The sequence below is a fragment of the Bolinopsis microptera genome, chromosome 5 (assembly GCF_026151205.1).
Source record: "Bolinopsis microptera isolate Bmic1 chromosome 5, MBARI_Bmic_1.0, whole genome shotgun sequence".
Classification (NCBI taxonomy): Eukaryota; Metazoa; Ctenophora; class Tentaculata; order Lobata; family Bolinopsidae; genus Bolinopsis; species Bolinopsis microptera.
Window position 1 is genome coordinate 10,716,590 of NC_087076.1, and position 72,089 is coordinate 10,788,678.

At 38.7% G+C, this 72,089-nt stretch overlaps 1 protein-coding gene across 1 annotated transcript; it reads right to left on the reverse strand.

The window, feature by feature from the left end:
- Window positions 1–2,496: 2,496 nt before the first annotated feature.
- Window positions 2,497–33,071, reverse strand: LOC134815438 (uncharacterized). The gene is made up of 9 exons (XM_063823973.1): window positions 33,030–33,071; window positions 13,305–13,380; window positions 12,677–12,850; window positions 12,213–12,343; window positions 10,521–10,622; window positions 6,133–6,264; window positions 5,718–5,960; window positions 5,362–5,536; window positions 2,497–4,180 (listed from the first exon to the last, which is right to left on the reverse strand). The coding sequence occupies exons 1-9, from the start codon at window positions 33,069–33,071 to the stop codon at window positions 4,050–4,052; spliced, it is 1,206 nt and encodes a 401-aa protein (XP_063680043.1). The 3' UTR covers window positions 2,497–4,049.
- Window positions 33,072–72,089: the final 39,018 nt, after the last annotated feature.

The window sequence follows — 72,089 nt, forward strand, 5'->3', positions numbered from 1 at the left end:
CATTACTTGAACGCTGGAGGCCCTAGCGTTCATCTTAATGTCCGTTCAAATACAGTCCGTTCAATTAATGTCCGTCCAAGTTAAAGTCCGTTGAAATTTTTTCAAAAATTTTTCCATTTCGAACTTTTTGTCCAGAATATGACAATACAACTATGAGAACTTTATTGTGCCGTACTTTAACGACGGAAAGGTTCTCCTTTCATGTAAAAATATTGAAACCCTATTGAGTTCTATTGTTTTGAGCGAAATCAGTTTTGCAAATATCGCGAACTGAGATATCATGGGCAATTTTGTTCATTTTTTGCGATTATTTGAACACAGAATCCACAGTTAGGTAGATACTGAGCTGATAATCATAGATAATGTGTAGTATAGGCTTACCGTCCATATAAAGTTGGTTTCATTAAAAAATATTGATATTTGACCAATTTATGGGCCAAAATCGATCAAATTTGGTGCGTATGCCCAAATATGGTCATATGGTTTTTTGCTCATAACTCAGTCATTTTTGTCCAATCTTGATGAAAATTCATATACGAGTTCAGAGGACCACTAGCTACAAGTAGAGCACCTAAAATCTGGATTTTGGGCATGTTCAGGGTATTTGGCTAAATTGGGCCTAATTTGGACAAAATATGGGCGTGGCTGCCCCGCGGGCACCGTTTGGCGGTTGGAGTCCGGGACCCCCTCAAAAGTTCGGTCACTGGTCCTAGTTTGTTGGTCAACTGCTATCTCGAAATCAGATCAAGTTTCACAAAAAATCAGGGTGAACCCCCCCCCCCCCCCCCCCCCCCCCCCCCCCCCCCCCCCCCCCCCTTAAGCATTTCCCGTAGTAGGTACTAATATAGTTCCGATTTTAAATTTTATGTTTATATTTCCCGTTTTACATTTTTTAAACGCCAATCAACAAATCAAGCCCTTGCTTCAAGTTCACAAACTTTCGCCTGCCCTTTACAATTCGGTGCGTTATCTCCCGTTATAATGAACAAAAATTATATTTTGCCACGTGGCCTTCAACATCAGATTATGAGAATTAAAAATAAAATTAGGTACCAGAGGTACTATACCACTGCACTTTGTTGATTGTTAAAACTAGGTCCTTCTAGTAGTAGTAATGAAATCCAGGACCGTTCCACGATGATTATCAATATCATATTCATACAGATAAGATTATCTAAAAATTTTTAATAACTCTTTAAATTCACCTAATTTGTACAATTTACCGTCATATCACGTGACACATCGTTATTACAGCATACCACGGCGCGGTGCATGGGCAGAGCGCTTCATGTTGCGGAGTGGAAGCGAGCTGAGTCGGAGGACCTGATAGAGGAACGTACGCGCCTGAAACACGGCGAGTTGTCCCATCAGAAGGGAGCTAATGATCAAGTTTTTCAGTTCTTGCTTATGCAGGCTCAACAGGTTAGGAGAATTTTGTGGGTATTCCTTGGGCTTGAAATCATGATCATTTTAACTTTCACAATATATCTGAGTCTAACCCAGCCGTCATAGTCAATACTATTACTTATATTTTAGACGACGAAAGAGAGACAATACCTTGAAAAAGCTGCTAAAGCTGGTCACAAAATGCAGCTGAGACTATATAGGTATTTAAAATATATTATACTTTTATAATTATTCTTGATTCTGTGTTCAGACACTTTTCAACAAAATAATCCAGTTAATTGTTTGGTGAATTTTCACAATAGATTATTTACTAGTTCAAATCCTGGTGTCTAGGGTCTTTCTGGAAGATGTCGATATTTATCTCCCATTAAGTCTGATTCTCTCTGCAGTATTACGCACACAAGATGTTCAAGCTGGATTCTGACGGAGGACACAAAGACGCTACCCCCACGTGACAGCTCTGTTTTGTCACTGAAGCGTGTTGGCAGCACAATTTTGAGCTTTGATGCCACTACAGTAATACTAAGAATACCTACCTAAAACTTGATGCATCGCTTTATAGTTATACTTATACTTATAGCCAAAAAGAATTCAGTATTAAGCCATTGAAAGCGACTCGTGAATATATATATACATTCTTTATGAAGTATGGTTTTTATGAGAAAGATATTATATGATACTTACATGAGTACTTTTTCAAAGAGATGAGTCTTTAGTGTTTTTTAAACAAGACAATATCGGTCAATGTTCTCAAATGACTTAAAAGTTTGTTAGTTGACCTAATCTCCTCTACTATTTCCCGTTATGCATTTAGTTCCGATTTTTAATTTCCTGTTTAAATCATTAAACAGGAAATTAAGATTACGTGATAATCGGGGGTCCCCCTAGCTAAGTCGGCCTCCTCTTTTTAAACACTTTCTTCGGAGATCTCACTCCCAGTACCGATCTATAATTATACTGTAAATCTTAAAACCCCTTTTCAAGAATTCGTCCATAAATTTGTTGCTAGACGTTTTCTGCCACTTGCTGTGGCTCCTACTTATAGCCGTGCTGGTAAAAATTTATTTAAAAAAAAATTAAACTCAAGGATTTTGTCAAGCGTTTTCATATAAACAGAAGTGAACAAAATTACTAACTGAAAGTAACCGTCTAAAATTTTATTAGAAGTGGAAAATATTCTGAAATAATTTGGCCAAACAGAAGTCATCAAAGCTCTTCCAAAAACAAGTTCGTAACAAAACAATCAACTCTGCTAAAATTATCTGGCTCTGCGTTTCTGAAACCCCCAATCTTTAAGTTTAAAATAAAATACAAATAACATGCGTTTAGTATTAAACCAATTTGTTGAAACCACAAAAATCATATCAAAACTTACTACTGAACTTCTCAATTGCTACTTCTGAATTCTGATATATTATAATAATAGTAGTATGTACATCAATGAAGGATCAACCTAAACTAATTTGCTTATTTCAGTAAATGGCATTTATTGTAGTAAAGTAACTTAGTTAATTCAGTTTTACAAAATACACTTAAAGTTAAATTGTTGCTACATGATAGAAGGGTCAATAAGTTTCATGTCGCTATTTTCATGTCGTTGTAGTACTTCATTGAAGTACAGAAAATAGTCTGACAATTAATACGGTATAGCAGGAATTATATTTACACGTCATGCTTATTCCTCCATAAAGCTTACATAAAAAGCATACAAATTACAAAACAAAATAAAATGAAGAATGCCACAAAAGATTCTATTCCCAACACCATTTCTAACACCTTGTCATCAACCAACATTTACATTTCGGACTACGCTGACTTTTGGTATGTAATACAAATCTACAAATAAGCTAGATCCAAATATATTTCACCACTCTTGAATCTTGATATACCAAATAGGCTGAATTGCATATCTTGCACAGCGAGTCCCAACGTTTCATAATCATGAAATTGAAAGAATTTAACATTTATGGTAGAAAGAGTGGCACTAAAAGGACATTAAGTCACAATTCTGAAAGTATTCTGGATTCACAAGATCCAGCGTTTGAAAGGAGTTTCAGCCACCTAATTGAAGTAGTCAGCAGTTAGTTTATTTACAGGACACATTTCAGACAGGGTAACTCTTAGCGATAAAAGTTTAATGATCAGGTTCAGTTGAATCAGAGTATTTTGATTTAGTTTGCAGTTGTTGACAGCACCTAACCCTCGGATCTACACGAGCTCCCTAATTCTTCAAATAAAATTGCTTTTCATTAAAAACTAGTTCGATCGTTCTTCAAACGATCCTATTTTGCTACATAATAGTTTCGTCATTAATTCTGTTCCACAACATTTGGAGCATACCAACTTGAATCCAATCTCACTGAGGTTCACCATAACTTCCACAGTCTGGCGATTATCATCATACGACCGATGACAATCTGATATAAGCAAATAAGAGCTTAATACTTTTATCCGACGAAAGTGCTTAAATGAGCGTCATTTTTAGTAAATGGACTTTTCCTCTCTATATTTTCTGGGACATTAACGAAAGGGTTCTGAAAGGGTTTTGGCATACTGGGTTGGGGATTGGTTCCAATGTTTCGTACATTTTACGGCACAAAAGATAAGCACTTTAGTAAGATAAGAGCAGAAGAGGTTTGCTATCACAAGTTAGTTTGCGATGGAGGTAAAGGTCTTCGGTAACCAGCGTTGTAGGCTCGTCTCTGGTTTGCCAGGTTCTCTTCTGAAAGAATCCTGTTCTGTCTCTTCATCTCGTAATTCTCATCATTAGGGTCTGAAATTGGCATTGATTAGTCACAGGTCTACTTGATATGATGACTGCCCGCAGCTCAAGACCATCGTTGTTAAATACGTCAAAAAATCGGCTAAAAATACGGCGTATTCAATTTTCGAGAGAGGTACGTAAGAATACGTGAAGCTTCCAATCAATAAGCCCGAAAAAAATTGAATTTAGAACCTGTTAAATTTTGTCCGGAATACGTCTAAAATTTGTCCGAAATACGCGTGCAGATCAAATTAACACAGCGAATTTTGAATTCGTTGAATTTTCTGAGCGTTAAAGAAATAAATCAAAATTCGCGTTGGATAAATCTAATGGCGGCCCCCGAGACTCAATTCAAATGCATTTGCATCTATATAACTTACGAAAAAGCAAAGGACTTTACCGTGCCAGCTCCTCTTACTGAATTAAGTTTTTAAAACTTTACACACTGCAAAAAAATTGTTTATTACAGCGTGCTTTGTATCAATTTAGGGTTGAATGCACGTGCAATTGATATGCGCGTAAGCCAGCTCCATCTCCCGCTGAACGATATCACGTAGTTTGTAATTTAACCTCATCGAGATCTTAGGGCTTAAAGCAGCAGAAACTGAGAGCAGGCCTGATCATGATAGAAGGCGTTGATTCCCTCAAATTTGAAAAGTCTTATAGCACCAAATCACCACCTTACGTTGATGCTGGTGGGCTTGTGTGTAAAATTCAGTAAAAGTAAAAAATTAAAAAAAAATAAAAAAAAACAAAAAAAAAAAACCCCAAAACCAACAAAAACTAATAAAATTTATTTGCCATTGTGATTTTAAAATCTACATGGACACTGGGGAGGAAACTCTAAAAACTGTAAATATTTAGTAAAAAAACGTCTTACTCCACAGTGGAAATCGAAATAAGCGAGAATTTTCGGCGACATATACGTTTGCGTGATGCATCACATTGCTTGAAACGCTACGTATTTAACAGCATTGCTCAAGACAGTATTGTTTTAGTAATGAATTTTAAACGGCATTTCTGAGGGATAAATGAATTCAAGGTTTATTGATAAATCATGATGGTCTTCGACAGTAATTTAATTTGAAATATTAGTAGTAGTATTAGATAGTAGTTAATTCGGAAATCTAAAACATGGCGGGAGCATTTGGAAGGCTACGGTGAGGCCAAATTAAAGAAACACCCCTCACCATCAAACCGTTCCTTCCTTGCCCCGGCCCGGAATTTTTCCAGAGCTCTCATAGTTTGAGGAGACCTAAGAACGTCATCAGACAGAATAGTGTGTTGTAAAGGATCACCATCCATCAGAGTGTCCTCAAGAGCTGTCCTGGTCAGTGAGTCATCCTCACTCTCTGTTATTGACGCCTGGAGGATGGATTGGTAGAGGTGTGCAAAAGAATTTAATACAAATTTTAAGTGAAATTATCAGAGGTTATTACTTTATAGTGATCGTAACAGTTATAAGCGGCTTCCTAAATGGACAGTTTTGCAAGGTACTCCATCTCCGGAAAGAACAGAGGCTATTTTTGGTGAATTTTCTACTCACGTTGCTGCGGCCGGTGTGGGAGGTTGGGATATTTAGCTTAAAGTCCGCCTCACTCAGCCCCAGACCCTCCAACGCCTTCTTATGGTTGTACTTCTCCATGTTTTCCAACTCCCTGCTGTTGAAGTTGCTACTGACATGAGACTGTGCAGCAGGGTTATGAGATAGGTTTGATCGGTGAGAGAAGGTCGGGGTTTGTCTGTTTGAGGGAGCCAGCGGGGTCCGTTTTGATTGTCTGCTACGCGGCTGGAATTAAAGGCGTTAAGCTTAGCAAATATATTTACTAAAATCTAGAAAACAACTCACTAGCGTGAACATGTGTTAAAGGCGACGAACAAGATACACCATATACAATTATAAGAAGTGCAGTGAAGACAAGGTTCCTAATCCCTAGAGAAGAGTTTATAAAGCCGCCTACCCTGGAAGGACTGGGAGTCTGCGTGATGCCCAGTTTAATCTCACTGTAGTGGAGCGGTCTGTCGGTCAGACGGCTGCGACTGGTGCTACTCACCACACTCTCTGTCTCATCGTCAGGTAACTGGGCGGTCACCTGAAGGGTGGTTCAGTCAGCTGTGATAAACAAAATACATGTTTAAAAAAGTGCGTTTTGAAGAATGGTAGAAATGAAGGGATGGGACGATCTCCAAGTTGGGCTCAACGTAAGTGTAACTTCTTTGATAAGCAGTATTAACTATTTAGTGCTATGTTATTAGATGTCCCATTGCATCTGGTCCGAGTCTGTTAGCACAGATCACCTGGGGGGTGGTAAACACCTAAACGTTAATTGCCTGTTCAGTTGCTATATCCACTGGGGGGTCGTTGTGTGGTGGCGAGAGGATGCTTTGCTGGGTGGTGCTTGGTGATGCTGTCTTGTGCAGGGTATTGTGTGTCACCTACGGTTCACCAGATGTCCAAGTTGGTTGCCTGTGTAATTGAGCATTTTGCTTGTGATCGTGTCTCAAAACATGATCACTTAAGGTTCACTTTTGATTCCCTAAGGGCTTCTGGATAGCTCTGCAGCTTTTTATTTTAGTATCGAACCTAAACCTCCAAGCATGCTGGGTCCGGACGGAGGGCTTAACATTTTGAAGTCGGTGCTGCCTCTGGATGGGTGCGAGGGCCGGCAAATCATTCCACCTTAAATCAAAACCGCAACAGAAAAGTCTACAGTGTCCTTCAATAGTTTTATACGTGGAGGCGCAGGTGGGTGGATGACGGCGACTAGCAAGCCGAAGGACCATAGTAGCTTGATGTCTGTTTGCAAACTCCCGTAAGAGCCGACGTAAAACACTGTAAAATACAGAATTCCTTTCATCAGATTTATCATTTGGAAACAGACAGTCAAGTAGTCTAATCCTGTAAATATTGTAAAAGCAAATCTCTCTGTGTCAGTACATGGAATGTTACTTCTCTTGTCACAATTCCAGCAAGATGAATCAATTGGAAAATGGGTTTGATGATTTATGGACTAGAGCTCCTTGGGTAAACTGAAACACATATGGCTGGAATCGGGAACTCAGACTTTGGAAATGGGCTGTTTTGGTTGTATTCTGGCAGGAATGATGGGGTACGTGACGGATGGATGTCGGGTTGTACTGTCCAAAGATTTAAGGAATACTCTCATATCATGCACCCCTGTATCAGGAGGGTTATGATGCCGTTTACATAGCATAACACAATCAAATTTAGTGTTACAGTGGTATATGCTCCAACTGAGGGATGCAGAGATCTGTTTAAAAGGAACTCATTTACAAGGAATTGAATGATGTTCAATCGGGGACTTACCTGCTTTGATATAAAATAGTTTTAGGAGATTTTAATGCTCGTGTTGGAAGGGGACACTGATTGCTCACCATCGGTGTTTAGGAAAGCACTCATATCACACAGAATCCAAATGATAACGGAAAACGGATGCTGAGTTTTCTGTACTATGCACCAGCTGACGATCGGAGGCAACTTTTTGAAACCAAGAATATCCACAAGACAACTGGAGATCCCCAAATGGTAAACACCGTCCACTCAAATGACCATATTTGTATTCAACGGATGGGAGCCAATTCATTGCTTGATGTCAGGAGCATGAGAGGAGCAGATATATTACTCACTCACTACCTGGTAAGAGGATATGTATCTATTAAGCTGTTCACAGAAAAGAAGAGCGTGTAAAAGACAGCCTGCTTTAGAGAATTGCGTGATAGATCTAAGGCAGGGATTATAGTAACAAAATGCTGAAAAATACTATTCAAACGATCAGGAGCTTGGAAACTCCCTTTAGAAGAACTTGGAAGAAATTGAGAGACATTATAACTGATATTCCGTTAGAAGTTCTGGGTGAAAGGGGCCGAAAAGAGAACAGAACATTCTCATAGGGATACTAAGAATCTCCTAAAAGAACGAGGTGAGATTAAAAAGAAACCTAGTACTGCTGAGAATCGGTGCTAAGTACTTCGCAGATTAACGGTTTGTTAGCAGACTGTAAAAGAGATTGATAATGCCTGGGTGTTAGAGTAGCTGAGGAATCTGGGAAGAGGCTGCCAAGCAGGTCAACAAAGAGATGTTTGGCAGAAAATAAAATCCCTTACAAACAGAGGAGTAAACAGATCTGCGGCAGTGCGGGATAAGAATGGGACACTTATCTCAGGAATCCCGAAGCTCAGTAACATCGTGGGCCGAATATTTTGAAGAACTCTTGTCGTGCCAGAGCAGCTGCCGGTGGATTTCTTCTATTGGTTGAGGACGAAAAGGTACTTTCTTTTGAATATCTTAGTAATGATGTTGAGCACCGTCCCCATTGTTGAAATTGAGGGAATCTATCAAGAAAAAGTGACGAATAAAAGTGCTGGAATTTGATGAAATTTCAAATGAGCAGGTTAACGTACGGTTCTCCTGGACTTCTGCCTTGGTTAAAAAGATTTGTTTGAACTTTGGAAAAGTTGAGGATATTCTAGTGATGGAGGAATAGGAATAATCACCATCATCCCAAGAAAGGGGAACCTCAATATTTGACTACAACAACAGAGGGATAACTCTACGCTCCACCGTATCGAGTAATTTCAAATCGTGTTGTTAAAACGACTAAGTAATGGCTTGAAAGTTACTTAGAGGAAAAATCAGTTGTGGTTTAGGAGAAACCGTTCTTGTATAGATCAGCTATACTCCTTCATTGTATAATACACAATTGTATAGTATTCAACATCCTTTGTATATAAACTATTATTGATTTTAAAGCTGCTTTTGATTCAATCAATCGTGCTTTATTTGGAAAAGCTTTTGAACATATGGTCTTCAACAAATACCATCAATGTTTTCCAAAGCGTTCTTTAGAGCAACTGAAAGTGCCAGTTCGTGTCAATGGGGAATTGAAAAGATGTTTTGATGTCGATTCGGGGACTGGACAGGTGATGTGCAAGGGCCTCCATTTTCACCTTGTACTTATCTGGGATTAGAACTTGCCGAGAAGTTCTAAAAAAATATATCGCGTGGTTTTACTCTTTCAGTACAGGACAAAGTTCAGGACCAAACCGGAAAAATGTGTCATTGATTTTGGCTATGTGATGGACATAGCAGGATGGATGACACTGTCGAGGGACTGCAAGAAACACGGACATATTGCGATATACTGTGGGCTTGGGGGTTTAAAGATGAAAGCAAAGAAAACAGAGATCATGGTTTATGGGGATAGATACGTCGCAGCACCCACTCCAGAGATTAGGACCTTAAGTTTACTGGCGATGGAAACTTCTGCAAAGCAGGTCACTCAATTCAATATTTGGGTGCAAAATTACATCGGCTGGCAAGATCGATAAAGAAATAAGTGTCAGATTGGAAAAGCAACCGGAGTTTTAACCAACTCAATATACATTTGGAAGTATAGAAATATGCTTTAACAACAAAGTGCGAATTACCATCGCAGCCTGGGGGTTCTTACCATTCTGATTTGGAAGTGAGATATGGAACACGACTCAAGTGCAGACAAGAAGTTAGAGTCTTCACATCTGTACTGCTTGGCAAAATCCTGAGAGTGAGGTGGTTCATCGAGTTAAGAAATGAAGATGTTTTAAGAAGGGGCTTCAATAAACTGCTCTTACTGACATAATAGCAACAAAACGGCTACGTTGTTTTGGACATGTCAGTAGAATGCCTGGAAGATCGGTTTACCTAACTATCTACTTGAAATGGAAACCCAAGCATGGAAAAACGATCACGAGGCAGGCCTAGGAAGAGCTTAAATGATGTATTTATTGAAGATGCTGAGCAGAGATTGGATCGTAATGGACTCACGATTGATTGTATGAGATGATTGGCTGCAGACGAAAAGGTTGGGAAATTATTACCCCGCCGAATTGTATAATCCAAAAGTAATGACGCAGGAGACGCAGACTTATCCTTTTTGGATGGAGATCTCGCCATGTTAACATGTATGTATTAGCATGCAAGTGCGATAATACTGAGTGCTATAACTGTTTAATTAGCAAAAATACTAGCAGTTAGCGTGGTAACTATAATAAAAGTAGCTTTTAGAAGTGATAGCGCGTGTTTCCTTCTGCAGCATTATACAGACCACAGCTAACCTACCAAACCCATTGAAAAGAAACGCTTCTTTTGTAATAACGATCGAGAAGTCCCCTAGTAGCAATCCAATATTGTATTTTTTAATCAAAAAATGTTTATCATGAATCATTTCAAAACTTTTTAATCGAACACAGTCCTACTTATTCGATGTTTGGGAGATCAAAGTTCAATCCAGTTAAATATGTGATCTAAACTCGCATTGATATAACTGTCTCAAAAAATTATCGGATTTACCTGAAGCTTACTAGCCATTGACTGTGGAGGTTTCCTGCCACCGTTAGCAATAAAGTGGAAGTAAGCATTGTCCACTGCGCCGCCATCCTTCCAATGGAAATTCTGGGGAGGAGGGGGTTAGTCATGACGTGACACTTTTGTTGGTAGTTTGAAATAAGCATGATAGCAGTTTGGGGGCTGACGTCACGTGACGTTACTTTAGTTTAATCGGCTCGCGACTTCCCCGACTTGGATAGATTCACTCCTTGCCTGATTACTGAGATGACTTGCCGATAATCTGATTAGATAATCAGTAATGACGAAAATAATTCCTTCTGGGAGAAAATATAATAATCTAATTTCCCGAGGATATCATGATCTGACCATAATCAATGTCACGCGGAAAGTAAATATATTGTTTTGAAATCCTAGATTATATGAACTTATTATTATTCGTAGCTTTTGTTTTAGTTTTATTTACCGCGTTAGAAATTTGACAAGAGTAACTGTATCCGTTGTATAATGAAAAGTAAACCCGTACATAGTTTGGATTTTTACGATAAAATTACAATGGACACTCTTAATGTTATTAGCCATGTTCATGAAGTGATCACCGTATTACTATTATTAAAATATAAAGCGGGGATTGTGTGACACCATGAAGTACAGTAAAATAGTATTCCGGCAAATCAGGAGAAATTTAAACAAAGCCAACTAATTATTATCATGCTTTATTGGCCGTTTTGTTGTAATTATATAAAAGCATCTCGATGATATAATATATTAGGATAGTTTCAGAGGAGTTTCTTGTCTCTGATCTTGACAGTTACAAATCTCACAGGAATCTCGTAAGATTTCCTATTATAACAAGGTATTATTGGATTATAATAGTTGACGTACCAACGATTTATTACAGCATGCCATTTATCATATTTTAACGGATGACGCCAACCTTTGGGAAGTCTTTTTGCCACTGCATCTAAATTTCCTCGTAGTAAAATGTGGCCATTACTAACATCATAAATCCCAGTATTATTTTGGTTGTGGCAGTTCAATATCCGATTTAAGCTCCTGAGAAAATTGCTAGTCCTTGGCACTGTCTGGACAGCGACCACAGATCCGTGATAAACAAGGACAGGTAGTCGGACAGGCTTGGATACCGCACAGAGTTATTTTAAAGGCAAGAGTTCTCATCCAATGAGCTACGAGACCCTGCAACCTACACGTCTGGTAATTAAAATGGCCGGCAAGATATACCAACGAGATTGCCTAAAACATCCACCATTTTAGGAGATATCAGAGACCAGACTGTGTCAATATTATAAAATACATGTCACTGAAGGAAGGAATATTGATCGAGATTAGGAGGGAGACTGCCCTGTTTGTGTAGGTCTCAATACTGTAAACAAGTCCTATGGACATAGATTGGGCAAAAGTAAAAACTCCATAGCTGCCTACTTCGCTAGATTCATTCATAAAGGTCTATTTTTCGAGAAGTTTCTTGGGATTTCGCATTTGGACTCTCATCACTCATCTTGGTCCAAAAACTGTCTACAATTGAGTTTTATCCCCAAATCAAAATTATGGCTTCGTCGTTGGTTAAAAACAAATTTGTGAATAATGTCATAAAATTAAAATTTTCAGCTTGTTTGTACAATGTACTTAATAATAATTGGGAGATTATCCTGAACTCTCACATCAGATACCACTAACCTTATGAGGCTCGTAAACCTCTTCCTTGGGCTTCCAGTATTTGCAGTAGAGAAAGAGAAGGAGAGCCAATATGAGGAGTAGCAAGAGAGGGATCACAACCGCTGCCGCTATCACACCTGAACTGGCGCCACCTGAGAGTGAGGTACCGGCTGAGTTGTGAGTCTAAACTACTGACTGTCACGTGATATTTACACGAAACCAGAAATATTGAGCGGTTTTACTTTTAGCTGGTTAGAGTTAGAACGCATCTTTGAATGGACACTAACAGTCAGTTTCATTTATTGAATATGCTATCAAACAAGATAGACTCGTCACACCGAGTTTGGTGACATGGTGAATAGAGGGCTCGTACTGATTCTCTCTCAGGCCAAGTACTGAGGGTCTATAACTTACAGACTATAACTCACCACAGGCTAAACACCTGCACCACAAAGGGAGATATGCACGTTAATTAAACTACTAACCTGGATTGAAGGCAGCGTATCCTAGCCGGAACCCTGCACCAGTCCCGTCTCCGTCGCTGATAAACCTTATTGTCATGACACTACTGGAACTCTCCACCTCTCGTAGTGCTCGCTTTACTATCCCCTCACTTCCACATGAAGTGTAGATCAGGTTGTCTGCTGATATCATAGTCCCTGTAACAAAGGTATCGGTTACAGGTATCGGTTTCAGGTATCGGTTTCAGGTATCGGTTTTAGGAGTATTTGAGGGGTAATTTATTTTTAAGGGATAATGTAAGCAGGCTTGGTGGTGGTGGTGGAAGTCGTAACACGAATCACGTAAATAATGGCTTATGCATTATTCTAGTGAGATTAGAAATCTTGGGATCGTCACCGATTTTGTAATCATTTGACAGATGAGAGGTAAATTTTATATGGTAAATAAATTTTGGTATTAAATGAGCTATGATATCAGAATTTAGCCAATAAAATGAAATAGCTGGGACAGTTATCAGAGCGACAAGCAATCTCTCACTCAGATAAATAACTGTCAATATTTTAATAAAGGGATACCAAAAGTTAATTTCCTGATGATGGCACAAATAATATCTTCCAGTCGAGCAGTTTAAATCTGTAACTATCATCTTACCGTCGTAAAATGAGAGAGAGTCCTTGGTGCAGCCCACACTTTTCTCTAGGTTCACAGATTCCAGTGTCACTCGGACCTGAAGTATGTGAAGTCAAAAAGAATGTTCAAGCTGTTGACAGTCAGATACTGTCCTCACCTGAGACAATTCAGATAAAGAAATTTGACAATTTTTGGCGTTCTGTAGATTGTTAATTATAATCACTAATGTTTTGTCATGATAATAAATTTGATAATATGTTCGGCTCTGTCGCTCTGAGAGTTGACTGGGGGGGGGGGGGGGGGGGGGGTACCAATGGCATAAAATGGCATAAATGACATACGTTTTATGGCATAAATGGAAATTTTTATTGGCCAATTCTCCATTTATGCCATGAATTTAGGTCTTCATATTTGACTTTAAATTCGCAAATTATTATTAGTACTTGAATAAGAGACATGTTTCATGCTTTATAACGCTTGGAATGATTGTTAAAGATTCATATGACAAATAAAGAAAATAGAAATGTATTATATCGAAAATGGCATAAATATAATACGTTTTATGGCATAAATGGAAATTTTTATTGGCCAATTCTCCATTATGCCATTTATGCCATTGGTACCCCCCCAGTTGACTATTAGTACAGATAATTCTGTCAAAATCCAATAATCGCATAATTGTATGTTTCGTTTTTCGCTCTATTGGGTGGTATATGGGTCGATACTCGATCATGATTGATTACTGGGGAGTGCAAGCGAGAAGAAATGAGAGTCTCCGCTCACTATAGAACAAAATACATCAGTTAAAATAAATCTCTACATTATAACTAGAAATAACGTAGAAAGTGCTTACAAATGTTAAACTAAAATGAAAATGTAGCTAGTAATATCGTGAAATGCTCAGTTGAAAAAAAAAAACCAGATTGAATGGTGTGGAATGCGGATTCTTTCAACGTAATTCTTTGGGAGATTAGGTTTGGCCACGATACGGCAACTATGCGGCCTCTATATAATTCTTTAGCCATATGCTTGTTTTAAGTTATTTTAAGTTATTTGTCGCGATATTGCCAGCTACATTTTCATTTTAGTTAAGTCAATCACAAGTTTAGAGGATGGCTTTGTTTAGAGTGTCAAGGTCCTGGACTAGCGTCCGCGTAAAAGGTACCATTAGTCTTGTCTGATAATAATCTAGTGGAATTTCCGACTAATAGTAATACTGGTAAACATCTGGTTCCTCATTTGACTTTGTCACTGCTAAGTTTAACGGCACGGTTCAACTCTTAATACTATAATATATTTTAGTAGCGTTACCACATTTGAGGTTTCTAATCATTGCACCGAGCGATTAACAACTCAACTAATAGATTTTGAGGCGGTTGAAATTGAAACATGCCATCCCGACCCGTCTTTATCGTTTATACTGTCGTGTTTAACACTTATCATGACCGGAGAGATGGGAGCAGCTGTTACTGCCAGCCAATTTCACTCTCTTTGAACTGTTTGAAGTGATACAAATTGTTTAATATAAGGTTCATTACACTTTCTGTGGTTTCTACCAATGACACTTTGGTTTGTTGCGTTCATGATTCCCAGAACTTAAATATTATTATTAAATCTTTGAAAATAATGGCCTTTTTGGTTTTATTTTTTTTCAAAAGTGGGGAAATTGTGGTTGGGGGGCTAAAAAAAAAAACCCCCCTTTTTTCCGATGCCCTGTTTGAAAAATTTTTTTAATTTTTTGGGGTAAAGCTAGCAAAAAATTTAAGATCCCCAATTTTAACCATGGTTTTTAAGGGGAACCCTGAAATAGGCCCGGATTTTTTTTGGGTTTTTTAGGGAATTTTTCGTATTAAAAAGTTTTGGCAAAATTTTTTTTTGAAAAAATTTTTAAAAAAACTCAAAAATAATATTTTTTTAATTCCTGTTTCATCTTTGGGGGAAAAAAAAAATTAATTGTTTTAAAACTAAAAAAAAAATTGCAGGGCCTTTCGATTTTTAAAGGCCTGAAAAAAACCTCTGCCGGAGGGGGGCCCTTCGGCCCCCCCCATTTTTTACGGGACGTAGGTGCCCTTCGGGTTTTTCCCCAAAAAGGTTTTTGTAAAATTTTGGTTACAAAGGGGGGTTTTTATTAAAGGGGGGGTATTAAAAAAAATTTGGGGGAACTTTTAGTTTTAAACAAAAAAAATTTCAAGGGTTTTTTCCAGATTATATATAAAAAAAAAAACTAACATTTGTCAAAAATTCGTTGCCGGCCCAAAAAAATGAATTTTGCCTTTTTTGGTTATTTACCAACGTAATTTAATGAAATTGAAAAGCCAGTGGGGGGATTCAAGTTGATTGAGTCAGTAGTATTTTAATTTTTAAAAACATAAATATTACAAAATAATACTGTTTCAGTGAGTCGTCGCTACAATAAATTCTTAAGACAAAAATATTTTAAATCCTTAATCGTTTCAAATTTAAAGTTTCACCATGTAGTTACGTTAAGGTTGACTGCATATGTTCTGGTTCATATTTTACGCAGAATATTCCATTCTCTCTCTCTCAGACAAGTTCATCAAGAACGTCTGGAATGTAGGCAATACTGCCCAGTTCGGTGGATATCCAGTCCCCTTAACAGTAAACTGCTAATCAACCTCCTCACTGAGAGCGGAATTATTATCTTTGTTCATGATTCCACGTGTCCAGTGAATTGTGTCAGTAAGATAATTGAGCTTGGCATAATGACGAGGTAGCCAATCCCAGCCAATATCATGTTCTGTCGCCAGAAACTGAGTCATAATTAGTGATAATTACATAATTACACCAGGAGATCACCCTAATGAACGAGAATGGTATCCCGACTTAATTTACATAATTGGACTGGGGGATATGGGCGGGTCAGGATTTTATGCAAATATGTCGTTTAACAAGGTCTTGTCAAGTGCTGGGCAATAGTTTACTGACCCTTTCAAAACTTAAACTTTGTCCAAACAACCCTCAGAACTCTTCAGTGTTTGGCGACAGTCGGACGTCAAGTTCAATAGTATCAACGACTAAATAATGAACAATAATTAGTAACTATTGTTACTTTAATTTGAGCTGGGTCTGTAACGCATCAGTTGCTGTTATGGCCTGATTAAGGAACCCGAGCCAATAAATATTCAGATGAAGGAAGACTTTGTGACTGTTGCTGAAACCCCTAGTGCATCCACTAGTACGTAGTCAGAGAGCGTGTCTTACATAAGTTTCCTATTTTACTCTTGACATCATTCATCTTGCCATCATACCACAGATGTAAATCCTGGCTTCCCACCTACATTACACAACAAGTATCCAGTCCGGTAACATGTACCCAAACATTGCCATATTAGTAGATTCAGGAATTTCCAGTTCGCAGTTTTGCTACCTTCGCTGTCTTCTCCCTATCTACGTTAGTACTGTACAGCACATGGTTGAAGCTGCAAAGTTGTAATAACCAGACAGGTCACACTTCATTGTGTAATAAGTTTCTTTTGACGCATGTTCAACAGTCTTCAACATAATTTATCGTAATTAATCAAATATTTATTTTCTATAAACTTGAGTACTTGGTAACAAGTAGCCACGCTTGCTGACAGATTCAGTACTTTATTCAGACTGTTAGATATCTCGCACTCAATTTCCGATTAAGACAACATTTTACAACCTAGCAAAATTTGATACCTACTTAAACTGTATTCCGGAGTGTAGGAACTATTTATAAGTTATGGGCATTGTTCTCTTGATTGCGTGTAGCTATCCATCAATCATCTCAAGTTACCTGAACTAATTTTATATTTCTTTTTAAAGTGTGGTGAAATTTTTGTATGGATACCTTTCACTATCAGCTGTTTGACCTTATTTTTTCCCTAGCAAAAAATCAATTTATTTTTCACATCTTTTTTTTATTTTTTTTGACACAGTAATTTATGACACTCATGGTCAGCTATAATTTTAATCATTGAATCAGTATTTTTTATTATTAACTTATTTCATATTTGTGTCTCTGCTTTAGCATCACTTGACATATTAAAGTTCAGGCCATGACCTTATAGTCAGCAATTGCCATTGCTATATTTGTGTAATTGTTTGTATATTCTTTTCTTCTGTAAAAAAAATAAAGTTAAAATGAATCTAATTTTCATACTTTCCACTAACTATTTAAGTTGTTTAAGCGTTTTTTTTAGCAACTTGAGGATTACACCAAGATATTCATTGTGCTTCTCTTTAATTAGTAGGCATAATTGTAATCATCAATCTTCTCCTATTGTATATATTTCATCGAATACATACAAAAATAATATCATTTATACAGATTCCGTTTAATATAGTTTTTTTAAAAGCCTCTCAACTATTTTAAACTTAACACATGTCCCCAAATTTTGACATCCGAGGGAAGTTTGTTCCAATTATTAAATATTTTTTTGGGGTTTTTCTCACCCTCTCTAGCAGAAAAGAACTGTGGACTTCTTTCATTTTACTGCTACTTTTACTTTATTGGGATGTTATCGCCTAAAATTTCTTTGATGTAGCGCGCACACGCTTTCTTCGCGTGGCATAGTGCTACGATGTAGCGCGCGCCGGGGCAGGTTCATCATTAACTATGGTCAACTTTTACTGCATCTTTACTGTTTAATACCACATTAAGGACCAATCTTCTCTACTGATACCTAACAAGCTCCGTAATTTGGCATACACTTATCATTTTAAAGATTCAATGAGTGGTCCCCAGTATTCGCTGCTTGCCAGCGTTATTAAATTAAGGGATGTCCACTCGACAACTGTATATGGAAGAGTACCCATCTCGTCAATCAGACAAAAGATGGCAAAGAAAAAGTATTGGCAAATTTATTTAAGACTTATTGTGTTTGTGTCTCGATAGAGTTTAGTGAATTAATCAACCTGTGTGCTAATTTATATCAAATCTAATCAAAATTGTCATTTGATATTGTTCGTTGCATGCCACTTTTCGCGCGTGTTATTGGGATAACGAAAAACATGTATCAACTTGCTAATGTGTTTGTATGAACCGCCGCGCCACGGAGTGGCGCGGCTCCCCTGTATGTCTGGGCTATAGTGATAACGACGTCGTGGGGGTCACAACTTGATACAACACACTTACATAGAAAAAATAACTATTTCTTCTGTCTTCATAATATCAAATTTAAAGGTAATAATTTATCAAATATAATCTTGAATATTAAAACAAAATTTTAAAAATGTAATTTTTATTCATACTATACTGCCAGTGTGAGTATAGATTCCATAAAACGTTTCTTGTTCGTACATGATACAGGTGAAACCACTGATATTATTGTGTTTTCCTATTCTGATATAACTGGTACCTTCAATTCTTGTTAAAATTCTTTCGAAAAATTCAAAAATTGAAGTCATTTACAAATAAATTTATATTAGAAATAATGTTCTTTTTATAACTTTCCAATCAATTTAAAGACTCTAAGCTGTCAAGCAGTTCTTCACCTCCGAAGGGTGTTTGTTCATATGAGGAACAACACGCTCTGGAAGATAAGCTCACAACTGAAAGATTCTCTACCATTATCACACTTTTACTTACATCTATCTGGATGAAACAGGATTAAGACCTCGATCTGCTTTACTACTTTACATTTACTATCATATGCGCTAGGGCGTATACGTAAGGCCTGGACCCTGCAGGCAGGGGGGCGCCGTCTTAGGGGGCGCAAATCGTCGTTTGAATGTGGGACTATTTCGTAACTTAAATAAAGTACTAGCAAAACTGCGCGATTTGACTCTAGATACACACCTTTTTTTTTTTTAGAGATTTTACGGCGTATTCCTCTAAATCGCCTAATTTGTTCAATTTTAGGGAGGGGCAACAAAAAAGGAGAGGGGGGCCAACAGGGGGGGGGGGGGCGCCTTTTCGCAGGGAGGGGGGGCCATCAGGCACGTTACGCCACTGTGCCAATGTTTACTATTTTTCTGCACACTTACCACTGTGGTGTACTTTGGTTCAGCATTGTTAAAGATTGACCTTGCACTTTGCCCGGTTCATGTTTTTTCGAGAAATAAGCGGAACACTTCTATTTTGAGTTAAATTTAGATGGACTATCATCCGTCAAGTACTTCTCCAACTACATAATGTGATTTGATGAATGAATTTAATTTATATTATTTACATTGTTCCATCCTATAATTTACATTTTTTCCATCCTAAATGTCTTGGCAAGTCTGCACTCCTGTGGGACAGTGAACGGAGGGTTTGTCAGATATGTAGGGATAATTGTAGTGAACCAGCAGCTCCTTTGATGATCCTGACGAGGAAAATGATTTCGTTATAAACAGTCCAGTGTGCAGGAGTGTTGTGGGGGATTAGGATAAGGCATTTGGTTGTGATGGAGTGAAAGATTGGTTCCATGCAACCTTGTTTGTTTTATCAGTGAAACGAGTACGTGAGATGGATAATGTAGAGATTATGGTTTTGTTGATACTTGGCAAGCAGTGAAGGGCAAACAAAATTTAATTGGGGCTCAATGGTTGGTGAAGTGTTGATGTGAGAAAGTCCAAGCTGTTTATCAAGAGATGGTGACATGGAGAAAGAATCTTTTCTAGTTACCAGAGGTTAATCAGGTAGCGACATTAATTAAGAACTGACTGGCTCATCCTCTTATTTGCATGTGACATGCTACAGTGGGAAAGGCTATCGTTCGCACTGGTTATTTTCTAGCCAATCATGTTGCAAAACCGTCTAGCTAAGTCAAATGCAAGAGACCATGTAAATACTCACCAAGCGTTTGGTTAAATGGAAAATTGGAGAAACTGGACGATCCTAAATCTATGAAACGAAAAGTTTTCAATGAAACGAAAAGTTTTATTTTACATTACCTTTAATCATAAAATAAAAATAGTGGATTTAACCACGAATTAGTTAGCTAGAAGTAAAACTTGAGGAAATATTTTTTGGTGATTGTATTATCAAATTATTTAAAAAACTTTATTTGGTTGTTAGTATTTTTTACTATGGTAAGTGTTCGAATTTTAGTGAGGACAAGGTCTGTTTCTCTATTATATTAGAAAATTTCGACTTTACAGTAGGGCATATGCTGAGGTGCAGGTTTGAGGGACCAAAACGCATTGGCGGCTTACATTGGGCCAGCTTTTACATACCACTTTCAGACATGGCAAGGATGTCATTTATGCTTATTCGTCGAAAACTGACCATACTGCACTTCTTATATTCTATAAAATCTCTTTCTAAAATAGGTATATGATGGAGTGCAGGAAGTATCAGAAAGCATGGTGCAGCAACAAAAATTCAGCGAGGAATCCAGGAAGAAGAGTTTCTGCCGACTAATGCTTCTTGGGAAAAAAATTAAGGTGTAAACAAGCCTCCAAATTTGTTTGACTGTTCCAATGACACTTAGGAGTTCACAGCCTATCAGCAAACATTAATACAGGTCCTTGGGGAGTAACACCCTCCTGATGTTATAGAGATCCAGTTCGTTCTGCACCCTAACATACTCTCCACCTCAGGACAGTGATTATTTGGAGTTGACGCAGAGGTCCGTCCTAGAGGGCTTGCTTTAATATTTGGATGGACTCGGCGGCCAACACTAACGGACCTCAGATAGATTTGTGGATGCATATCATCTGCAGCATATCATTTGGCAAGCATCAGTCACATTGCTGAGTCAATAGCAATTGTTGCAATGGCCTTTGTAGAGAAGATATCCATCATAGCTGTCTGAAAGAGTTTCATGTGCAGTTTAACTCCTCTTGATTTAAGGAAAGGATAAGAACGGAGAAAACATGGCCGTAAAGACCAAATTGGACTCGGCGTGAATTGCGACAGAATCATTGGAAAAGCAGTTAGAGCATGTCTTTCAATACTGATATTACTTATTGCTGCTGGCCCACTGCAGGAACCTGGCAGGGCTCAAATCAGGAATAGAGGCTTCATTCATGCAATGTGACAGATCTGGGAGACGGTGACACTGAAGCAATACTACAGGATGACGCTTGATAATGCGTTCAATCGTCTTAATAGAGAAGCAGCCCTTCACAATGTTCATGAGATCTGTCCTCCGCTCTATCAGTATCTAAGAACCATACCAAAAAGTCCAGCAGACCTGATCATTAATCTACCGAGACCATACCAAAATTTAGTCTGAGGAAGGTTAAAACTCTGGGAGATGTTTGCAGCAAAGGCATTTCTATGGTTAGGATCAAGCCTCTAGGAGATGGGGTCTAGCCACAGCATACAAGCCCAGTGTTTGACAAATCATCTTGTATGCAGACGACTGTAGTGTGGTGGAAAGATTGAAGTTATTTATTATATGGTGGGTACGCTGTTGGAGCAAGGGACCAAACGTATGGATATTACCAAAAGCCTGTAAGACGTCCTGATTGTGAAGAATAGCGAGGACCTAGATCTGCGCAGAAAGTTTTCTTCAGGCCACTGGTATTAATTTGAGTCTGAAGGAGAACGCCATTTGGGGTTTGGCAGCAATTGGCATCGAAGCTTTATAAGTACAATATGTCTCAGATTAATCCATAAATGGTGTTCAGGACATAAAGCTAGTTGTCATTCAATTGCTGTTGAGGAGCCAAGCTGCTTTGACAGCATATACTATAGGGAAATTTTGTCACCGGTGGAAGTTCATTCAGAGGACCCATCCCGAGGGATAAGTCACTTGTTTCAACCATTGGGGATTGCTAAGAACTGATTTTTTTCAGCATTATTGGGTAAGAACGTATCCGACTAGGACGATCCATTTTTGCATTGCCAGTAGAAATGGTGGTCCTATGGTATCTCCAACCAGTTGAAAACTGGAATTGAGAATTACAGCTCAGTCACCATCACAAAAGACCTCACCAGACCACTGATTATAAACCAGCAAAACTCCCTTGAAACATTACAAACATGTCAATTCAAAAATGACACTATTAAAAAAGTCTCAAGGCAATCAAGGAGAAAACACTTATTTTCGGTTAGCTAATCAAGTGAGGACAGTGTAGAGATACCAACCTAAAGAGATCTCTCCAGTTCATCAAAGAGAAAGGTTCCAGGATGTTGCTTACTTGCACTTCCATTGAGGAGATTGGCTTCTCCATGAACAAGATTGAGTTCGTGATGCTCTGTTACTTGCGTTATGGTTGGGAGATCTAACCACCCCATTTCATGTGCTTGTGGAGAGAGAAATAATGTGAATCACACACTTATATGCATAGAAAGGTGGCTATGTTTCTATGAGTCTCAACAACATCCGCGATATAAAATGGCAGAGCTGCTGCGTGAAGTATGCAGAGATGTGAGACGGATCCAGCATTGATTCCCTTGTTATGAAGAAATTGTTGGTACCATTGCTGATTAGTGTGACACCTGATGTATCCTCACGAGTTCTCTGGAGAACATTTGAAACGAACTTTCTTTGATGTCTGTGTTACCCACCAACTCACCACATATGACAAAATGTTTGGAACAGATTCTATAATGCTAATGAAATGAGGAAAATGAAAAAATGTACAACACCAGAATATAGTCGGAAAAGCCCTTTACCCCCTTTATTATTACTCAACTAATGGCGGGATGGGGTCACATGCCCAAAGATACCACAAGAGACTCTACTGAAAAACTATCTGAAGAGAGGAGATGAATATGAGGCTATTATGTGTTACATGGCGCACCAGGGTTTAGATTCTCAATTCTCAGGAGGCACCCTGATAGCGGTCAGGAGTGTGGAGAGGGGTACGGCAAGCGTATACATTGCCAGTCAGTGTAACTTCGTTTAACTTGATACTGCCACCATGGACTCTGAATGTTTCTAGACACTATCTTTTGATATTGAGAGATTGGTATTCAGATCACGTGTACACCGTTCCTTTTTTTAATTTTTTATGACACAGGAAGTAATTTATTGACCACCTCAGTCAGCTATACATTTTAATCATTGAATCAGTATTTTATCTATTAATTATTACATATTTGTGCTTGCTTTAGATAACTTGACTATTATAGTTCAGGCCATGACCTTATCGTCAGCCAATTGGCCTTGCTATATTCTATGTGGTATATTGTTTGAATTTCCTTTTTTCTGTAAAAAAAAAATAAAGTTAAAATAATCTAATTTACATTCTTTCCACTACTATATGAAGTTGATAAAGCGTTTTTAGACAAAATGAGGATTCACACATGATTTTCATTGTTGTTTCTTTATTAGTTGCATTAATTTAAGCCATCAATCTTTCCTATTATATATATTTCTTCCGAAACATACCAAAAATAACTATCATTTATAAAGATCGTTTAAATAGTTTTTTTAAAAAGCCTCTAAATTCTTATTTTAAAACTTAACAGTCCCACAATTTTTGACATCCGAGGGAAGTTGTTCCTATCTAATATGGGTATCACCCTCTCCAGAGAAAAGTACTGTGGACTTTCTTCATTTTACTGCTACTTTTACTTTTTTTCGACGGATGTTACTCGCCTCTAAATTCTTTGAAGTAGCGCGAACCGCTTTCTTCTCGTGCAAGTGCTACGAAGTAGAGCGCGACGCGGCCAGATCATCATTAACAATGGTCAAACTTTTACTGCATTATATGTTTATACCACATTAAGACCAGATCTTCTCATTACTGAACTACAAGTCCGTAATTGGCAAACCACTTATCATTTTAAAATGATTCAATGAGGTCCCCACGTATTTCACTGCTTGCCAGCGTTATTAAATTTATGGTTGTCCACTCGAAACTGTATATGGTAGAGTACCTTTGTCAATCAGCAAAAGTATGGGCAAAGACAAAGTATTGGGCAGATTTATTTACGACTTATTAGTTTTGTGTCACGATAGAGTTTTGTGAATTAATCAACCTGGTGCATAATTTATATCAATCTAATCAAAACTTGTCATTTGACATAGTACGGTGCATTGCCACTTTTCGCGCGTGATATTGGGATACGAAACATGTATCAACTTGTCATGTGTTGTATGACCGCGGCAACGTTTAGTGCGCGGCTCCCTGTATCGTCAGGGCTATAGTGATTACGAGTCGTGGGGGTCACAACTTGGATACAAACACTACATAGAAAATTAACTATTTCTTCTGTCTTCATCATATCAAATTTAAGGTAATAATTTATCAATATTAATCATGATATAAAAACAAAACATTTAAAAATGTAATTTATTCATACTATACTTCACAGTGAAGTAAAGATTCATAAAACGTTCTTGATACGTTTACATGATAAGGATGAAACACAGATAATAATTGTGTTTTCCTTATTTTGATATAAACTGGTACCTTCAATTATTGTTAAAAAACTTCTTTCAGAAACATTCCAAAAATTGAAGTCATTTACAATACATTTAGATTAGAAATCATGTTCTTTTAAAACTTTCCAACAATTTTAAGACTCAAAAACTGTCAAAGCAGGTTTTTCACTCCGCAAGGGAGTGTGTTCCAATATGGAACAAACCGCTCTGTGAAGAAAGAACTCTGTAAGATTCTTGCTACCTTTATCACACTTTTACGACATTCTTTTGGATGGAAACCCGATTAAGACCTGATCTGCTTTACTACTTTTCATTTACTATTGCAAAAAAAATAATGCAGATGGGGTAACGAAGGGCCCTGCTTGACCCTGCTGTGCAGGGCGGCGCCCCGTCTTAGGGGGCGCCATTCGTCGTTTTTGAATGTGGGACAATTTCGAAAAACTTAAATAAAGTACCTAGCAAAAACTGCGGTTTTTTTTGTCTTTCTAGATAACCACTTTTTTTAGCTGATTTACCGGCGTATACTCTTTAAATCGCCTAATTTGTTCATTTTTAGGGAGGGGCAACCAAGGAGGTGGGGGGCCAACAGGGGGGGGGGGCGCCTTTTCGGCAGGGGGGCGCCCCAACAGGCAACGTTTTACGCTCTGTGCTAATGTACTATTTTTATGCCACTTACACTGTGGTGTAATTTGGTCGCATTGTTAAAAAGGATTGACTTGCACTTTGCACAGGGTCATGTATTTCGAGAAAAAAAGCGGCACACTCTATTTTGAGTATATTTAGTTGACTATCATCCGTTAAGTTACTTCTCCCAAACTACATAATGTGATTTGACTTGAATGAATTAATTATAATTTATTTACATTTTTCCATCTAATAAATTTACATTTTTCCATCACTAAATGTTTGGGCAAGTCCTGGCACAGTGGACAGTTGAACGGCTGGGTTTGTCAGATATGTAGGGATAATGTAGAGTACCAGCAGATCATTGATGCTCCTGACGAGGAAAAATGATATCTGTTATACCTGTCCCGTTGTGTAGGAGTGTTAGTGGGGGATTCGGATAAGGCATTGGGTTGTGATGCAGTGTAAAAGAATGGTTCCATGCACCTTGTTTCTGTTTATCAGTGAAACGAGTACGCTGAGAGGATAATGAAGAGATATGGTTTTGTGTTAATGTCAAGCAGTGAATGCAACAAAATTTATTGGGGATCAATGGTTGGTGAGAGGTTTGATAGCTGAGAAAGTCAAGCTGTTTATCAAGAGATGGTGACTTGGAGAATGAATCTTTTCCTAGTTTCCCAGAGGTTTAAATCAGTAGCGACTTAATTAAAGAAACTGACTCGGCTCTTCACTCTTATTTGCAGATTCTACCAAGTGAAAGGCTATGTTCGCTTGGTTCATATCTCTTGCCATCATGGTTGCAAAAACGTAAAGCAAGTCAAAAGCAAGAGACCATGTAACTTTTCATCACCAATGCGTTTGGTTAAATGAAAAATGGGAGAACTTGACGTTCTAACAATGAAACGAAAAGTTTTCATTGAAACTAAATGTTTTTTTTTAAATTCCTTTAATCATAAATAAAATAAGAGATTTAACCACGGAACATTAGTTAGCTAGATGTAAATTGAGGAATTATTTTGTGATTGTATATAATTATTAAAAAACTTTATTTGGTTGTTAGTATTTTTTACTATTGGTAAGTGGTATGAATTTAGTGAGACAAGGTCTGTTTCTTATTATCTTAGAAAAATTTCTACTTTACGTAGGCATGATTGTGCGAGGGTATGAGGGGACCAAAACGTTGGGGCTTACATTGCACATTTTCAAAACTCTTCAAGACATGGCAGTGATGTCATTTATGACTTAATTCGTCTGAAACTGACCCTACTGCAACTTCTAACATTCTATTAAAAATCTCTCTTAAAATTGGTATATGATGGAGTGCAGAGTATTCCAGAAAGCAATTGGTGCAGCAACAAAAATCGCGAGGAATCTGGAGAAGAGTTTCTGCCGACTAATGCTTCTTGGAAAGTGTAAAAAAGCACCTAATTGTTGACAGTTCCAATGACACCTTAGGAGTTCACAGCCCTAACAGCAAACTTAAAGGTCCTTGGAAGAACACCCTCCTGCTGTTAAGCCAGATTCCAGTTGTTCTGCACCCTCTCTGTACTCCTCCACCTCAGCGAAGTGATATTGAGAGGATTGTCGCACGAGACGTCATAGAGGGCTTGTTTTTATATTTTGGTTGGATCAGGCGGCCCCCAACACTAACGGACTCAGATTTGTGGAAGCATATCTTCTGCAGCAAATCATTTGGCAAAGCATCAGTGACACTTGCTGTGTCTATAGCAATTGTTGCAAGGCGCCTATGTAGAGATGATTTCCATCATAGCTGTCTGAAAGAGGTTCACTGCATGCAGATTAATCCCTCTTGATAAAGGCCGGATATAAGAACGGGAAATCCTGGCGTAATGACAATGGGAAATCGGGCGAGAATATTGCGCAGGACATCATGGAAAAGCGTTATATTGTCTTTCAAAACTGATATTACTATCTTGCTGCTGGCCCACTGCAGACCTGTGCAGGGCTCAAATCTGGAATAGAGGCTTCCATTCTTGCAATGAGGGATCAGATCTGGGAAGACGTGACACGAAGCAATAATTACAGGTTGACGCTGATATGCGTTCAATCGTCTTAATAGGGAAGCAGCCCTTCACAATGTTATTGATATCGTCCTACGCTCGTTCAGTATCTAAAGAAAATCCAATACCAAAAGACAGAGACCTGATCATTAATTACTACGAGGGACACTACCAACTTAGTATGAGGAAGGTTAAACTCAGGGGAGATGTAGCAGCAATTGCATTGCTATTGCGTTAGGATCAAGCCTCTAGTAGATGACCTAGCCACAGCCTCAAGCCAGTGTTTGCAAACAATCTTGTCGGCAGACGACAGTAGTGTGTGGAAAGATTGAGGTATTAATATATGGTGGGTTACGCTGAATGGAGCAAGGACCAAAGTATGGATATACCAAATGCCAGTAAGACCGTCCTGATTGTGAAGAATAGCGAGGACTAGACTTGCGCAGAAGTATTCTCAGGCACTGGTATTAAATTGAGTTGAAGGAGAACGCATTTGGGTGCTGCAAATTGGCAGCGAAGCTTTTAAGTACCAAATATGTATCAGATAAAGTCCATAAATGTGTCAGGACATCAAGCTGTTGTCTTCAATTGCCTGTTGAGGAGAACAGTGCTTATGACTGCATATACTAAGGGAATTTGTACCGGTGGACGTTCATTCAGAGGGACCATCCCGGTATAAAGTCACTTGCTTTCAAACAATGGAGGATTGCATCAGTAACAGATTTTATTCCAGCAATCTTGGGTAAGAAAACGTATCAGACTGGGGGACCGCCTCCATTTTTGCATTGCCAGTCAGGACATGGTGGTCCTAGGTTTCTCAACCCAGTTGGAAACTGCAATAGAGAATGCCGCCTCAGTCACATCACAAATGACCTCACAGACCTGATTATCAACAGACATAACACCTTGAACATTTACAACATGTCAATTCAAAATGACACTATAAAAAAGTTCAAGCAATCAAGGAGAAACACTTATTTCGGTTAGCTATTCAATTAGAGGACAGTGTATAGAGATCCAACCCTAAAGAGATCTCTCCGGTTCATCAAAAGAGAAAGGTTCAGGTTGTTGGATTACTGCATTCATTGAAGAGATTTGGCTAATCCTGAACATGATTGAGGTTCCGTGCTGATGCTCTGTACTTGCGTTATGTTGGGAGATCACTAACACCCATTTCACTGGTGCTTGTGGAGAGAGAAATAAGGTGAATCTCACACTTTTATGCAAGAAAGGTGGCTATGTTTCTATGAGACACAACAACATCCGCTGGATCTAAATGAGAGCTGCAGCGTGAGGTATGCAGAGATGTAGTGACTGAGCCAGCATTGATACCCCTTGATAATGTAGAAATAGTTGGTTACCAATGCTGATAGAGCTGCACCTGATGTATCCCTACGAAGGTCTCTGGAGCACATTTGAACGACATCTTTGATGTCTGTGTTACCCTACCCCAATCCACCCACATATGACAATAGATATGGGAACTGATATTATAAAGCTCTTGAAACTGTGGACAAATGAAAAAGTACAACAACAGAATCATCCAGGTGGAAAAAGGCACCTTTCCCCACTCTATTACTCAACAAATGGCGGATGGGGGTCCACAAGCCACAAGATACACAAGAGACTCATGAAAACTATCAGAAGAGAGGAGGAAGACTATGCGGCTAATTATGTGTTCATGCGCACGTTTAGATTTCAATTCTCAGGAGCACCCTGATAGCGGTTTCAGGGGTGAGAGAGGGTGACGGGCAAGCGTATACCATTGCCAGTTCAAGTGTAACTTCGTTTAACTTGATTACCTGCACCTGGAACTCTGAATGTTTCTAGGACACTTCTTTTTATATTGTGATTTTGGTTTCATCAGATCTCGTGTTACACCGTTCCTTTTTTTATTTTTTATGGACACAGTAATTTATTGGACACTCATGTCAGCATAATTTTAATCATGAATCAGTATTTTTATCTATTTATCTTTTTAATATTTGTGCTCTGCTTTAGCATCATTGATATTAAAAGTTCAGCCATGACCTTATGTCAGCCAATGGCCATTGCTATATTATGTTGTATATTGTTGGAATATTCTTTTTCTTCTGTAAAAAAATATAATGTTAAAATGAATATAATTTACATACTTTCCACTACATATATAAGTTGTTAAGCGTTTTTTAGCAACATGTGGATTACACACAAGATATTTCATTGTGCTTCTCTTTATTAGTAGCATAAATTTAATCATCAATTCTTCCTATTATATATATTTCTCCGATAACATTCCAAAATAACTATCATTTATACAGATCCGTTTAAAATAGTTTTTTTAAAAAAAAGCCTCTTTATCTTATTTTAAAAACTTAACACATCAGGTACCACAATTTTTGAATCCGAGGGAAGTTCTGTTCCACTTGATATATGGTTCTCACCTCTCCATGACGATAATGGAACTGTGGACTTTCTTTCATTTTACTGCTACTTTTTACTTTTATGTGAGGATGTACTCGCCTATATTTCTTTGAAGGAGCGGCGCACCGGCTATCTTCTCGATGGCATGTGCTACGATGTTGCGCGCGCCGGGTCCTGATCTTCTTTAACAATGGTCAAACTTTTACTGCATCTACTGTTTAATACCAACATTAGTCCTGATCTTCTCATACTGATCTAACAAGCTCCGTAATTGGCCCAAACCACTTATCATTTTAAATGATTCAATGTGGTCCTCCACGGATTCGTGCTCTGCCAGCGTTATTTAAATTAAGGATGTCAATCCGACAAACTGTACTATGGAGAGTAACTTCTCGTCAATCAGACAATATTGGGGGCAAAGACAAAAAGATAATTGGCAAGATTTATTACGACTTATTAGTTTTGTGTTCACGATAGAGTTTTAAGTGAAATATCAACACCTGGTGCTGATAATTGAGATCAAATCTAATCAAAAATTGTATTTGACATAGTACGTGCATGCACACTTTTCGCGAGTGATATTGGGTTACGAAAACATGGATTTCTTGTCTTGTGTTTGTATGACCCGCAGCGCACGAAGTGCGCGGCTCACGTATCGTCCGGGCTATAGTGAAACGACGTCGTGGGGGTCACAACTTGATACAACACACTACATGAAATAATAAACTATTTCTTCTTGTCTTCATTCTATATCATATTGTAAGTAATATTTATCAATATTAATCATGATAAAAACAAACATTTAAAAATGTACTTTATTAATACAATACTTACCTAGTTGAAGTAAAGATTCATTAAAACGTTTCTTGCTACGTTCATGTATGAATGAAACCACAGATAATAAATTGTGTTTTTCCTTATTACTGATATAACTGGTACCTTCAAATTCTTGTTAAAATTCTTTCGAAACTTTCCAAAAATTGAAGTAATTTACAATACATTTATATTAGAAATCATGTTTTTTTAAAACTTTCAAATCCATTTATTAGACTCAAAAACTGTCAAGCAGTTCTTCACCTCGAAGGGGAGTTTTGTTCAATAAGGACAATACGCTCTGGAAGAGAAAGGATCATGAAGATTCTTTTCCTTTTCAACTCTTTACTACATCTATTGGATGAAATCCAAGATTATGACCTGATCTGCTTTACTACTTTACAGTTACTAGCAAATGCAGTGGCGTCGTAACGAAGGGCCTGCTGACCCTGCTGTTGCAGGTTGGGGCGCCAGTCTTAGGGGGCGCCAACATCGTCGTTTGAATGTGGGACAATTCGAAAACTTAACTAAAGTACTAGCAAAACTGCGCGTTTTTGCTCTTGATAAACATCTTTTTTTAGAGATTTACCGGCGTATCCTCTTAATTGCTAATTTGTTCATTTTTGGGAGGGCACCAAAAGGAGAGGGGGGGGCAAACGGGGGGGGGGGGCGCCTTTTCGGCAAGGGGGGCGCAACAGGCAACGTTACGCCCTGTGCAAATGTACTATTGTTCTTTTGCACTTACACTGTGGTGTACTTTGGTTCCGCTTGTAAAAGATTGACCTTGCACTTTTGCCCCGGGTCATGATATTTCGAGGAGAAAAAAGCGCACACTCGATTTTGAGTAAATTTAGAGGACTATCATCCCGTTCATGTACTCTCCAACTCCATAATGTGATTTGATGAAATGAATAATTTAAATTATTTACATTTTCCATCCTAAATTTACATTTTTCCATCCTAAGGTCTTGGCATAGTCTTGCACCAGTGGACACGTGAACGGTGGGGTTTGTCAGAAATGTAGGGTTAAGTAGAGAACTGCTGTCATTGATGCTCTGTCGAGGAAATTGATATCGTCTATAACGGTCCCGTGTGTAGGAGTTGTTGTGGGGATTCGGTTACAGGCATTGGGTTGTGATGGCAGGAAGAATGTTCCATGACCTTGTTTGTTTTTCAGTGGAAAACGAGTACGCTTTGAGAAGGATAATGAAAGGAGAATATGGTTTTGTGGATACTTGTCAAGCAGGAAAGCAAACAAAATTAATTGGGGACTCTAATGGGTGGTGATGAGTTGTTAGCTGAGAGAGTGCCAAGCTGTTTATCAAGAGATGGTGACTGGAGAAAGAATCTTTTCTTGTTCCAGAGGTAAATCAGGTAGCGACTTAATAAAAGAAAACTGTATCGGCTCATCCTTTTTTTGCAGTTGCTACCAAGTGGAAGGGCTATCGTTCGGCACTGTTCCATATCTACTTGCAATCATGTGCATAAACCGTCAGCAAGTCTAAGCAAGAGGGACCATGTAACATATCTCACCATGAGCATTTGGTTAAATGGAAATATGGAGAACTTGGACGATCTAATCTATGAACGAAAAGTTTTCAATGAACGAAAAAAGTTTTATTTTACATTCCTTTAATCTAATAAATTAAGAGCTTAATCCACGAATTAGTTAGCTAGAAGTAATCTTGAGGAAAATATTTTGGTGATTGTATAAATTATTTAAAAAACTTTTTTGGTTGTTGTATTTTACTATTGGTATGAGGTTGATTTTAGTGAGACAAGTTCAGTTTCTCTAATTATCTTAAGAAAAATTTCTACTTTCAGTAGGCAATGATGAGTGGCAGGAATGAGGGACCAAAACGCTTGGGGCTCAATGGCCAATTTTACAAAACCACTTCAGGGTCATGGCAGTGTGTCATTTATGTTAATTCGTTCTGAAACTGACCTGACTGCACTTCTAACAATTCTAGATAATTCTCTTCTAGATAGGTATAATGATGGGAGTGAGGAGTATTCAGAAAGCATTGGTTGCAGCAACAAAAATATCAGCGGGAATCCAGGAAGATGAGTTTTATGCCGACTAATGCTTCTTGGGGAAAGTTAAACAAGCACCAAATTTGTTGGACTGTTCCAATGGACACCTTTGGTGTTTCCAGCTTTCAGCATACATTAAACAGGTCCTTGGAGAACACCCTCAGCAGTTAAAGCAGATCAGTTTGTTCTGCACCTCACAGTATCCTCCACTCAGGAGTGGATATTTGAGAGGATTGACGCAGAGACCGTCTCAGAGGCTTGTTTATATTTGCTATGGTCAGGCGGCCCATCACTAAACGGACTCAGAATTTGTGGAAGATATCTCTGCTGCAAATATTTGGCAAAGCATCGCTGTGACAATTGCTGAGTCAATAGCAAATTGATGGCAAGGCGCCTTTTGTAGAGATGATACCATCATTGCTGTCTGAATGAGTTCACTGAGCAGATTAATCCATACTTTATTAGGCCGGATAGAACGGAGAAACATGGCGTAAGACAATTGGATATCGGCGAGATATTGCGCCAGATTCATTGGAAAAGCAGTTATACTTGTCTTTCCAAAACTGATATACAATTGCTGCTGCCCATGCAGATACCTCGTGCATGGGCTCTAAATCAGAAATAGAGGTGCCATTCATAGCAATGAGACAGATCTGGGAAGACAGTGACACTGATGCAATACTACAGGTTGACGCTGTTTTGCGCATTCTATCGTCTTAATAGTGAAGCAGCCTGCACAATGTTCATTGAGTATCTGTCCCTCCGCTCTATCCAGTATCTAAAGAACCACTACAAAGCAGCTGACTGATCATTATTACTACCGAGGTTCCACTTACAACTTAAGGTCTGAGGACAGGTTCAAATCAGGTGTTGTAGCAGCGATGGAATTCATTTGCGTTAGGGATCAAGCATTAGTAGAGGACTAGCCCACGCCTCCAAGCCCAGTGTTTGCAATACATCTTGGTATGGCTGTCGACAGTAGTGCTGGTGGAAAGATTGAAGGTATTACATCTATTTGGTGGATACGCTGTTGGAGCAAGGACCAGTATGGATTATTACCAAAAGACAGTAGAAGTCCTGATTGGAAGAAATAGCGAGGACCTAGATCTTGCGCAGAGAAAGTATTCTCGGCACTGGTATTTAAATTGAGGTCTGTAGGAGACGCCTTTTGGGTGCAGCAATTGCAGCGAAGCTTTTTAAGAACAAATATGTCTCAGATAAAGTCCTTAATGGTGTCAGGACATCAAGCGTTGTCCATCCATTTGCTGTGGGAGCCCCAAGCTTGCTTTGTAATGCATTTCTAAGGGAGGAATTTGTCACCCGGTGGACGTTCATTCAGAGGACCATCCCGGGTATATATAGTCACTTGTTTCAAACCATTTGGACGATTGCATCAGAACAGATTTTATTCCAGCAATCTGGGGTTAGAATCGTATCTGACTTGGTCCCGTCTCCATATTTGCATTGCCAGTCGACATGGTGGCCTAGGTATCTCCAAACACAGTTGAAAACTGCATAGAGAATTCACAGCCTCAGTTCCACCCCCCCCCCACCCCCATCCCCCCCAAAAAGACCTCACAGACTGTTTATCGACAGAAAACACCCTTGAACATTACAACATGTCAATTCAAAATGACACTATAAAAAGTCTCAAGGCATTCAAGGAGAAGAAACACTTATTTACGGTTAGAAATAATGGAAGGACAGTGTAAGGATCCCAACCTAAAGAGATCTCTCAGTTCATCAAAAGAGAAAAGGTTCAGGATGTTGGCTTACTGCACTTCCATTGAAGTGATTTGGCTACTCCCTGAACAAGATGAGTTCCGTGAGGCTCTGTACTGTTCGTCGTTATGGTTGGGAGATCCCAACACACCCCATTTCACTGTGCTTGTGGAGAGAGAAAATAAGGAATCAACACTTATATGCAAGAAAGGTGGCTTATGTTTCTATGAGACACAACAACATCGCCGATCTAAATGCAGAGCTGCAGCGTGAAGTATGCAGAGTGTAGTGACTGAGCAGCATTGATACCCTTGTTAATAAAGAAATTGTTGTTACCAATGCTTGATAGAGCTGCACTGATGTATCCTTCGAGGTCTCTGGAGCACATTTGAAAGTACATTCTTTGATGTCTGTGTTACCCACCCCAACTCACCCACATTATGACAAAAATAGATATGGAAACAGATCTATAAAGCTCATGGATTGAGGAAAATGAAAAAGTACAACAACAGAATCATCCAGGTGGAGAAAAAAGGGCACCTTTTTACCCCACTTATATACTCAACAAATGGCGGATGGGGTTCCACAAGCCCACAAGATACACAAGAGACTCACTGATAAACTATCCCCTAGAGAGGAGAAGACTATGGGGACTATTTGTGTTCACTGGCACAAGGATATAGATTCTCAATTCCAGGAGCACATGATAGCGGTCAGCGGGTGAGAGAGGGAGCGGCAAGCGTATACATTGCAGTTCAGTTTATCTTCGTTCTAACTTGATACCTGCCTACATGGACTCTGAATGTTTTCGACACTATCCTTTTGATATTGATGATATTGTATGCTCAGTTACGTTGTACACCGTTCTTTTTTATTTTTTATGACTCAGTAATTTATGTACTCTCATGTAAGCTATAATTTTTTAATCATTGAATCAGTATTTTTATCTATTAACTTATTACATTTTTGTGCTCTGCTTTGAATCACTTGACTATTAAAGTTCAGGCCATGACCTTATAGAGCCAATTGGCCATTGCTATATTATGTGTATATCTGTTTTGAATATTCTTTTCTTCTGTAAAAAATAATAAAGTTAAATTGTATCTATTTACATTCTTTCCACTACTATATAAGTTGATTAAAGCGTTTTTTAGCAACATGAGGATTACACACAAGCTATCATTGTGCTTCTCTTTATTAGGTAGCATAGTTATCCATCCATCTTTCCTATTTTATAATTTCATCCAGAACACATACCAAAAATAACTATATTTTATACAGATTCCGTTTAAAATAGTTTTTTTAAAAAGCCTCTAATCTATTTTTAAACACTTAACACAGTCCACCAATTTAGACTTCCGAGGGGAAGTTTGTTCCAATTAAATATGGTATCACCCTCTTCCATGAGAAAAGAAATGTGGACTTTCTTCATTTTACTGCTACTTTTACTTTTATTTGACGGATGTTACTCGCATAATTTCTTTGATGTAGCGCGCCCGCTTTCTCTCGATGGCAAGTGCTACGAAGTAGCGCGCGCCGGCCAGAATACATCATTAACAATGTGTCAACTTTTACTGCATCTAATGTTTAAATACCTCATTTTGACACAGGATAATATTCTCATTCTGAAATAACATGCTCCGTAATTGGCCATAACCACTTATCATTTAAAAGAATTCAATGATGGTCCCCACGTATTCGCTGCTTGCAGCGTTATTAATTATGGATGTCCACTCGACAACTGTATATGAAGAGTAACCATCTGTTCAATCAGACAAAGATGGGCAAAGACAAAAGATTATTGGGCAAAGATTTATTTACGACTTATTAGTTTTGTGTCACGATAGAGTTTAGTGAATTAATCACTGGTGTAATTTATATCAAATCTAATCAAAACTTGTCATTTGACTTAGTACGTTGCATGCCACTTTTCGCGCGTGATATTGGGATACGAAACCATGTTATCAAACTTGTCATGTGTGTATGACCGCCGCGCACGATTAGTGCGCGGTCCCTGTACTCGTCAGGGCTTTAGTGTAATCGACGTCGTGGGGGTCACAACTTGATACAACACATACTAGAAAAATAACTATTTCTTCTGTCTTCTCTCATATCAATTTAAAGGTAATAATTTAATAAAATATTAATCATGAATAAAAACAACATTTAAAAAAATGTAATTTATTGCATACTATATTCAGGTTAAGTAAAGATTCATAAAACGTTTCTTGCTACGTACATGATAAGGATGAAACCACAGATAATAATTGTGTTTTTCCTTAATTAACTGATATAACTGTTACTTCCAATTCTTGATAAAATTTCTTGAAACATATCCAAAATTGAAGTCATTTACAATAAATTTATATTAGAAATCATGTTCTTTTAAAATTTCCAATCCAATTTTAAGACTCAAAATGTCAAGCAGTCTTCACCTCCGAAGGGAGTTTGTTCAATAAGGAACTACCCCTCTGGCTGGAAGAAAAGAACACTGAAGTTTCTTTACCTTTATCACACTTTTTACTAATCTTTTGGATGAAACAGATTAAGACATGATTTCATGTTTACTACTTTACATTTACTATGCAATGCATGGCGTAACGAAGGGCCTCGATGACCCTGCTGTGCAGGGGGGCGCGTCTTAGGTGGGCGCCTAATCGTAGTTTGTATCGGTGGGACAATTCCGAAAAAACTTACTAAAGTACTAGCAAACTGCGAGTTTTGCTCTAGATACAAACTTTTTTTAGAGATTTTACCGGCGTATCTCTTAAATCGCCTAATTTGTTCAATTTAGGGAGGGAGGCACCAAAAGGAGAGGGGGGCCAACTGGGGGGGGGGGGCGCCTTTTTCGGCAGGGGGGCGCAACAGGCAAACGTTAGCCACTGTGCAATTGTACTATTTTTCTGACCACATACACTGTGGTGTACTTTGGTTCCGCATTGTTAAAAGATTGACCTTTGCACTTTGCCCCGGTGGCATGATATTTCGAAGAAAAAAGCGGCACACTTCTATTTAGAGTAAATTTTAGATGACTATCTTCGCAAGTACTTCTCCAACCTACATATGTGATTGACTGAATGAATTAATTTAAATTATTACATATTTCCATTCCTAAATTTACTTTTTCATCTACATGTCTTGGCAAGTCTGCACCAAGTGGACAGTGAACGGTTGGTGGGTTGGTCAGTAATGTAGGATAATGTAGAGAACAGGCAGATCAGTGATGTCTGACGAGGAAAATGATATCTGTTATAACTGTCCGTGGTGTAGGAGGGTTGTGGGGGATTGGATAAGGCAATTGGGTTGTCGTTGGCGTGAAGAATGGTTAAATCTCCTTGTTGTTTATCAGTGGAAAACCGAAAGTACGCTGAGATGGATAATGAAGAGATATGGTTTTTGTGTGATACTTGTCAAGCAGTGAAAGAAAACAAAATTTTAATTGGGGCTCAATGGTGGTGAAGAGCTTGTTAGCTGAAGATAAGTCTTGCTGTTTATCAAGAGATGTTGACATGGAGGAAGATATGAAATCTTTTCTATTCCCAGAGGTAAATAGGTGCGACTTATTAAAGAATGGACTCGGCTCATCATCTTTTTTGCAGATGCTACCAAGTGGGATAGGCTATCGTTCGCACTGGTTCATATCTTCTTGCCATTCATGTTGCAAAAGGTTCGTCAAGCAAGTCAAAAGCAAAGAGTCTGTAACATATCTCACCAAGCGTTTGGTTAAATGAAAAATGGAGAACTTGACGATCTTATCAATGAAATCGAAAAGTTTTTCAATGAAACGAAAAGTTTTATTTTACATTTACTTTAATTCATAAATAAAAAAGAGCTTAACACGATTAGTTGCTAGAAGTAATCTTGAGGAAATATTTCTTAGTGTTGTTATTATAATTATTTAAAAAACTTTATCTTGGTTGTTTGTATTTTTACTATGGTAGCTGGTTGTATTTACGTGAGGACAAGGTCAGTTTTCTCTATTATCTTTAGAAAATTTATACTTACAGTAGGCAATGCTGGAGTGGCAGGAATGTGGGACAAACAACGCTTGCGGCCTTACAATGGCCCATTTACCAAACCACTTCAGACATGGCAGTGATGTCATTTATGCTTTATTCGTCTGAAAAATGACCCTACTGCCACTTCTAACATCTTAAAAATCTCTTCTAATATTGGTATATAATGATGAGTGCAGGAGTATCAGAAAGCATTGGTGCAGAAACAAAAAATACAGCGAGGAATCCAGGAAGAAGAGTTTCTGCCGACTAATGCTTCTTGGGAAAGTTAAAATGCATCAAATTGTTGACAGTTCAATGACACCTTAGGCGTTCACAGCTAACAGAAAACATTAAACAGTGTCCTTGGGGTGAATCACCCTCCTGCTGTTAAAGCAGATCCAGTTGTTTGCAACCCTCACAGTACTCTCCACTCAGGAAGTGATATTTGAGAGGATTGAAGCAGAGACGTCAAAGATGGCTTGTTTATTATTTGGATGATCAGGCGGCCCACACTAACGGACTCAGATCTGTGGAGCATATTTCTGCAGCAATCATTTGGCATAGGCATCAGATGACACATTGCTGAGTCAATAGCAATTGGTTGCAGGCGCCTGTGTAGAGAAGATTTCCATCTCATAGCTGGTATGAATGAGTTCATGCATGCTGATTAATCCTCTGATTAAGGCCATGGATAAGAACGGGAAACTGGCGTAAGACCATTGGAAATGGCGAGATATGCGCTGATTCTATTGGAAAAGCAGTTATAGTGTCTTTCAAAACTGATTACAATATGCTGCTGGCCCACTGCAGGACCTGTTGCAGGGCTCAATAAGGTATAGTGGTTTCCTTCATGTCAATGAGACAATCTGGGAAGACATGTGAACACTGAAGCATTACTACAGGTTGTCGCTAGTTATTGGTTCAATCGTCCTTATAATAGAGAAGGCAGCCCTTAACAATGTTCATGAGATCTGTCCTCCGCTCTATCAGTTTCTAAGCACCACTACCAAAAGCAGAGACCTGATCATTATACTACCGAAGGACACTACCAAATTAAGTCAGAGGAAGAGTTCAACTCAGGGAGATTGTTAGCTGCAATGGCATTCTTATGGTTTGGGTCATAGCCTCTAGTAGATGACCTTGCACAGCCTAGCCAGTGTTTGCAAACACTCTTGGTATCGCAGCGAAGTAGTGATGGTGGAAGATTGAATGTATTTAATATTTGGTGGGATACGTAGTTGGACGCAAGGACCAATGTATGGACTAGTACCCAAAGCACAGAGTAAGACCGTCCTGTTTTGTGAAGAATGGCGAGGACCCTAGATCTTGCGCAGAAAGTATTCTCAGCACTGGTGTAAATTGAGTTCCTGAAGGAGACCGCCATTTGGGTGCTGCAATTGGGCAGGAAGCTTTTAAGAAAACAAAATATGTCTCAGATAAAGTCCATAAAATGGTGTTGGACATCAACTGTTGTATTCAATTGCTGTTGAGGAGCCAAAGCTGCTTTGAACTGCATATACTAGGGAGAATTTTGTCCGGTGGCGTTCATTCAGTGGTACCATCCGGGTATAAGTCACTTGTTTCAAAAACCATTGGAGGGATTGCATCAGAACGATTTTTATTCCAGCAATCTTGGGAAGAACGTATCAGACTTGGACCGCTCCATTTTGCATTGCCCGTCAGGACATGGTGGCCTAGGTATCTCAATCCCAGTTGAACAACTGCAATAGAGAATTCACTGCCTCAGTCACCATCACAAAAGACCTCACAGAACATGATATTCAACAGAAAAACCCTTTGAACATTACAAATTGTCAATTCAAAATGACAACTATAAAAGTCTCAAGGCAATCAAGGGGAAAACACCTTATTTACGGTTAGCAAATCAATAGAGGACAGTGTAAGAGATCCCACCTAAAGAGATCTCTACAGTTCATCAAAGAGAAAGGTCAGGATTGTTGGCTTACTGCACTTCCATTGAAGAGATTAGGCTTTACTCCCTGACACAAGATTGAGGTTCCGTTGTTGCTCTGTACTTGCGTTATGGTTGGGAGATCCCTAACCCCCATTTTCACTGTCGCTTGTGGAGAGAGAGAATAATGTGAATCACACACTTATATGCAAGTAAGAAAGTGGCTATGTTTCTTTATGGACACAACAACTTCCGCGATCTAAATGCAGAGCTGCAGCGTGAAGTATGCAGAGTGTAGTGACTGAGCCGAGCATTGATACCCTTGGATAAGCGAAGAAATTGGTTGGTTCCAATGCTGATAGAGCTGCACCTTGATGTTTCTACGAGGTTTCCTGGAGCACATCTTGAACGTACATTCTTTGATGTCTGTGTTACCACCCCCAACTTAACCCCACATATGACAAAAAAGATATGGACAGATCTATAAAGCTCAATGAAATGAGGAAATGAAAAAGTACAACAACTGAATCATCCAGGTCGAAAAGGCACCTTTACCCCATTATATACTCAACAAATGGCGGATGGGGGTCCACAATCCAACAAGTTTCCACAAGAGACTCAATAAAAACTATTCCCAGAGAGAGGAGATGACTATTGCGGCTATTATGTGTTACTATGCGCACAGGATTTAGATTCTCAATTCTCAGGAGCACCCTGAAGCGGTCAGGGTGTGAGAGAGGGAGACGGCAAGCGTTATACATGGCAATGTCAGTGTATCTTCGTTTTATATCTGATCCTGCCACCATGGACTCTGAATGTTTTTCTAGACACGTTCCTTTGATATTGAGATATGGTATCTCAGATCCGTTGTACACCGTCCTTTTTTTATTTTTATGACACAGTAATTTATTGCACTCATGTCTGTATAATTTTAATCATTGAATCAGTATTTTTATCTATTAACTTATTCTTATTGTTGCTATGCTTTAGCATCACTTTTGACTATTAAGTTCAGGCCATGACCTTATAGTCAGGCCAATTGGCCATTTTGCTTATTTGTGTATATTGTTTGAATATTCTTTTCTTCTGTAAAAAAAATAAGTTAAAATGAATCTAATTTACATACTTTCACACTAATATATAAGTTGTAAAGCGTTTTTAGCAACATGAGGATTACACACAAAAAGATATGCATTGTGCTTCTCTTTATAGTAAGAATAATTTTAATCCATCATTCGTTCCTATTATTTTTATTTCATCCGAAACTTACAAAAAAATAACTATCATGTATACAGATCCTTTTTAAAATAGTTTTTTTAAAAAGCCTTCTAATTTATTTAAAACTTACACAGTCACAATTTTTGACTTCGAGGAAGTTTGTTCCACATTAAATATGGTCTCACCCTCTCCAAGAGATAGAACTGTTGGACTTTCTTCATTTTTACTGCTACTTTTACTTTTATTTGACGGATGTTACTCGCCTACAATTTATTTGATGTAGCGCGCACCGCTTTCTTTCTCGATGGCAAGTTGCATACGAAGTAGCGCGCGCCGGGCAGATCATCCATTAACAATGGTCAACTTTTACTGCATCTACTGTTTTAATATCCACATTAAGATCCAGATCTTCTCATACTGATAAATAACAAAGCTCCGTATATTGGCCCCAAACCATTATCATTTTAAAAGATTCAATGAGGTCCCACGTATTCGCTGCTCTGCCTGCGTTATTAATTAGGATGTCACTCGACAACTGTATATGGAAGAGTACCATCTCGTCTATCAGACAATAGATGGGCCAAAGACAAAAAGGATATTGGGCAGATTTATTTTACGACTTATTAGGTTTTGTGTCACGATAGAGTTTAGTGAATTAATCAACTGGTGCTAATTTATATCAAATCTATTCAAAAACTTGTCAATTTGACATAGTACGTTGCTTGCCACATTTTCGCGCGTGATATTGGGATACGAAACATGTTATCAACTTGTCCATGTGTTGTATGACACGCCGCTCACGATCGTGCGCGGCTCCCTGTTTGCAGGGCTTTTAGTGAAACGACCGTCGTGGGGGTCACAACTTGATAACACACTACATAGAAATATAAATACTATTTCTTCTGTCTTCATCATATCAAATTTAAAGGTAATAATTTATCAAATATTATCATGAATAAAAACATCATTTAAATAAATGTAATTTATTCATACTATACTTCCCAGTGAAGTAAAGTTCATAAAAACGTTTCTTGCTACGTACATGATAGGTGATTGGAAACCACAGATAATAATTGAGTTTTTCTTATTACTGATTTTAAAGCTGGTTACCTTCAATTCTTGTTTAAAACTTCTTCGAAACATTCCAAAAATTGAAGTCATTTACATATACATTTATATTAGAAATCTGTGCTTTTTAAAAACTTTCCAAATACAATTTTATGACTCAAAACTGTCATGCAGTTCTTAACCTCCGAAGGGAGTTTTGTTCCAATAAGAAACAACCCGCTATGGAAGAAAAGAACACTGAGAGCTTTACCCTTTTTATCACTCTTTTACTATCTTCTTTGGATGAAACCTGATTAAGACTGATCTGCTTTATACTTTACATTTACTTCTGCAAATGCAGTGGACTGGAGTAACGAAGGGCCCTGCTGACCCTGCTGTGTCAGGGGGGCGCCCGTCTTAGGTGGGCACCAAATCGTCGTTTGAATGTGGGAACATTTCGAAAAACTTAACTAAGTACTAGCAAAACTGCGAGTTTTGCTCTAGATACACACTTTTTTAGAGATTTTACCGGGTTCTTACCGATCCTCTTACATCGCCTAATTTGTTCAATTTAGGGAGGGGCACAAAGGAGAGGGGGCCTACAGGGGGGGAGGGGGCGCCTTTTCGGCAGGGGAGCGCCAAATGGCAAGTTACGCCACTGTTGCAAAAGTACTATTTTTCTGCCAAAAATTCTTACACTGTGGTGTTTCTTTGGTTCCGCTTTGTTATAAGATTGACCTTGCACTTTGCCCCGGGTCATGATATTTCGAGAAAAGCGGCACACTCTATTTTGAGTATTTTAGATGACTATCAATCGTCAAGTAATTCTCCTACTATCATAAATGTGATTTGACTGAATGATTTAATTTAAATATATTTACATTTTTTTCATCCTAATTTTACATTTTTCCATCCTAAATGTCTTGGCAAGTCTGCACCAGTGGACAGTGGAACGGTGGTTTGTCAGAAATGTGGATAATGGAGAGAAACCAGCAGATCATGCTGCTCCTGCCGAGGAAAATGATTATCTGTTATATACTGTACAGTGTGTAGGTGTGTTGTGGGGGTTTCGGATAAGGCATTGGGTTTGTGATGGCTAGTGAAGAATGGTTCCATGCACCTTGTTTGTTTATCAGTGAAACCGAGTACGCTGAGTTGGATAATGAAGAGATATGGTTTTGTGGATTACTTGTCATAGCAGTGAAAGCAAAACAAAAATTAATTGAGGGCTCTATGGTTGGTGAAGAGTTGATTGCTGAGTATGTCAAGCTGTTTATCTAGAGTTGGTGACATGGAGAAGAATCTTTTCTAAGTTCCCAGAGGTAAATAGGTAGCGACTTAATAAAAGACTGACTCGGGTCATCCCTCTTTTTTGCAGATGCTACCAAGTGGGAAATGGCTATCGTTCGCAATGGTTATATCTTCTTGCCAAATTGTTGCAAAAACCGTCAAGCAAGTCAAAAGCAAGAGACATGGAACATATCTCACCAAGCGTTTGGTTAATGGAAAAAGAATAATGGAGAACTTGTCGATCTAACATGGAAACGAAAAGTTTTAATGAAACGAAAAGTTTTTTTATTTTACATTCCTTTAATCATAAATAAATACGAGCTTAAACCACGAAATTAGTTAGCTAGAGTAAACTTGAGGAATAGTTTGGTGATTGTCATTTAATTTTTCTAAAAACACTTTATTTGGTTGTTAGTATTTTTACTATGGAGAAGTGGTTGATTAGTTGAGGACAAGGTCCAGTTTCTATATTATCTTAGAAAATTTTACTTTACAGTAGGCAAGGCTGAGTGGGCAGGAGTGCGGGACCAAACGCTTGGGCTCTACATTGGCCATTTACAAAACCACTTTCTGTCTGCAGTGATGTCATTTTATGCTTAATTCGTCTGAAATCTTCCCACTGCATTCTTAACTTCTATAAAAATCTATTCTAAAATAGGTTAATGATGGAGATGCAGGGTATTAAGAATGCATTGGTGCAGCAAAAAAAAATCAGCGAGGATTCCAGTGAAGAAGTGTTCTGCCGAATAATGCTTCTTGGGGAAAGTTAACAAGTACCCCACCAAATTTGTTGACAAGTTCCAATGTCACATTAGGAGTTCACTAGCCTAACAGCAAACATTAAAACAGGTACTTGGGGAGAAACAACCTCCTGCTGGTTAAGCAGATCTGATGTTCTGCACCCTCACAGTCTCCTCCACTAGAAGTGATTTTTGGAGGATTGACGCAGAGACCGTCAAGTGGGCTTGTTTATATTTGGATGGATCAGGCGGTCCCAAATAACGAGGACTCAGATTGTGGAAGCATATCATCTGCAGCAAATCATTTCGGATAAGCATAAGTGACAATTGCTGAGTCTATAGCAATTGTTGCATGGCGCCTTGCTAGAGAAGATATCCATCATAGCTGTCTGAAAAGAGTTCAACTGCATGCAGATTATATCCTTTCTGATAAAGGCAGGATAAGAACGGGAAAACCTGGGCAGTATGACCATTGGAATCGGCGAAGATACTTGCGCAGAAATCATGGAAAACGCAGTTTTAATGTCTTTCAAAATGATATACAATATGATGCTGGCCCACTGCAGACCTGGTGCAGGGTCATTCCAGGATTAGAGGAATTCCAATCAGCAATGAGACAGATCTGGGAAGACAGTGACACTGAAGCATACTACAGGTTGACGCTTGATTATGCGTTCAATCGTCTTATAGTGTAGCAATGCCCTTCACATGTTCATGAGATCTGTCATCCGGCTCATATCAGTATCTTAAAAGAACTCTACAAAAAGGCCAGAAGACATGATCTTAATAATACCGAGGACCATTACCATACTTATGTCTGAGGAAGGTTCAACTCAGGGAGATGTGCAGCTATGCCATTATATGAGTTAGGGTTCAAACCTCTAGTAGATGACTAGCCACAGCCTCCAAGCCACCAAGTGTTTGCATAACATTCTTGGTCATGCAGTCGACTTAGGCTGGTGAATGATTGAAGGTATTAATTATATGGTGGGATACGCTGTTGGTGCAAGGACCAAAGTACTGGATATTTACCCAAATGCCAGTAAGACACGTCCTGATTGTGAAGATTTTGCGAGGACCTGATCTTGCGCAGAAATGATAGTAATTTCTCAAGGCACTGGTTTAAATGACGTCTGAAGGAGAACGCCATTTGGCGTGCAGCTTTTGCAGCGAAGGCTTGTTAAGAACCAAATATGTCTCAGTTAAAGTCCTATAATATGGTGTCAGGACATCAAGCTGTTGTCATCAATTGCTGTTGAGGAGCCCCAAGGCTGCTATGACCTGCATATACTAAGGAATTTGTCACCGGGTGGACGTTCATTCAGAGGGAACATCCCGGGTATAATAGTCACCTGGTTTCTACCATTGGAGATGGATTGCATCAGAACAGATTTTATTCCGCATTCTTGGCTAAGAACGTACTCAGATTTGGACCGCTCCATATTTGCATTGCCAGTCAGACATGGTGGCCTAGGTTTCTCCAAACCAGTTGAAAAATTGCAATAGTGTATTCACAGCCTCAGTCACATCACCAAAAGACCTACCGACCTGATTAATAACAGCAAAACACCCTTGTACAATTTCCAACATGTCCATTCAAAATGACAACTATAAAAACGTCACAAGGCAATCAAGGAGTAACACATATTTCGGTTAGCAAAATCAATTCAGAGGACAGTGTAAGGATCCCAACTAAAGAGATTCTCAGTTCATCAAAGAGAAAGGTTCAGGATTTTTGGCTTACTGCACTTCCATGAAGAGATTTGGCTTATCTCCCTGAACAAGATTGAGTTCGTGATGCTATTGTACTTGCGTTTGGTTGGGAGAGCCCTAACACCCCTTTTCACTGTGATTGTGCGTCGAGGATGAAAATATTGTGGGATCACCAAAATTATATGACATGAAAGGTGGCTATGTCTTCTATGAGGACACTCTACATCCGCGATCTAAATGCAGAGATGCAGCGTGAAGTATGCAGAGATGTAGTGACTGAGCCAGCATTGATTACCTTGATAATGAGTATTTGTTGGTACAATGATGATAGAGATGCACTGATGTATCCTCACGAGGTCTTTGGAGACATTTGAACGATCCATTCATTGATGTCTGTGTTACCCCACACCAACTCACCCCCATATGACACAAAAAAGATATGGAACAGACTCTATATAGCTCATGAAAGGAGGAAATGAAATAGTAAACAACAGAATCATCCAGGTGGAAAAAAGCACTTTACCCCACTTATATACTCAACAAATGGCGGATGGGGGTCACAAGCCACAAGATACCACTTGAGACTCTACTGGGAAAAACTATCCCCGAAGAGAGGAGATGGACTATGAGGCTATTATGTGTTACTGGCGCACAAGATTAGATTCTCAATTCTCAGGAGACCCTGATAGCGGTCAGGGGTGGAGAGGGAGACGGGCAAGGTATACATTGCCAGTCAGTGTAACTTCGTTTAACTGACACCTGCCACCATGGACTCTGAATATATGTTTCTAGACACTCTATCCTTTTTGAGTTAACTGTGATTTTGGTATCTCAGATCACGTGTACAACCGTTCTTTTTTTATTTTTATGACACAGTTAATTTATTGGACATCATGTCAGCTTTTATTTTATTCACTTGACTCGTATTTTTATCTATTAAACTTATTACATATTGTGCTCTGATTTAGCTTCACTTGACTATGTAAAGTTCAGGCCATGACCTTATAGTCAGCCAAATTGGCCATTGCATATTATTTTGTGTATAAAAAAATTTTTGTTTGAATTTTCCTTTTCTTCTGTAAAAAAAATAAGTTTAATGAATCATTATTTACATACTTTCCAACTACTATATAAGTTGATAAAGGTTTTATAGCAACATGAGGATTACACACATGATATTCATTGTGTTCTCTTTATAGTGCATAATTTAATCCATCAATCTTTCCTATTCTATATTATTTCATCCGATACATACAAAAATAAACTATCTTTTATACAGATCCGTTTAAAATAGTTTTAAAAAGCCACTTTCTTATTTAAAAACTTAACCAGTCCCACACATTTTTGACATCCGAGGGAAGGGATGTTCCTTTGTTTCAATTAAAATATGGATCACCCTCTCAGGAAAAGATACTGTGGTCTCTTTCTCATTTTTACCTGCTACTTTTTCTTTTATTTACGGATGTTATCGCCTATATTCTTTGAAGTAGGCAGCACCGCTTTCTTCTCGATCGGATGTGCTACGATGTAGCGCGCGCCGAGGCAGATCTTCATTAACAATGGTCAACTTTTACTGCATCTATGTTTAATACCACATAAGACCAGATCTTCTCATACTGAAACTACAAGCTCCGTTAAAGTCTGCCAAACACTTATCATTTTAAAATTCAAGAGGTCCCCACGTATTAGCTGCTATGCCAGAGTTTTTAAATTAAGGTTGTCCACTCAGGACACAATGTATATGAGATGAGTACCATTCGTCATTCTGTCAAAAGATGGGCAAAAAAGACAAAAGATATTGGGCAAGAATGTATTTACGACTTTTTTGTTTTGTGTCACGATAGGGTTTAGTGATTTAATCAACCTGGTGATAATTATATCAAATCTAATCAAACTTGTCATTTGAATAGTCGTTGCATGACTTTTCGCGCGTGATATTGGGATACGAAAAATGTATCAAATTGTCATGTGTTGTCTGACCCGCGCGCACGAATGTGCGCGTCTACTGTATCGTCAGGGCTATAGTGAAACACGACGTCGTGGGGTTCACAACTTGATTTCAAACTCACTACATAGAAAAATAACTATTCGTCTGTCTTCATCATATCAATTTAAAGTTATTTTATCAAATATTAATCATGATAAAAACTAATTTAAAATAAATGTTAATTGTTTCTAATACTATACTTCCAGTGAAGTAAAGATTTAAAACGTTTTCTTTGATCGTACATGATATGGATGAAACCACAGATAATAATTGTGTTTTTCTTTTTAAAGATATATCTGGTTCCTTCTATTCTTGATTGTTTAAACTTCTTTCGAACATTCAAAAATTGAAGTCTTTACAATACATTTATATTAGAAATCATGTTCTTTTTAAAACTTTCCTATCCAATTTTAAGACCTCAAAATGTCAAGCAGTTCTTCACCTCGAAGGGCGTTTGTTCAATAAGGAACAAACCCGCTTGAAGAGAAAAGTTCACTGAAGATTCTTTACCTTTTTCACACTTTTACTACATCTTTTGGATGAAATCCAGATTACAGACCTGATCTGCTTTATACTGTACATTTACTATGCAAAATGATGTAGTGGCGTAACGAAGGGCCTGCTGACCCTGCTGTGAGGGGGGCGCCCGTCTTAGGGGGGCGCCAAATCGTCGTTTGAATTGGGGACAATTTCGGAAACTAACTAAAGTACTAGCAAAAAAACTGCGCGCTTTTGCTTAGATACACACTTTTTTAAGAGTTTTACAGGCGTATCCTCTTTACGCCCTAATTTGTTCAATTTTCTGGGAGGGGGCGCACCAAAAGGAGAGGGGGGCAAACAGGGGGGGGGGGGCGCCTTTTCGGCAGGGGGGCGCCAAAAGAAATCCGCTTACGTCACTGTGCAATTGTTCTATTTTTCTGCCACTTACCATGTGGTGTTTTTGGTTCCGATTGTTAAATGATTGACCTTGAACTTTGGCCCCGGGTCATGTTATTTCGAGATAAAAGCGCACAACTCAATTTTGAGTAATTTTAGATGACTATCATCGTTAAGTACTTCTCCAACTACATAATGTGATTGACTGATGGAATTAATTTAAATTATTTACATTTTTCCATCCTAAATTTACATTTTTCATCCTAAATGTCTTGGCAAGTCTGCACCAAGTGGACAGTGAACGGTGGGTTTGTCAGTAATGTAGGGATAATGTTGAGAAACTATGCAGTTAATTGATGCTCCGACGAGGGAAAATGGATATCTGTTATAACGTCCCGTGTGTTGGAGTGTTGTGGGGATTAGGATAAGGCATTGGGTTGTGCATGGCAGTGAAGAATGGTTCCATGCCACCTTGGTTTGTTTATCAGTGAACGAGTCGCTGAGATGGATAATGAAGAGATATGGTTTTGTGTGATATTGTCAGCAGTGGATAGCAAACAAAATTTAATTGGGGCTCAATGGTTGTGAAGAGTTGATAGCTGAGAAAGTCCAAGTGTTTATCAAGGATGTGAAATGAGAAGAATCTTTTCTATTTCCAGAGGGTAAATCAGGTAGCGACTTAATAAAAGACTGGAATCGGCTATCCTCTTATTTACAGATGCTACCAAGTGGTAAGGCTATCGTTCGCTCTGGTTCATTTATTCTTGCCATTCATGTTGCATTAACGTCAAGCAAGTCAAAAGCAAGAGAACCATGTAACTTAATCTCACCAAGGTTTGGTAAATGGAAAATGGAGGACACTTGTCGATCTAATTCAATGTAAACGAAAGTTTTTCAATGAAACGAAAAGTTTTATTTTACATCCTTTTAATCATAATAAAATAAGAGCTTAAACCTCGTATTAGTTAGCTAGAAGTAAAACTTGAGGAAATATTTTGGCTGTTTGTATATATTATTTAAAAATCTTTATTTGGTTGTAGTATTTTTACTTATGGTAGTGGTTGAATTTTAGTGAGACAAGGTCAGTTTCTATATTAATTTGAAAAATTTCTACTTTACGTAGGCAATGCTGAGCAATGGCAGGATTGAGGGACCAAAACGCTTGGGGCTTACAATGGCCCCATTTACAAACACTTCGACAGGCAGTGATGTCATTTTGCTTAATTTCGTCTGAAATGACCCTACTGTACTTCTAACATTCTATAAAAATCTCTTCTAAAAAAGTATAATGATGGAGTGCAAGAGTTTTCAGAAAGCATTGGTGCACGCTAAAAATATCAGCGTGGAATACTGGAAGAAGATTTTTTGACGACTAATGCTTCTTGGGAAAGTTTTAAACCAGCCCCAAATTTGTTGACTGTTCCAATGATCCTTTGGAGTCTCACTGCCTAACAGCAAACATTAATACAGGTCCTGCTGGGAGAAACACCCTCCTGCTGTTAAAGAGATCCTGTTGGTCCTGCCACCCTCACAGTATCTCCAACCTAAAGGAGTGATATTGAGAGGGATTGACGCAGAGACGTCAAGAGGGCTTGTTTATATTTGGATGGATCCGGAGGACCCAACACTAACGGACTCAGATTTTGTGGAAAGCATATCATCTGCAGCAATTCATTTTGGCAAAGCTATCAGTGTCACTTGCTGAGTCACAATAGCAATTGTTGCAAGGGCCTTTGTAGAGAAGATATCCATCATAGCTGTCTGAAAGAGTTCACTGCTTGCAGGATTGAGCCTCTTGAAACAGGCCAGGTTTAAGAACGGGGAAACCTGGCGTAAGACCAATTGGAATCGGCGAGATATTTGCGCAGAATCTTGGGAAAAAGCAGTTTAATGTCTTTTCAATTATGATATACAATATGCTCGTGGCCCATGCAACCTGTGCAGGGCTCAAATCAGGAATAGAGGCTTCCATTCTGCAATGAGACAGATCTGGGAGGACAGTGGGTCACTGAGCAATTACTTACAGGTTGCGTTGATAATGCGTTAATCGTTTAATAGTGATGCTGCCCTCCATTGTTCATGAGATCTGTCCTCGGCTTATCGTTTTAAAGAAACCTCTACCAAAAGCCAGCAGACTCGATCATTATACTGACGAGGAGGACCACTCCAACTTAAGTCTGAGGAAGGGGGGGGTTTTCAACTCTGGGAGATGTAGCACATTGCATTTCTATGAGTTAGGGATCAAGCCTCTAGCTGATGACCTAGGCCAAGCCTCCAAGCCCGTGTTTGCAAACAATTCGTCGTATGCAGGACGACAGTAGTGTGGTTGGAAAGATTGAAGGTTATTAATATATCGGTGGGATACCTGTGGAGCAAGGACCAAGTATGGATATTTTCCCATAAGCCAGTAGACGTCCTGATTGTGATAGGATAGCGACGGACCTAGATCTTGCGCAGAAAGTATTCTCAGGCAACTGGTATTAAATTGAGGTCTGAAGGTGAACGCCAATTTGGTGCAGCATTGGCAGCCGTGCTTTAAGAACAAATATGTCTCGTTAAAGTCATAAATGGGACTGTGTCAGACATCAAGCTGTTGGCATCAATTGCTGTTGAGGAGCCCCAAGCTGCTTTGTCTGCATATTTCTAAGGGATTTTGTCACGCGTGGACGTTCATTCAGGAGGACCATTCCGGGTTTAAATCACTTGTTTCAACCATTGGAGGATTGCATCAGAACAGATTTTATTCCAGCATCTTGGGTAAGAACGTATCAGACTTGGTCCGTCATATTTGCATTGCCAAGTCAGACATGGTGGCCTAGGTAATCTCCACAACCCTTGTTGAAAACTGCAATAGTGAATTCACAGCCTCTGTCACCATCACCAAAAGGACCTCACAGACCTGATTATCAACCAGCAAAACACCTTGACATTACACATGTCAATTCAAATGACACTATAAAAAGTCTACAGGCAATAAGGAGAAACTTATTTACGGTTAGCAAATCAATAGAGGACAGTGTAAGAATGATCCCAACATAATGAGTCTCTCGAGTTCATCAAGAGAAGGGTTCAGGATAGTTGGCTTACTGCACTTCCATTGAAGAGATTTGGCTACTCCTGAACAGATTAGTTTCCGTGATGCTCTGTACTTGCGTTATGGTTGGGAGATCCCTAACACATTCCACTGTGCTTGTGCGAGAGAGAGAATATTGGAATCACACACACTTATAATATGAAGAAAGGTGGCTATGTTTATGAGACACAACAAACATCGCGATCTAAATGGCAGAGCTTTGCAGCGTGAGTATGCGAGATGTTTTGTCTGAAGCAGCATTGAATACCCCTTGATAATGAAGAAATTGTTGGTACCAATGCTGTTAGAGCTGCACATCTGATGTATCCTCACGAGGTCTTGGAGCACATTTGAACGATCATTCTTTGATGTCTGTGTTACCACCCCATAACTCCACCCCACATATGACAACAACAGATATGGAACAGATCTATAAGCTATGAAATGAGATGAAAATGAAAAAGTACAACAACAGAATCATCCAGGTGGATAAAGGCACCTTTACCCCACTTATAATCAACAATGGCGGATGGGGTCACAAGCCTAAAGATCCACAAGAGACTCACTGAAAACACTTTTCACAGAAGAGAGAGAGAAGACTATGCGGTTTTATGGTTACTTGCGCATCAAGGATTAGATTCTCAATTCTCAGGAGCACCCTGATAGCGGTTGGGGTGAGAGAGGGAGACGGGCAAGCGTAATATTACATTGCCAGTCAGTTGTAACTTCGTTTAACTTGTACTGACACATGGTTCTGAATGTTTCTAGACACTTTCCTTTTGATATTGAGTTATTGGTATCTAGATAAGTGTACACCGTTCTTTTTTTATTTTTTTATGGCACAGTTAATTTATTGACTCTCTTGTCAGCTTTAATTTTAATCTTGTTTCAGTCTTTTTATCTATTCAACTTATTACATATTAGTGCTTGCTTTAGCAATCACTTGACTATTAAGTTCAGAGGCTTGACCTTATAGTCAGCCCAATTGGCCAATGCTATATTATGGTATATTGTTTGAATATTCTTTTCTTCTGTAAAAAATAAAGTTAAAATGGGGGGGGGATATCAAAAATCTTATTAAATTTACATACTTTCCACTAGCTATAATAAGTTGTAAAGCGTTTTTTAGCATATGAGGATTACACACCATGAATTCATTGAGTTCTCTTTAATAGTGCATAATTTAATCCATCATCTTTCCTATTTTATATATTTCATCCGTAACATACCAAAAATAAAACTATTCATTTTTACAGATCCGTTTAAAATAGTTTTTTTAAAAAGGCCTTAATCTTATTTAAAACTTAACACAGTCCACATTTTGACATCCGAGGGTAGTTTCGTTCAATTAACTATGGTCTCACCCTCTCAAGAGAAAAAGCAACTGTGGACTTTCTGCCATTTTTACTGCTACTTTTACTTTTATTTGACGGTTGTTCCTCGCCTAATATTTCTTTGAACGTAGCGCGACCGGTTTCTTCTCGTTGGGAGTGCTACGAAGTAGCGCGCGCGGGCCAGATCATCATAACAATGGTTTAAACTTTTACTGCATCTATGTTTAATACCACATTAAGACCAGATCTTCTCTACTGAACATAAACCAAGTCGTAGTTGGCCATAACAATTATCATTTTAAAAGATTCAATGTGGTACCCAACGTATTCGCTGCTCTGCCTAGCGTTATTATGTGGTGTCCACTCGAAAATGTATATGGAAGAGTACCATCTCGTCAATCAAGACAAAAGATGGGCAAAGGACAAAAAATATTGGGGCAAGATTTATTTAGGACTTATTAGGTTGTGTCCGATAGAGTTTAGTGAATTAATCAACATGGTGCATATTTATATCAAATCTTAATCAAAATCTTGTCAGTTGACTAGTACGTTGCATGCAATTTTCGCGGCGTGATATGGGATACGAACCATGTATTACTGTCATGTGTGTATGAACCCGCGCGCTCGAGTGCGCGTCCCCTGTTATCGTCAGGGATATAGTGAAAACGACGTCGTGGGGGGTCACAAATTGATACAACACACAATAGAAAATACTATTTCTTCTGTCTTCATCATATCAAATTTAAAGGTAATAATTTATCAATTATTAATCATGAAATAAAACAACATTTAAAGAAATGTATTTTAATTCATACTATACTTCCAGTTTGAAGTAAAGTTCATAAAACGTTTCTTGCTTACGTACATGATAAGGATGAAACCACAGAATAATAATTGTGTTTTTCCTTATTAACTGATATAACTGGTACCTTCACTTCTTGTTAAAACTTCTTTTCGAAACATTCCAAAAATTGAAGTCATTTACAAACATTTTATTAGAAATCATGTATCTTTTTAAAACTTTCCTATCCAATTTTAAAGACTCAAAAACTGTCAACAGTTCTTCACCTCCGAAGGAGTTTGTTCAAATACGGATCAACCCGCTCTGGAGAAAAGAACACTGATGATTCTTTACCTTTATCACACTTTTACTACATCTAATGGATGAAACTGATTAAGACCTGATATGCTTTACACTTTACATTTTACTATGCAAATGCTGTTGGCGTAACGAAGGCGCTGACCTGCTGTGCGGGGGGCGCCGTCTTAGGGGAGGCGCCAAATAGTCGTTTGATTGTGGGGACAGATTTCGAAAACTTAATAAAGGACTAGCTAAAATGCGCGTTTTGCTCTAGATACATCACTTTTTTTAGAGATTTACAGGCGTTTCCGCTTAACGCCTAATTTGTTCAATTTAGGGAGGGGCACCAAAAGGTGAGGGGGGCCATAAGGGGGGGGGGGGCCGCCTTTTTCGGCAGGGGGGCGCCAAAGGCAACGTTTTCGCACTTGTGCAATGTACTTATTTATGCCACTTACACTGTGGTGTACTTTTGGTTCGCATTGTAAAAGATTGTCCTGCACTTTGCCCGGGTCATGATTTTCGAGAAAAAAAGCGGCACACTCTATTTTTGAGTAAATTTTGATGACTATCACATCCGTCAAGTACTTCTGCCAATTACATAATGTGATTTGGAACTGAATTAATAATATTTAAATTTTTACATTTTTCATCCTAATGTTTTTTTACCCCCAAGTTTTTTTTTCCATCCTATATGTCTTGGAAGTCTGCACCAGTGGACAGTGACGGTGGGGTTTGTAGAAATGTTAGGGAATATTGTAGAGAAACCAGCAGATCATTGTTGCTCCTGACGAGGTAAAATGATATCTGTTATTACTGTCCCGTGTGTAGGAGTGGTGTGCGGGGATTCGGATAAGGAATTGGGTTGATGATGGCAGTGATGAATGGTTCCATGCACCTTGTTTGTTTATCAGTGAAACCGAGTACGCTTGAGATGGATAATGAGCAGATATGGTTTTGAGAATTGTCAAGCAGTGAATAGCAAACTAAATTAATTGGGGGATCAATGGTTGGGGAAGAGTTGATAGCTGGAGAAAGTCCAGCTGTTTTCAAGAGATGGTGACATGGAGTAAAAGAATCTTTTCTTGTTCCCAGAGTAAATCAGGTAGGTCTTAATTAAAAGGAACGGACTCGGCTCATCTCTTATTTGCAGATTGTACAAGTGGGAAAGGTATCGTTCGCCACTGGTTATATTCTTTGCCAATCATGTTGCAAAAACTCAAGCAAGTCTAAAGCAAGAGACCATGTAAATACTCACCAAGCGTTTGGTAATGGAAAAATGGAGAAAAAAACCTTGACGATTAATCAATGAAACGAAAGGTTTTCAATGAAACGAAAAGTTTTATTACATTCATTTAATCATAAATAAAATAAGAGCTTAAAACAACGAATTAGTTAGATTAGAAGTAAACTTGAGGAAAATTTTTGGTGATTGTATATAATTATTTGAAAATCATTTATTTGGTTGTTAGTATTTTTTAACTATGGTAAGTGGTGAATTTTGTGAGACAAGGTCTGTTTCTCCTATTATCTTAGAATATTGCTACTTTACAGTAGGCAATTTGGTGGCCGGAATGAGGGACCAAAACGCTGGGCTTACAATGGCCCATTTACAAACCACTTCAGGACAGGCAGTGATGTAATTTATGCTTAATTAGTCTGAAACAGACCCTACTGCACCTTCTACATTCTATATAAATAGTTCTTAAATATGTTTACTGATGGTGTGCAGGAGTATTCAGAAAAGCTTGGTGCAGCAACAAAAATTCAGCGAGGAATCAGGAAGAAGAGGTTCTGCGACTAATGTTCTGGGATAGTTAAACAAGGCACCAAAGTTGTTGCAGTTCCAATGACACTTAGGAGTTGTCCAGCCTAACAGCAAAATTAAAGGTCCTTCGGGGAGAAACACCCCCTCTGCTGTTAAAGAGATCAGTGATTCTGCACCCTCACAGTACTCATCCACCTCAGGAAGTGATAGTTGAGAGATTGCTGCAGAGACCGTCAAGAGGGCTTGTTTATATTTGGATGGATCAGGCGACCCCCCAACACTAACGGACTCAGATTTTGTGGAAGCTTTATATCATTGCAGCAAATCATTGGCTATGCATTCACAGTGACACTTGCTGAGTCAATAGCCATTGTTGCAAGGGCGCCTTTGTAGAGAAGTTATCCATCATAGCTGTCTGAAAGAGGTTCACTGCATGCAGATTCATCCCTCTTGATAAAGGCCAGGATAAGAACGGGAAACTGGCGTTAAGACCAATGGAATCGGCGAGATATTGGGCAGAATCATTGGTAATGCATGTTATAATGTCTTTCAAAACTGATTATCATTATGCTGCTGGCCCACTGCAGACCTGTGCAGGGCTCAAATCAGGATTAGAGGCTTCCATTCAATGCAATGTGACAGATCGGGAGACAGTGACACTGAAGCAAATATACATGGTTGACGCTTGATATGCGTTCAATCGTCTTAATTAGGTGAAGCAGCCTTCACAATGTTCATGAGATCTGTCCTACGCTTATCAGTATCTAAAGAACCAATACCAAAAGCTGCAGAACTGTCATTAATACTACCAGAGGAACACTTCCAACTTAGTCTGAGGAAGGTTCAACTCAGGGAGATGTAGCTGGCAATGGCATTCTATGCGTTAGGATCAAGCCTCTAGTAGATGACCTAGCACAGCTCCAAGCCCAGTGTTTGCAAAACAATCTTGGTATGCAGTACGACTGTAGTGTGGTGGAATCGATTGAGGTATTAATTAATGGTGGGTACGCTGTTGGAGCAAGGACCTAAGTATGGATATTACCCTAAAGCAGTATGACCGTCTGATTTGTGATGAATAGCGAGGGACCTAGATCTTGAGCTGAAGTATTCTCAGGAACCTGGTATTAAAATTGAGATGCTTGGAGTAGCTTTAGGTGCAGCAATTGGCAGCGAAGCTTTAGAACAATTATGTCTCAGATAAAGTCCATAATTGGTGTCAGGGACATCAAGCTGTTGTCATCAATTGCTGGCTTGAGGAGCCCAAGCTGCTTTGGACTGCATATACTAAGGGTAATTTTGTCACCGGTGGACGTTCATTCAGAGGACCATCCCGGGTATAAGTCACTTGTTTAACCATTGGAGGATTGCATCTGAAAACTGATTTATTCCAGCAATCTTGGGTAAGAACGTATCGACTTGGACCGCTCCATATTTGCATTGCAGTCAGACCATGGTGGCTTGGTATCTCTCCAACCCTGTGAAAAACTGAATAGAGATATTGCCAGCCTCAGTCACCATCACCTAAAGAACTTCACAGACTGATTATCAACCAGCAAAACAACCTTGAACTTTACAAACATGTCAATTCAACATGACACTATAAAAAAGTCTCAACGGCAATTCAAGGAGAAACACTTATTTTACGGTTAGCAATCAATAGAGGACAGTGTAATGAGATCCCAACCTAAAGAGATCTCTCCAGGTCATCAACGAGAAAGTTCAGGATGTTGTGCTTACTGACTTCATTGAAGAGATTTGGTACTATCCTGAAAAAGATGAGTTCCGTGATGCTCTGTACTATGCGTTATGTTGGGAAATGATTTTTTTTCCCTAACACCCATTACACTGTGATTGTGGAGAGAAGATATAATGTGTACGCCACACACTATATGCAAGAAGGTGGCTATGTTTCTATGAGTCACAACAACATCCGCGATTCAAAATGCAGAGCTGCAGCGTGTGAAGTATGCAGAGATGTGTGACTGAGCCAGCATTGATACCCCTTTGGTTAATGAAGAAATTGTTGTACTCAATGTGATTGAGCTTGCCAACTGATGTATCCTCACGAGGTATCTGGAGCACATTTGAACGAAACTTCTTTGATGTCTGTGTTACCTCACCAACTCACCCACATATGACAAAAAGATATGGAACAGATCTATAAAGCTCATGAAATGAGGAAAATGTAAAAGTATCAACTACAGAATTCAGCCAGGTGGAAAAAGGCTCCTTTCCCCACTTATATATCAACATATGGCGGATGGGGTCCACATGCACATAGATACCACAAGAGACTCACTGAAAAAAAAAAACTATCCGATGAGAGGAAGAAGACTCTATGCGGCTTTATGTGTTACATGCGCACCAGGATTGATTCTCAATTCTCAGGAGCACCCTGTTAGCGTAAGGGGTGAAGGAGAGAGGGAGAGGCAAGCGTTATTCATTGCCGTCAGTGTACTTCGTTTAACTTGATACTGCCACATTGGGACTCTGATTGTTTCTGACACTATCCTTTTTTGATAGTGAGTTTTGTATCTCTGATCACGTGTACACCGTTCCTCTTTTTTATTTTTTATGACTCAGTATTTATTGACACTTCATGTCAGCTATAATTTTAATCATTGAATCAGTATTTTTATCTATTAACATATTACATATTTGTGCCTCTGCTTTAGCTTCCACTTTGACTAGTAAAGTTTCAGGCCATGCCCTTATAGTCAGCAATTGGCCATTGCTATATTATGTGTTTTTGTTTGATATTCTTTTTCTTCTGCTAAAAAAAATAAAGTTAAAATGAATCTAACTTTTACTTTATCTGTCCAACTACTATATAAGTTGATAAGCGTTTTTTAGCCAACTTGTGGATTACACTCAAGATATTCATTGTGGCTTCCTTTATTTTGTAGCATTATTTAATCCATCTATCTTTCCTTATAATATATATTTCATCGGAGCATACCAAAAATAACTATCTTTTATACAGATCCGTTTTAAAAATAGTTTTTTTAAAAAGCCTCTAATCTTATTTTTAAACTTAAACACAGTCCACAATTTTGACATCAGAGGAGTTTGTGCAATTAAAATGGTCTCACCCTCTCAGAGTAAAGAACTGTGGGACTTATTCATTTTACTGCCTACTTTTTAATTTTATTTGACGATGTTACTCGCCTAAATTTTCTTTGAAGTAGCGTGCACCGCTTTCTTCTCGATGGCAAAGTGCTACGAGTAGCGCGCGCCGGGCCTGATCATCATTAACATGGTCAAAACTTATACGGCATCTATGTTTAATACCTCATTAAGACCTGATTTTCATTACTGAATAACAAGACCTCCGTTAATTGGCCAATCACTTATCCTTTTAAAAGATTCAATGAGGTCCCACGTATTCGCTGCTCTGCCAGCGTTATTAAATAAAGGATGTCCACTCGACAACTGTTTTATGGAGGTACCAATCTCGTCAATCAGACAAAGATGGGCTAAGACAAAGATACTGGCACAGATTTATTTCGAACTTTTTAGTTTTGTGAGATAGAGTTTAGTGAATTAATCAACTGGGCATAAATTTATATCAATCTAATCAAAACTTGTCATTTGACATAGTACGTTGCATGCACTTTTCGCGCGTGTTTGGGAACGAAACATGTATCAACTTGTCATGTGTTGTATGACCCGCCCGGGGCGTTGAGCACGAGTGGCGCGGCTCCCATGTATGTCAGGGCCTTTAGTGTAACGACGTCGTGGGGTCGCAAACTTGATTACACTCAATACATAGAAAAATAAACTATTTCTTCTGTCTTAATCATATCAAAATTAAAGGTAATAATTTATCAATATTAATCATGAATAAAAACAACAATTTAAAAAAATGTAATTTATTATTTCTATATTCCCAGTGAAGTTATAGATTCATAAAAAACGTTTATTGCTTAGTTCATGATAGGATGAAACCACAGATAATTTTGTGTTTTTCCTTATTACTGATATAAATGGTACCTTCAATTCTTGTTAACTTCTTTCGAAACATTCAAAATTGAAGTCATTTACAATACATGTATATTAGTAATCATGTTCTTTTTAAAACTTTCCAATCAATTTTAGACTCAAAACTGTCCAGCAGTTCTTCACCTCCGATGGGAGTTTGTTCCAATATAGGAAAACCCGCTATGGAAGAAAAGAACATGAAGATTCTTTACCTTTATCACACTTTTTACTACATCTATTGGATTGAAAACCAGATTAAGACCTGATCTGCTTTACTACTTTACATTTACTATGCAAATGCAGTGGCGTAAGAAGGGCTGCTGACCCTGCTGTTGCAGGGGGGGCGCCCGTCTTAGGGGGCGCCAAATCGTCGTTGAATGTGGGGGACAATTTCAAAAATCTAACTAAAGTACTAGCTAAACTGCGCGTTTTGCTCTTGATACACACTTTTTTTAGAGATTTTACAGGGTATCCCTCTTTAATCGCTAATTTGTTCAATTTTAGGGAGGGGCACCATAAAGGGAGAGGGAGGCCTAACAGGGGGGGGGGGGGCGCCTTTTCGGCAGGGGGGCGCCAACAGGCAACGTTACGCCACTGTGCAAATGACTATTTTTCTGCCACTTAACTGTCGGTGTTACTTTGTTCCGCATTGTTTAAAAAGATTGGACTTGCACTTTGCCCGGTCATGATATTTCGAGGAAAAAAGCGGCACCACTCTATTTTGAGGTAAATTTTGATGGTCTATCATCGTTAAAGACTTCTCACAGACCATAATGTGATTTGACTGAATGGAAACTTAATTCTAAAGTATTTACTTTTTTCCATCATAATTTTACATTTTTCCATCCTGAAATGTCTTGGCAAGTCTGCCACCAGTGGACAGTGAACGGGGGGTTTGTCAGAAATGTAGGGATAATGTAGAGAACGCAGATCATTGATGCTCCTGAGAGGAAATGATATCTGTTTAATTGTCCGTGTGTAGAGTGTTGTGGGGAGATTCGGATAAAGGCATTGGGTTGTGATGGCAGTGAAGTGATAGTATGGTTCCTTGCACATTGTTTGTTTGTCAGTGAAACCGGTCGCTGAGTTGGATATTGAAGTAGATATGTTTTTTGATTACTTGTCAAGCAAGTGAAAGCAAACAATAATTATTTGGGGCTCAATGGTTGGTGAAGAGTTGCGAAGCTGAGAAAGTACATGCTGTTTTTCAAGAGGATGGTGACATTGGAGAAAGAATCTTTTCCTAGTCCCAGAGGTAATATCAGGTAGCGACTTAATAAGATGATCTGTTCGGCCTCTCCTCTTATATGCAGATGCTACCATGTGGGTCATGGCTATCGTAAGCACTGTTCATACCTTCTTGCAATAATGTTGCAAAAAACGTCATGCAAGTCAAAAGCAAGTGACCTTTGTAACTTATCTCTTCACCAAGCGAATTGTTATTAATGGAAAAATGGAGAATTGACGATCTAATAATATGAAACGAAAAGTTTTCAATGGAAACGAAAAGTTTTATTTTACATATCCTTTAATCTTAAATTAAATAGAGCTTAAACCACGAATTTAGTTAGTAGAAGGTAAAACTGAGGAAATATTTTTGGTGATTGTCTATATTTATTTAAAAAACTTTATTTGGTTGTTTGTATTTTTACTATGGGGTTAAGTGGTTGTATTTAGTGAGTACAAGGCAGTTTCTCTATTATCTTAGAATAAAAAACAATTTCTTATTTTACCAGTAGGAAATGGAGTGGCAGGAATGGGGGCCAAAACGCTTGGGGCGTACAATGGCCCATTTACATCCACTTCAGACATGGCGTGATGTCATTTATGATTAATTCGTCTGAAATGACCTACTGCACTTCTAAAATTATATAAAAATCTCTTCTAATATAGGTTTTTATGATGGAGTGCAGGAGTATTAGAAAAGGCATGGTGCAGCAACAAAAATCAGCGAGGAAGGAATCCAGGAAGAAGAGTTTCTGCCGACTAATGCTTCTGGGAAGTTTAATACAGCCACCAAATTTGTTGACTGTTCCATTGACACTTAGGAGTTTCGCCATAACAGCGAAACATTAAACGGTCCGTGGGGAGAAAACACCATACTGCTGTTTTAAGCAGATCAGTAGTCTGCACCCTCACAGTACTGTCCTCCACCTCAGGAAGTGATATTTGAGAGGATTGACCAGTAGACCGTCAAGTGGGCTTGTTTATTTGGATGGATCTGGCTGGACCAACAGCGCTATCATCGCGTGAACCCTCAGATTTGTGGATGTAAGATATCATCTGCAGCAAATCATTTGGCAAAGCATAGTGACACTGCTTAGTCAATGCAATTGTTGCAAGGGCCTTTGTAGAGAAGATATCCTTCCTAGCTGTCTGAAAGAGTTCACGGCATGCAGATAATCCCTCTAGTAAAAGGCCAAGGATAAAGAACCGGGAAACTGGCGTTAAGACCAATTGGAATCGGCGAGATATTGCGCAGAATCATTGGGATAAGCAGTTATAATGTCTTTCAAATCTGAATTACAATATTGCTGCTGGCCCACTGCCAGACCTGTGCAGGGCTCAATTCTGGAAATAGAGGGCTTCCATACATGCAATGTGACGATCTGGGAAGACAGTGACACGGAAGAAATACTTCAGGTTGACGTCTGATAATGCCGTTCTATCGTTCTTAATAGAGAGCAGCCCTGTCACAATGTTCTAATGAGATCGGTCCCTACGCTCTTTCAGTATCTAAATACACTACCCAAAAGCCAGCAGACTGATCATTAATACTACGAGTGACCATACCACTTAAGTCTGAGGAAGGTTCAACTCAGGGAGATGTAGCAGCAAATGGCATTCTATGCGTTAGGGATCAAGGCCTCTAGTAGATGACCTAGCCACAGCCTCCTAGACCAGTGTTTGCAACAATCTTGGTATGCAGACGACGATAGTGCTGGTGGAAAAGATTGAAGGTATTAATATATGGTGGGTACGCTGTTGGAGCAAGACAAGTATGGATAATTACCCAAAAGCCAGTAAGACCGTCCTGATTGTGAAGAATAGCGAGGCACCTAGATCTTGCGCAGAAAGCTTTTCTCAGGCACTGGTATTAAAATTGAGTCTGATGGAGAACGCATTTGTGTTGCAGCAATTGGCCAGCGAAGCTTTTAAGAACTATATGTCTCGATAAAGTCATTAAATGGTGTCAGTGACATCAAGCTGTTGTATCAACTTTGCTCTGTTGAGGAGCCCCAAGCAGCTTTGACTGCATATACTAAGGGAATTTGTCACCGGTGGACGTTCATTCAGAGGGACCATTTCCCGGGTATAAGTCTCTTGTTTCAACAATGGAGGATTGCATCAGAACAGATTTTTTTCAGCAATCTTGGGTAAGAACGTATCAGACTTGGTCGCTCCATAATTTGATTGCCAGTCAGACATGGTTGGCCTAGGTATCTCCATCCCAGTTTGATAACTGCAATAGAGAATTCACAGCCTCAGTCACCATCACAAAAGGACCTCACAGACCTGATTAACAACCAGCACAAAAACACCCTTGAACATTACTACATGTCAATCAAAATGACACTATAAAAAAGTCTCAGGCAATTAAAGGTGAAAACACTTATTTCGGTTAGCAAATCATAGAGGCGACAGGTATGAGGTCCCAAACCTTAAGAGCTCTATCCAGATCATCAAAGTGAAAGGGTTCAGGATGTTGGCTTACTGCACTTTCCATTGAGAGATTGCTACTACCAGAACAAGATTGAGTTCGTGATGCTTGTACTGCGTTATGGTTGGGAGATATCTAACACCCATTTCACTGTGCTGTGGAGAGAGAAATAATTGTGGATCCACCACCTCTATTATATGCTAGAAATCGGTGGCTTTTTCTATGAGACACAACAACATCGCGATCTAAATGCAGAGCTCGCTGCGTGAAGTATGCAGAGATGTAGTGAACTGAGCCAAGCATTGATACCCCTTGATAATGATGAAATTGTTGGTAATCAATGCGGATAGAGCTTGCACCTGATGTATCCTCACGAGGTCTCTGGAAGCACATTTGAACGAACATTCTTTGAAGTCTGTGGTTACCCACCCCAACTCACCCACATCATGACAAAAAAGATATGGAACAGATTATAAAGCTCATTGAAATGAGGAAATTGAAAAAAGTACAACAACAGAATCATCCAGGTGGGATAAAGAACCTTTTAACCCACTTATATACTAAACAAATGGCGGATGGGGTCCACAAAGCCACAGGATACCACAAGAGACTCATGAAAAAACTATCCAGAAGAGAGGAGAAGACTATGGGGGCTATTATGTGTTACATGACGACACCAGATTAGATTCTCAATTTTCTCAGAGCACCCTGATAGCGGTCAGGGGTGAGAGTGGGTGTGGCAAGCGTTATACATTGCCAGTCAGTGTAACTTCGTTTAACTTGATACTGCCACATGGACTCTGAGTGTTTTAGACACTATCCTTTTGATATTGGATATTTTGGTATCTCAGATCCAAGTGTACACCGTTCATTTTTTTATTTTTTATGACTCAGTTATTTATTGACATCATGTCGCTTTAATTTTAATCCTTGAATCGTTATTTTTATCTATTAACTTATTACATATTTGTGCACTTGTTTTGCATCACTTGACTTTTATAGTTCAGACCATGACCTTATAGTCAGCCAATTGGGCCATTGCTATATTATGTGTATAATTGTTATGATATTCTCTTTCCTTCTGTAAAAAAATAAGTTAAAATGAATCTAATTTACATTCTTTCCACTACTATTAAGTTGAATTTAAAGGCGTTTTTTAGCAAAATGAGGTTTACACACAAGATATTATTGTGCTTTCTTTTTTTAGTTTGCATAATTTAATCAATCATACTTTCCTATTATATATATTTCATCCGAAAACATACAAAAATAACTATCATTTATACAGATCCGTTTAAATAGTTTTTTTAAAAAAAAGCCTTATATCTTATTTTAACACTTAACACAATGTCCCACAATTTTTGCATCCGAGGGAAGTTTGTTCCAATTAAATATGGTTTCACCCTATCCAAGAGAAAAGAACTGTGGACTTTCTTCATTTTACTGCTACTTTTACTTTTATTTGTCGGATGTACTCGCCTAAATTTCTTTGAAGTGCGCGCACCCGCTTTCTTCTCGATGGCAAGTGCTAGAAGTAGCGCCGCGACGGGCCAGATCATATTATCTAATGCGTCATCTTTTTCTGCATCTACTGTTTATTACCAATTATGTCCAGATCTTATCTTACTGTTCTAAAAAGCTCCGTAATTGGACCATAACCTATTATCATTTTAAAAGATTCTATGAGGTCCCCACGTATTCGCTGCTCTGCCAGCGTTATTTTATTAAGGATGTCCATCGACAACTGTTATATGGAAGGAGTACCCATCTCGTCAATCAGACAAAAAGCTAAGTTGGGCGAAGAAAAAAGATATTGGGCAGATTTATTTACGACTTATTAGTTTTGTGTAACGATAGAGTTAGTGAATTATCAACCTGGTGCTTAATTTATATGTAATTCTAAGCAAAACTTGTCATTTGACATAGTACGTTGCACTGCCACTTTTCGCGCGTGATCTTGGGATACGAAAAATGTAATCAACTTGTCATTGTTGTATGACCCGCCGCGCTCGAGTGCGCGGCTCCCCTTGTATCTCAGGGCTATAGTGAAACGAGTGTGGGTCACAACTTGATATCAACACAAATAATAGAAAAATAACTAATTTCTTTCTGTCTTCTCATATCAATTTAAAGGTAATATTTATCAAATATTAATTAATGAATAAAAACAAATTTAAAAAATTGTAATTTATTCATACTGTACTTCCAGTGAAGTAAAGATTCATAAAACGTTTCTTGCTACGTATGAATTAGGATGAACCAGATATTAATTGTGTTTTTCTTTTACTGATATACTGGTACCTTCAATTTCTTGTTTTTATACTTCTTTCGATATACATTCCATAAATTGAAGTCATTTACAATACATTATATTAGAAATCATGTTCTTTTTATAACTTTCCAATCCAATTTTAGGACTCAAAACTGTAAAGCCCCAAAGTTTCTTCTCCTCCGAGGGGTTTGTACCATTAAGGAACATACCCGCTCGGAAAAGAAAAGTAAACACTTGAAGATCTTTTCCTTTATTCAAACTTTACTAATCTTATTGGATGAAACAGATTAAGACTATGATCTGCTTTACTACTTTACTTTTTACTTTGCAATGCCAGTGTGCCGTAACGAGGGCCCTGCTGACCCTGCGGTTGCAGGGGGGCTGCCGTCTTAGGGGGCGCCCAATCGTCGTTTGAAGGTGGGACAATTCACGAAAAACTTAACTATAAAAGTACTAGCCATATTCTGCGCGTTTTGCTCTAGTACACACTTTTTTTAGAGATTTTACCGGCGTATCCTCTTAAATCCCTAATTTCGTGCTTTTTAGGGAGGCGGCCACCAAAAGGAGAGGGGGGCAACAAGGCGGGGGGGGGGGGGGCGGCGCCTTTTTCGGCAGGGGGGCGCCAACAGGCAACGATTACGCCCTGTGCAATGTTACTATTTTTCTGCACATACTCTGTGGTGTACTTTGTTCCGCATTGTTAAAGATTGACCTTGCACTTTGGCCGGGTCATGACTATTTCGAGGAAAAAAGCCGGCACACCTATTTTTGAGTAATTTAGATGACTATCATCCGGTCAAGTAACTTCTCCAACTTCATTATGTGATTTGACTGAATGAATTAATTTAAATTATTTACATTTTGCCATCCGAATTACATTTTTCCATCCTAAATGTCTTCTTGGCAAGTCTGCACAGTGGACAGTGAACGGTGGGTTTGTCAGAAATGTAGGGATAATGTGTAGTGAACCAGCAGATCATTGATGCTCTGTCGAGGTAACATGATTATCTGTTATTACTGTACACGTGTGGAGGAGTGTTGTGGGGGATTCGGTATGGATTTGGGTTGTGATGGCAGTGAAGAATGGTTCCATGCACCTTGTTTGTTTTATCAGTGAAACCGAGTCGATGAGATGGATACTGAAGAGATATGGTTTTGTGATACTTGTAAAGCAGTGAAGCAAACAATATTAATTGGGGCTCAATGGTTGGTGAAGAGTTGATAGCTGAGAATGTCCATGCTGTTTATCAAGAGAATGGTGAATGGAGGAAAGAATCTTTTTCCTAGTGCACAGAGGTAAATCAGGTTAGCGACTAATAAAAGAATGACTCGGCTCTTCCTCTTATTTGCAGATGTACCAAGTGGGAAAGGGCTATTCGTTAGGCACTGGGTTCATTTCTTCTTGCCAATCTGTGCTCAAAAACGTCAAGAAGTCAAAAGCAAGAGAACATTGTTACATCATCTCTCAAGGTTTGGTTTAAATGAAAATTGGAGAACTTGTCGATCCTAATCAATGAACGAAAAGTTTTCAATGAAACGAAATGTTTTATTTTTACATTCTTTATCATAATAAATAAGAGATTAAACCACGAATAGTTAGCTAAACGTAAACTTGAGGTAATATTTTTGGAGATGTATATAATTATTTAATATTCTTTATTGGTTGTTTAGTATTTTTTACTTTGGTAATGGTGAATTTAGTGAGACAAGGTCTCGTTTCTCTATTTTTATTAGAAAATAAATTTCTACTTTAAAGTAGGCAATGCTGAGTGCAGGAATGAGGGACAAAACGCCTTGTAGGGCTTACATGCCATTTACAAACCACTTCAGACATGCTGTGTTGTCTTTATGCTTAATTAGTCTGAAAACGGACCCTTCTGCACTTCTAACATTTCTATAAAAAATCTCTTCTAAAATAGGTATAATGATGGAGTTGCCGGAGTATTCAGAAGCATTGGTGCAGCATCAATAAATCAGCGAGGAAATCCAGGTAGAAGAGTTTGCGACTAATGCTCTTGGGAAGTTAAATAGCCACAATTTGTTGCAGTTCAATGACACTCTAGGAGTTCACAGCCTTACAGCAAACATTTAAACAGGTCCTTGGGGAGAAACACACCTCATGCGGTTAAGGATCAGTTGTTCTGCACCCTCACAGTACTCCTCCACCTCAGCGTAGTATATTTGAGAGGGATTGACGGCAGAGACCGTTCTAAGAGGGCTTGTTTATTTTTGATGGGATCAGGCGGCCCAACACTAACGATAAGATTTGTGGAAGCTTATCATCTGCAGCAAATCATTTGGCAAGCTTCAGTGATCACTTGCTGGTCAATTGCAATTGTTGCAAGGCGCATTGTAGAGAAGATATCCGATCATAAGCTGTTGAACGAGTTCACTGCATGCCGATTAATCCCTCTTGATAAGCAGGATAAGAAGGGTAAACCTGGCGTAAAGGACCAATTGGAATCGGCGATTTATGCGCAGATTCATTGGAAATACAAGCAGTTATAATGTCTTTCAAAACTGATATACAATATGATGCTGGCCCACGCAGACCGTGCAGAGGCTTTAAATAAGGAATAGAGGCTTCCATTATGCAACGGAGGTAGATTGGGAAAGACAGTGACACTGTGCAATACTCAGTGTTGACGCTGATAATGCGTTCAATAGTCTTAATAGAGATGCAGCCCTTCTCAATGTTCATGAGGATCTGTCTCCGCTTCTATCAGTATCTAAAGAAAACCACTACAAAAAAGCCAGCAAGACCTGATCATTAATACTACCGTGGACCACTACCTACTAAGTCTGAGGAAGGTTCAACTCAGGGAGATGTAGCAGCAATGGCTTTCTATGGTAGGGATTCAAGCTCTAGTAGATGACATAGCACAGCCCCAAGCCCAGTGTTGCAAACCATCTTGGTTGCCGACGAATGTTAGTGCTGGTGGAACGATTGAAGTATTATTATATGGTGGGGGTTCGCTGTTGGAGCAAGGAACAAAGTCATGGATATTACCAAAGACAGTAAGGAAGTCCTGACTTGTGATGAATAGCGAGATGGACCTTGATCTTGCGCTGAAAGTATTTCTCAGGCACTGGTATTAAAATTTGAGTCTGAAGGAGAAACGCCATTGGTGCGCCATTTGGCAGCGAAGATTTTAGAACAAATTTGTCTCAGATAAAGTCCTTAAAATGGTGTCAGGACATCAAGCTGTTGTCTTCAATTGCTGTTTGAGGATGCCCAAGCTGCTTTGCTGCATATAATGGGAATTTGTCACGGTGGACGTTCCATTCAGAGGACATACGGGTTTAAGTCATTGTTTCAACCATTGGGGATTGCATCAGAAACAGATTTTATTCCGCACTTGGGTAAGGAACGTACAGGACTTGGGAGCTCCATATTTGCATTGCCAGTCAGACATGGTGGCTAGGTATCTCACCAACAGTTGAAAACTGCAATAGAGAATTCACGGCCTCAGTCACCATCACAAAGACTCACAGACCGATTATCATCAGCAAAAAAAACACCCTTGAACATACAACTTGTCAAATAAAAATTGACACTATAAAAGTTCATGGCAATCAAGGAGAAACAATTATTTACGTTAGCAAATCAATAGAGGAGAGTGTAAGAGATCCCAACCTAAAGAGATCTCTCCAGTTCATCAAGAGAAAGGTTCAGGAATGTTGGCTTATGCACTTCATTGAAGAGATTTGGATACTCCTGAAACAAGATTGAGTTCAGTGATGCTCTTTACTTGCGTTATGGTTGGGAGGATCCCTAACCACCCATTTCACTGTGGCTTGTGGAGAGGAGATATATTGTGAATATCAAACACTTATATGCATGAAAGCGTGGCTTTGTTCTATGAGACACAACAACATCCGCGATCTAAATGAGAGCTGCAGGCCGTGAAGTATGCAGAGATTTAGTGACTGAGCAAGCATTTTTACCCTTGATATGAAGAAATGGTTGGTACCAATGTGTTAGAGCTGCACCTGATGTATCCTCACGAAGGTTTCTGGAGCAATTTGAACGAATCATTCTTTGATGTCTGTGTTACCCACCCCAACTCCCACATATGACAAAAAAGATATGGAAAGATCTATAAAGATTCATGAAATGAGGAATTGAAAAAAGTATCATCAACAGAATCTTCCAGGTGGATTAAGGCACCTTTTACCCCACTTATATACTCTACAAATGGCAGGATGGGTCCACAGCCACAAGGATACCACAAGAGACTCACTGAAAACTATCCAGATGATGGAGAACAGACTATGCGGCTATTATGTGTTTATGCGCACAAGGATTGAGATTCTCAATTCTCAGGTGGGCACCCTGATAGCGGTCTGGGGTGAGAGAGGGAGACGGCAAGAGTATACATAGCCAGTCCGTTGTAACTTCGTTTAACTTGATACCTGCTCACCATGTATCTCTGATTGTTTCTAGACACTATCTTTTATATTGAGATATTGGTATCTCAGATCACGTAGTACAAACCGTTCTTTTTTTATTTTTTATGACACTGTAATTATTGACACTCATGTCAGCTATAATTTGAAATCATTGAATCAGTATTTTTATCTATTAACTTATTACATATTTGTGCTCTGCTTTAGCATCATTGATATTAAAGTTCAGGCATGACCTTTTAGTCGGCCAATTGGCCATGCTAGATTATGTGATATATTGTTTGATATATTCTTTTCTTCTGGTAAAAAAATAAAGTTAAGAAATGAATTAATTTACATACTTTTACATACTATATAAGTTGATTAAAGCGTTTTTTAGCAACATGAGGATTACACACAAGATATCCATTGTTTCTTCTCTTTATTAGTAGGCATAATTTTAATCCATCAATCTTTCCTATTTTATATATTTCATACCGAAACATACCAAAAATTAACTATCATTTATACAGAATCCGTTCTAAATTTAGTTTTTTTAAAAAGCTCTAATTTATTTTAAAACTTAACACAGTCCCACAATTTTTGGACATAGAGGGAAGTTTGTTCCAATTAAATATGGTCTCCCTCTCCAGAGAAAGAACTTTGGACATTCTTCATTTTAAATGCTACTTTTACTTTTTATTTTGTGGATGTTTCTCGCTAAATTTCTTTGATGTAGCGCGCACGCTTTCCTTTCTTCTCGATGGCAAGTGCTACGAAGTAGCGCGCGCCGGGGCCAGAGCATCATAAAATGGTCAACTTTTACTGCATCTACTGTTAATACAACATTTAAGACAGATCTTCTATATGAACTAACATGCTCCGTAATTGCCCAAACCACTTATCATTTTAAAAGATTCAATGAGGGTCCCAGTATTCGCTGCTCTGCAGCGTTATTAATTAAGGATGTCCACGCGACAACTGTTTATGGAAGGTACCCATCTCGTCAATCAGACAAAAGAGGGCAAAGACAATAGATATTGGGCAGAGTTATTTACGTCATATTTTTTTTGTGTCCACCGATAGAGTTAGTGATTAATCAACTGGTGATATTTATATCAATTCTAATAAAACTTGTCATTTGAATAGTACGTTGCATGCCACCTTTTTCGCGCGTGATATTGGGATACGAAACATGTATCAACTTGTTCTTGTGTTGTATGACCCGCGGCGCACGAGTGCGCGGTCCCTGTATCGTCAGGGTATAGTGAATCCGACGTCGTGGGGGTCACTCTTGTTACAACATCCTACTTGGAAAATAAACTATTTCTTCTGTATTCATAATTTCAAATTTAAAGGTAATAATTTATCAAATATTAAGCATGAATAAAACAACATTAAAAAATGTAATTTATTCATACTATACTTCCCAGTGTAAGTAAAGATTCATAAAACGTTTCTTGCCACGTACATGATAAGGATTTGAAACCACAGATAATAATTGTGTTTTTCTTATTTACTGATATAATGGTACCTTCAATTTCTCATTGTTAAATAAATTCTTTCGAAAAATCAAAAATTGAAGTCTTTACAAATA

Excerpts from the sequence above, each read along its gene's own strand:
- LOC134815438 (XM_063823973.1), bottom strand. The coding sequence starts at position 33,071 with ATGAATGGCACCTCTATTTCTGATTTAGAGCCCATGCACGAG. Across the intron at positions 13,381-33,029 it reads ATTTAGAGCCCATGCACGAG|GTCCGAGTGACACTGGAATC; the intron begins GTATCTGCATGG and ends CACATACTTCAG. Across the intron at positions 5,537-5,717 it reads CCCACACCGGCCGCAGCAAC|GCGTCAATAACAGAGAGTGA; the intron begins GTGAGTAGAAAA and ends TCCATCCTCCAG.